This window comes from Rousettus aegyptiacus, unplaced genomic scaffold (assembly GCF_014176215.1).
Source record: "Rousettus aegyptiacus isolate mRouAeg1 unplaced genomic scaffold, mRouAeg1.p scaffold_m13_p_10, whole genome shotgun sequence".
Lineage (NCBI taxonomy): Eukaryota > Metazoa > Chordata > Mammalia > Chiroptera > Pteropodidae > Rousettus > Rousettus aegyptiacus.
In genome coordinates this window covers 23,381,845-23,453,933 of record NW_023416285.1, presented here as the reverse complement: position 1 = coordinate 23,453,933, position 72,089 = coordinate 23,381,845, and positions in this window count along the sequence as shown.

The window sequence follows — 72,089 nt, the reverse complement described above, 5'->3', positions numbered from 1 at the left end:
TCTCTATATAGTATCATGTCATCTGCAAAAAAAAAAATGACAGTTATACTTTTTCCTTTCCAATTTGGATGCCTTTTATTTTTTTTTTCCTTATCTAATTGCTGTAGCTTAGACTTCTAATACTATGTTGAATGAAAGTGGTGAAAGTAGACATTCTTGTCTTGTTCCTGATTTTAAATAAAAAGCTTTCAACTTTTTACTATTGAGTATGATGTTAACTGTGGGTTTGTCATGTATGGCCTTTATTATGTTGAGCTATGTTTCCTCTATCTTTATTTTGCTTAGAGTTTTTAGTGCAAATGGATGTTGGATTTTGTCAGATGCTTTTTCTTCATCTACTCATATAATTATATGACTTTTATCCTTAATTTTGTTTATGTGTTATATCACAGTAATTGAATTGTAAATGCTGAACCAATCTTTCTTCTCAAAAATAATTCTCACTTGAACATGGTATATGACCTTTTTAAAGTTTTGCCAAATTTGGTTGCTAAAATTTTGTTGAGAATTTTTGCGTCTGTGTTCATCAGGGATATTGGACTAAAATTTTCCTTTTTTTTTTTTTTAATATTATCTTTCTCAGTTTTTGCTCTTAGGGTAATACTAGCCTTGTAAAATGAGTTTGGGAGCCTTCCTTCCTCTTCAACTTTTTGGAAGAGATTGAGAAGAATAAATATTAATTCTTTTTGAACATTTACTAAAATTCTCCTGAGAAGCCATCTGGTTCAGGACCTTTGCTTGCTGGCAGTTTTTGGTTACTGATTCAATTTTGTTAGTCATTATCAGTCTATTCAGATTTTCTGTTTCTTCCTGATTGAGCCTTGGAAGATTGTATGTTTCTAAAAAAAATTACCATTTCTTTCAGACTATTTAGTTTGTTGAATATATAATTGTTTGTGGTATTTTTTTAAATCCTTTGTATTTCTGTGGTGTTGGCTGTTATTTCTCTCCTTTCATTTCTGATTTTATTTACTGAGACTTCTTTTTACTTGATAAGTCTGGGTAGAGTTTTATCAATTTTGTTTATCTTTTCAAAGAACCAGCTTTTGATTTTATCAATCTTTTTCTTTCTTTTTTTTTTTTTTTTACTCTATTTTGTTTTATTTCTGCTTTGATCTTCACTATTTTCTTCTACTCACTTTGGACTTTGTTTTTCTTTCTAGTGTCTTTAGGTGTAATGTTAGACTGTTAAACTTTTTTCTTTTTCTTGTAGTAGATTTGTATTGCTATGAATTTCACTCTTAAAACTGCTTTTTCTATGTCTCATAGATTTGGGGTCATATGTATTTTCCTTTTCATTTGTGTCAAGATATCTTTTGAATTTCTTTCTTGTCTTGTATATCTGTTTCCTTCACCAGATTAGGAAAGGTTTGAGTCATTTTTCTTCAAATAAGTTTTTAATCCCTCTCCCTCTTTCTCTTTCTGGGACCCATATGATGTGAGTGTTGATATATTTGTATTGTCCCAGAGGTCCTTTAAACTTTCCTTATTTTTAAAAATTATGTTTTTATTTTTGTTTGTTTGTTTGTTTGCTTGCTTGCTCTTCTGATCAGGTATTTTCTGTTACCTTGTCTTCTAGGTCACTGATTGGATTCTCTGCTTCAACTAATTAAATGTTGGTTTCCTCTAGCATATTCTTTATTTCAGTTTTGGATTCATCAATCTTGATTGATTCTTTTTTCCAGTTTCTATCTCATTATTATAGTTTTCACTGAGTCGATCTATTCTTTTCAAGTTCATTGAGAACCTTTATAATCAGTGTCTTGAACTGTTTATCTGATAGTTTGCTTGTCACCATTTCCTTTAGTTATTTACCTCAGGTTTTGTCCTTTTATTTCATTTGGAACATGTTTATTTGTCTCCTCATTTTGGCTGACTCTTTGTTTGTTTCCAAGTAGATCCACTACATCTCACATTCTTGAGTGATCTTATGTATATGTAGATGGTTTTCTTGGGACACAGTGGCATAGTCTCCCTGGTTACTTGAGCTGGGTGCTCCAGAGTTGCACTCTGTGTGGGTTGTGTGTGACCTCTTGTTATAGCTGGGCCTCAAAAGCTTCTGGCACATCATTGGGTAGGGTTTACCCTTAGGCAAAGTGGCTGTGAGGGCTGGCTGCAACTATAACCAATGAGCTGTTGTAGGGCGGGGCGGTGGGGGCTGGAGATTGGTGAGGGTGCCGATCATGGAGCAGGAGTCAATTTACTAGGGCTCTTCTGTTGGCTGAGTCTGCCCTTCAGGTGTATCAGTTATGCAGCTCATAAGGTGGGGGCTCTGGTATGGTCTGAAACTGGCAACCAGTCATGTTGTGTCTGGAGCCTCTTTGGAGGTGCTCCAGGGAAGACCAAGTTCAACTGCTGTTTCTGCCAGGCTTGGGATCATTTGGTAGGAGCTACAAAGTTATCTTCTGTTGGTTGCCATTTGTGCTGGTCTTGGCAGTGCTTGGGATCTTTTGTGAGCACTATGATGCTAACTGAGGCCAGAAGTCACTTGTGAGGGGATTGCAGCCCTCTTGTGGCCCACTTAATTGGAGCTTTATGACAAGTCAAGACTGGCTGCTGCCTATGCCATAATTGGGGCCACCTGATACAAGGCAAGTTGAAGCCAGTCACCATCTGTGCTGGGTTTGGGTCACTTGGTAGGAGTTACAGTGCACACCAAGGCCTGCCATTGCTTGTGTGGGTTTATGGGCCTTTCAGAAAATCTTCAGTGCAAGCTTAGGGCAGCCACCACTCCTGTGCAGTTTTTGGAATTTTAGGAAAGTCCACAGAATGAGCAAAGGTAGGCTGCTTTTACAGAGGGTCCCTAGAGGAGGCTGAGGCTGGGTGAGCAAGACGGATGGTTCAGGGTCTCGAGGAATCACCAGGGCAGGATGAATGGCATCAGCCAGGTTAATGGGGAGCACAGATTTCATCCCTATTAATGTTGGGCCAGCTGAATTAGAGAGAGTTTCATGAAACGACAATGGTTGTTCTATAATTTAGTTACAGTTTGTTGTGACCATGGGTGGAAGTGAGCACAGAGTTTACCTACTCCGCCATCATAACCATAAATCTTGAAATAGAGCCATCTTAACCACCCTGTTGGTTATCTATATTTTGTGAACCATATAGTCATATTCAATTAACTGTTAATTAATAGTGTACATTTTCATTCCTTCGCATATGTTCAATTATTTTACCTAATCATTTGTATTAGCTATAATAACTTCCTACATAAAAATATTTATTTCTAATAAATATCTTGAATAAAATAGAAGTTATATTATTATTCAAATCAAGACTATATTAAAAAAAAACACATACACACACAGAATAAACATCACTCCTTACAGGATATCCTGAAGAAAAATTGTATGTATCAGTATATGTCATTTATTGCATAAAAATGCATTATCTAATACTGTCAGAGAGTCTATGTTGTCTGATTGGTTAGTTTTTAAATTCATTAACAGTGCTTGAGGCCAACATGATAACATCAACATCCAGTAAAATACTAAAAGCAAGTAACTTTGGGTTCTTTAGGTGCACGAATGTGGGTTCATCTGCACAAGCACACTGGCAAATACACACACACAAATATACAAACAAATACAAAAACTACGTTAATAATTTATTGCAATCCATTTTTATTTTTGTACATAGTAAGCCAACATATATCATGCTGATGTATTTTAATTGAATAAAAATATCTCATTTTTCACTGTGGGTCAGAGAAATATCAATTAGAAGTAGTAAATCATCTGAATTACAAGACATCCTTAAAAAAGCATAGATGTATATCTCTGGGTATACATATTAACAATACTAAAACATGTTCTGTTAGGCTTTCATAGGAATCTAACTTAAATTAACTAAGGATCACGACTTGCTATGAACGTATCAATCGTTTACCTTATGTGAGTATATCCTAAGTTCTTGAAAGCAAGATTCATTAGTAGCAAGCAAACTAGCTAATATTATTAAATATTAAATATCAAATCTTCACCAGGCACTGACCAAGTGCTTTGCTCTACTTTACCAGCTACCCTCACAACAAACCTGTACAACAGAGGAAAATATAAATTAAGAAACTTGCTCTATATAATACAGATAGCATTAAGAAAAGCTGGGATTGAATATCAGATATGTCTGGCCTCAGAGCTCAAGTTTATTATTTACCATGTTATACTGGCTCATGAAAATATCAAATATCCAACCTACAGCATTTGGTATGCTCTTAATTTTTAAATAGACCTTTGTCTTAAACAATGGATAATTTTTACATTTAGCTCTTTTCTAAAATCAATTGGTGCACAATATTTTTTAGCTACATTTTATTGTTCAAGGTGGAAAGATTATCATTTAATTTATAATACACCCAAGCAAATTATCTACATTGTCAAATTCTTTGCGGGAAAAGGCAGGTTTAAAATAACTGAATGCATACACACACACACACACACACACACACACACACACACATCTTCTAATATTTTTCTCTGCTAGAAATGAGACGACAGAAGTGGATAAGATGGACTCAGGAGTTATTCAAAAAGGAAATTCCAAGCTGACAAACCAAATGTAGCCAAGAGGAATGTAAAACTACACACCCTACTCCGAATGCTCATCCCCCTGTAAGGCAGGGAATTTTTCTTCAGTCGTTATTGGAGGTTTCCTTACTCCATGCAGGTGTTGCAGTAGTCCAGAGTCCGATGCAGCGTCAGCACACATGAAGAAGGCGCCTCTGAACTTCTCTCTGAACAGTTAAGTGCAGAGGTGTCCCTGTCCAGGCTCACAGGGGCTCTGGAAACTTGTTGCCCTTGTAACACAGGAACTGCAAGAGAATCTTGACTGGGACTCAAATCCACAGGACAAAGGCCCCCCTCTAGGGCCCATGCTCTGGGCTTTGCCCTCTGAGGACTTCCCACCTCCCAGCTGGGAAGCAACCCCCTTCCAGGCCCAGTCAGCCTCAAGGAACGTCCTTGTTTCTACCTTTCTCCTCAAAGAGCTCAACCTTGCAAAAAAACAAAACACAGGTTGTTTGCAAATAACTTCTACTTTTACTCTCTAGATAAACTTCCTAAGGGCACCAGAGTCAGGCTACAAGTTTGAATCTGGGAAAAGGTAACAGAGAAAAGAAAACAAAAACAAACAAACAAAAAATTATCTTAATAAATTATCTTGCTTGCAAATAATATGCAAAGGTAAGAAAAACAGTAATTTTCCTCCTTCCTCTCTGTCGTTCCCTATTTCAGTTACACTTCTTCATATGCCACTCTTTTGTTGACATTTTCCATTTCTGTCATGTTTCCATCTCTCGTCCCTCTTTCCAGGACCCACCTTCCTTCCTGGAAACAGTAGTGCTCAAAGCGCCTCCATGTTGAATGCAGCACTAGCTCATGCTAAACTGGCAGGGGAATCTTTAGAAGTATTTGCTAATAACTAATTCTATGTCTGTTAAGTTTTAGACTTGTGTGTGGGGTGTGTGTGTGTGTGTGTGTGTGTGTGTGTGTGTGTGTGTGCGCGCGTGAGCATTTTTTTTTTTTTTATGCTCAACAATGTCTGGCCATAGATATCCCAATATCCCAAGGGTCTTGAGGATATTCTGGTCAAAGCACCCTACCCTCACCCTTAAGTGGTGTTTATAGTTTAGATGATAAAATAACAACTTTAATTTGTAAAAGCTACCTCACTGGCTTTTTCAAACTTTTTTCAGACACAGGCACTTTACTTTTTTCAGATGTCCAAGCCCCTTAACTGTTTAACTCATTCGAATTTTAGAATGTTGTAAAGTGGAGTTGCAGTTAACGGATGTTCATTTCAAGGAGCTGCAAGGTTCTAAATTATTGTAAATTAATTTCCCCATTTCAGAGTTTAACAAAGAAGCTCTCAGGGCCTCTCCTGGTCCATGCTGGAGGAAGGGAGGAGTGAAAAAAGCAATAGGTTGGGGTCCCAGGAAAAAGAGTGTCTCCTGTGTTTCAGTAAGTGGCTGTGTCACATAAAATTTATGTTGGCTGTTAAGTGGCCAAGCCAGCTGCATCCCATGTGCCACAAATGCTCTGGCCTCTTATTTCTGCCATTCAGTTATTGTGTCTATAAATTCAATGGGCCACCTGTGCAATGTGCTCTTCCAGAAGAGCCCCAGAGGAAGCATTAATGTATCAAGGCTCATAAAGCACAAATCCTTAAATGTAAAAACCAACACTTTCATCCTCTCCAGGCTACATCTATATAGATTTATTTTTAATGAAAGAGAAAAAAAAAAAGGCTTATTTTTCTGCTTACAGTAAAATGCCTATGACTGATGTTATACAACTAATGATTGTACTTTCTAAATTTCTACTGTTATAAAGCTAAAATTATTCACCTCTGAAACTAGATGTTAGCCCATGGTTAGAACACCTATAAATATTAATAACTCACCATTCAATTTAATCATGAAAATGACCCATGCCAAGTGCCTGACAAGCATCAACTCATAGGACAAAAATAAGGAAAAGAAAGAAAAGAAAAAAAAAGAAAAAATGAACTTTAAAAGTAACTGAATATATCTTTTTCTGCTTTCAATTCTCTTTAAGAATTTTTTTTTCTAGAAAATCTGTTATCTACTGGGAAACCTAATAAGAATTTATTTTTCTATGTTGCTTCTCTGCTCCTATAATGTTAGCCAAACACTTCAAAGTGTTTAGCAACATTTTGAATATACCTCTATTAGTATTTCCCCTGGAGGGTTGTAATATTCATTTATCTTGTCTCCTTCTTCATATTGTAAACTTCTAACAGCAGTTCTTAATGGTAGACATGAGTGGATCATTTAGAGACCTCTTTGTGTATACATATTCTTTTTCCTAGCACTTCCTATCCTGTCTTAAAGGCTAACAGAACACAGGAAACTCAATAGTAGAGAAAAAAAGAGGAGAGGTCATGTGTATTTTTACAAAGTTCTCTACTGTAGGGAGGAGATATATTGCATTTATATTTGTGTACATATCATTACCTGGCACATCACTGGAGATTAATAAACTCTGAATGATTAATGAGTGGAACAAGGTAAAGCAAAAACTTTCAGTTCAAATAATTCAATGCTAATAATTTTGAGTCAAGTCATTGAAGCTTGTTTTGGAAAAAAATTTTATTTTGAGGTATTACTTTCTAATAAACATTTCTGCTCCTTAAACCAGTGATAGGGAGAACAGAGAAGGGGATGATGTTTAGGGGAAGAGAAGAGGCAGTATTGATGCATAAGGGCAACGCTAAAGTAAAATATAGATGATAATATATAGACTATAGTTTAACGAGTATATTGGACCTTAGGTTCCTGCCCAAGAACCAGGATATTTATTTTTGAAAAAGTGTTGAAAAGCTGAACCCAATCTGCCTCACACTTCCATTATTTCCGTACTGATAAAACATAAAAAGTTATCACCAAAATGTGATAACTGTTTAAGAGGAAGCAATAAAACACATATTTTGTGATATCTTTTGGATGATCGAGACCAATCCTCTCATTACCAGAGAGTGAGGGAGAGAAGTGGATTGGACATTCAAGTCACCTAAGCCTGTTCAGTTTAGAGTCTGTAGAAAAGAAGTAATCTTACTCAACAAGAGGACGGGCCTTTGTCCTCATCTCCTGGGAGATGATCTCTAGGAAGAGTGTCCTTGTTAATTTGGGGTCTTTGGGCTACACCAGACATTCTAAAGATGTGGCTTGTGTTGTGGGCTTGAGCCACGCAGTATCTACTCCCTCAAAGTGAGGCTGGAGACAAAAGGGCAGACACTTGAGCAGTCAATTCCATCACAGAACCCCAGTGAAAACTATGAACAAAAGCTTTAGGTGAACTTTCCAGGTCGACAGTACTCTACATGAATTGTCACACACCATCACCATAAGGTAATACTGCCTGTGACTCCACGAAGAAAGGATAAGCATCTTGTTTGGGACTTTCTTGGCTTCTGACTCATGAATCTCTTCCTCTGGCTGATTTTTTATCTATATCCTTTCACTGTAATAAATTGTAAGTGTGAGTATAACCACTTTCGATGAGTTTGTGAAAACTTCTAGTGAACTAGCAAGCTTGAAGGTGGTCTTTGGAGCCCCAAACTCTGCAAGTAGAGTCAAAAATGAGTGGTCTTGGGGCTGTTCTCTAACTTTGTACAGAGCTTCTTTTTTTTAAATTAGGAATTGGGCGGGGGGGCATGTAAGGAGGTCATAGACTTTCAGGCCATTGCAACATAGGAATTAAATCAGCAATAGACATGCCCAGAATTAGGTTATTATGTATCCTATCCTGGGCTACAAAGACTGAATGATGATCCAGAAATCCTGACACAGTCATCAATGTCTCCAGCGGCAACAGCTAATCAGGGCATCATAACATTAGAAAAACCATCTCTCTAGACTCTTTTTCATTTATTTTGAAAGCTTCCATAGTAATTCTCTAATTGTCTGCTGAACAGTAGATGCACTACTTTGTTTTTTAATTCTCTCCTGGTCCAGAATAAAAAATCAAAACTGAGTAATACTTTAGTATTTAAATAAATAATAAATTTGACAACTATAATTATAATACTGGAATAGTGTTTACTGGTTCGGAACTATTCTGAGTGCTTTAAATAAATTCATTCTCAATCCTCACGATCATTAGCCCCTATTGTGACTGACAGTCACCACTGATAAACGTTTTACATTTAAAAAGAAAAGTTAAGGCCATCCAATAAACTAAAACTTTAGTTGATTGGCTTAAATAATTATGTGGCATTTGAAAAGGCCACTTTGTTTCAGTTAGGTTATCTTCTCAGCTCATTTTAGCTCAGATCTATATATAGGATTTTTAGTGTTGATCTCCCAAAAAAAGCATCATGGATCAGTTGTCTTCTCAGAAATACTATTTCTTACCCTGGCTACAAAGACAGAAAAGGAAACCCGAAAAAGCTTGGTATAATTGGAACTTTAGGAAGTGGAAACAGCGAAGATCTTTAAGATGCCGTTGGGCATTGTTGTGTAAAGCAAAAAGAAAAAGGAAAAAATAAATTTAAAAAAAAAGAAAAAAAAGGATGTTCAGAGATGGCTCTTTTTCCTTTTCATGTCTACTATATAATTTTCTGATGACTTTTAGGTAGTTATGAGGTCTAGCTTTTGGAAGTACTTTATATATGTGCAATAGATTTTTTTCTTTTATTAAAATTACACGAAATGCTGTTCTAATTTTTTTCTGCAGCATACACTGTTCCAGTTAGCTGTTGCTACATAACAAACCACCCTAAATACTAATCTTCTCATGAATCTGCAGTGTAGGCAGGGCCCAGTGGGGACAGTTCATCTTTAATCTACTTAGTATCAAGTGAAGTGGCTTGAAGGCTAGGAGTCAGAAATCATCTGAAGACTCATTCATTCACATATGTGGTGGTTGATGTGGTCTGTTGCCTTGGAGCTCAGCTGGAGCTGGAGCCTGAACACCTAGATACGGCTTTTTCCATGCAGATACTTGAGTTTGTGGTGAGTCTCACCAAAAGCTGCCTGGTTTCAAGGGAAGGAAAAATAACTTCAGTTCTTGATGAAGGTGGTGAGATGGTGGGAGAGCATATGAGACCAACAATATAATGCTCGTGCCATTTTTGGACAATATCATTTACCACAGCAACTCCCTAGGAGGAAGGAAAACTTTTCTCTTTCTATAAAGAGAAAAGAAACACTAAGGTCGTACTTTCATTCTCTTTCACAGATAATGTGGCATACACACACATTAAGAACCTCAAATTAAAGTTGCCAAATTTTATATTCTTGATACCTAAAATGTCATACTTCTCTCTGTTGCCTACTGTCCAGTTGGCAGTCAAACTCAGAGCCTGAATAAGAACAAAACACTAATACGAGTTTTAGTCTTAAAAGGATCAGGCCAATAAACAGGAAATGTCTCCCTCCTAGTTTATGCATGCTAATATTTTATGAAATAACACTTTGTAAAATATTTATGTAATAATTAATAATTATTAATATCTTAAGAAAAAAGTGCGCTATCCTATGTGACATATTGCCAAAAATGGTTCTTTTTTTGGATTATGAAAAGAGGTCCTTTAGCAGTACTCAAATGAGATTTCTGATAGACACAAGACACCAGAGTAAATGGATCCATAGCAATATCTGACTTACCAATTCTAACTTTTTCTTTAGTTGGCTATGCCAGGACTAGCAGCTTCCAGAGCTGCAGTCTGCCTAAATCGTAGCTTATTCAACTGATAACACATAATTTTCATCTGCAGGTAATTTCTTCAATCATCTCATAATGTTTTCCAAATGTTTTTCCATAGACCAGGCATCCCTTTGATTAATTTTTAGACTTTTATGAGTTTTATTAAAACTCAGTAATCAAAGATTAGAGCCCATAAGCATAGCTTATCATGTCTTTTGTGTTAGGTTCAGTATTGTAGAAAATGAATGGAATTTCAAGTCAGAAGGCCCACCTTGTTACTGAATTTTGAAAATTTGTCATGCCCCAAAACCACAGTATCTTCACTTATAAAATAAAACATAATAAAAATCAATTACATTTTTATTTTAAAAATTAAACATATATAGATGGATTTATTTAACAAATATTTTTAAAATACTATGCTAAAGTATGTCATAATCATTTTTATTGTTTTGAATAGCAGATTGCAAAAAAAAAAAATGAATGGATAAGAAATTGTTCTCTTTTCCCCAGATTTATTATACTTTGTTTTTCTGAAATTAGTTTTAAAGTTACAGAACAGGACATGAGAGAAAACGCCCTATTAAAATGCTAACCATAATTGAGTTTCGAAGAATTTTTGACTTATCCTTAAAATTTAGTAGTCTTCTGCTTCCATTCCAAAATAACATTTTTTTTAGAAACTCAGGTATTTCACGTTTCAATGTATACAGATATATATATATATATATATATATACACACACACACACACACACATATGTATGTATATCTCACAGAGGCAAAATAGTGAAGTAACGGTAAGTGAAAAAAAAGTAGATTTTGAAAAATATTTCATACTAACTGGTGTTTTACAAGGCGAGGAACTTGATGATCTTTCTCCTTAGTGTTTAAGGTTTTCTTTCCTTAAAAGAAATCAAAAGAAAAGAAGAGTTGAAGAAACTTAGCTACAATTAGAGTTCCTCGGGTTTGTTTTAGAAGTGACATCAACACAGAAAGCAAATCGTGATCAGTTTGTTCCAAATACTAACGGTCACAGATCATGAATTAAACCATCTCTCTTAATTACTCTGCACTGTGTGTACCATCCATTTTGAGCGAAAACACTGAAAAATCTTAAGTCAGTGGTCGTCAAACTCTAGTACACTTTAGTATCACCTTGAGGGCTTGTTAAAACACAGATGGATGAATTATACTCCCAGAATTTCTGATTCAGCAGATCTAGAGTGAGGCCTGGGAAACTGTATTTGTAACAAGTTTCCAAGTGATGCCATTGTTGCCAGGGGCCACATTTTTTTAGGACTGGATAAAGAGGTCCTGTGACAGTGACCTACTGATAACATTGTCCCATGTCTCCCTAAAAAAAAAGCCTGAGGATATGGGAAGAACTGTTCTGCTTTATTCAGTTTTATCCTCAAATTATTATCCTGAAAAGTAGAAGTTATAAGGCATTTTATTAACATATTTTCTTCTTTTCTATATTAAGACTCTACTGCATAAATATATGTCTAACACAGATATGCTTGTACAAATCAAGTGGTCAGGACAGGCTCCAGCCCAGAACCTTGTATCAGCTCCTGAGTTGGCTTTTTGATTAATCTTCTGGCTTAATAGAGAAATCCTATCGGAAATTTGTGCACAGTAAACTAAAAATTAGATAGCACCGAAAACTAGACAGCACTCTTTCTGACATCGCCAGTTAGCATGCTGGAAAATGAAAGTGACGCTATATGTCAGCATGCTGACGATGTGGATGCATTTGAGCTTGCCGAAATAAATGTCTTAAGGTTACATTCATTAAGGCTAAATTAATTAAAGCCTTTTCCAACAAATTCTTCGAGAGCTCTCTCATAAGCTTTCTAATAAACAGACATCGAGATGAATGCTTGTTTACTTTGTTTGATATCTTACCGGAAAAATGATGTTGATCGTTGACATAATTAAGGACAATAAATAGAATTGAGAACTAGTTCTTCATGTGGGGAGGGGATGGGGAAGCTGTGAACAGCTGTGACCTACAGGGAGTATTTTAATTCTCATTTCCAAAATTCACACAGTACTCCCTTCTATGCAATATGATTACAGTTTGGGCTATATGTAGTTTTTAATAACAGTGAAGACTACATTACTGGCAGCTATTGTATTGGATTCTAAAACTTAACACGCACCCATGCTCATTATAAAATAGTTACATTTTTAATAAAAATAAAAATTGTATTGCTCAAATACAGCAATAATTCCAGCAAAAAAGTATATGTTGTTATTCCAGCTGTATACACTATGAGTATTCCATTCAACTTATCCTTAATATAAGTAAAATAGGCAACTTGTAACTCTGATGAAGGCTCAAATAAACTATTCGATAATTTAAAATGACCTAATGCGATATAAGAAAAATACGTCTTAGAAAATATATAAAACATTTGTTTATGACAAGGGATAAAGCGGCAAGTCTACTGAATAATGAACTCGGTACAATAAAGAATAGGGGGCTCTATGCCCCCTAGGCCTTTTACAGGTGAGTAAAAGAAAGTTCACTGGACTTCCTCTATCCCTTTTTCTCAGCCTCTGAAAGAAAGATGCTCAAACAAGCTTAATTCTTTATTTAGGAATAGGCAGCCTATGAAAGAGCAGGTGTATCCTAGTCTTCCTCTACACTCTATTACTGTGCCCTGAATTCTGAGGGTTGGGGGTGGAGGCTGACAGAGCAATGCCATATATTGTTAGCTTCCATGAATAACAAAATGTAAGATGGCTCAAGCTTTCTTTTCACAATATGGCATATAAATGGTTTTAAATCCCATTCTCCCTTCGTTAATAGTGAAGTCATTCTCAATAAAAAATGTTTGGATTTTTTCCCATTTTTTTTGGAAAAAAAATATGGGAGCAACTATAGGTCCATAGAGAATAAACATTTCAAGAACCATTAAAAACAGTAGGCTACAAACCTTTACAGCACATTACCATGCATCAGTCTTACAAACTCACAATGTTCTTGGACAGTTAATCTTGAATTTATCTGCATTTAACTTTTCAAGAAACCCATCACACTGAATGTTATTCTATTACGCCCCAAAGCCAAAAGATATATTATATGAAAAAATATGTAATTATATAAGTATGTATATAATATATAAATGAAGCCACATAAATACATAATGACTTTCCAATGCAGAATAAAAGAAAGTTCTGTTTGTTCTCATTTGTCTTCTTTGGTTTAATTAATAATTATCGAGGATTTGATAAAGTGGTGCATTAAAAATTGGATAAAAATAAATTAGAACATGTTACCGGACTTCGTGAACCTCATATATCACTAACAGAGACAGACACAAAAATGTATATAGAAAGTAAATCTTAAATTTTGTTTTCAAAAAAGAGGCAGACTCATAAACAAATAATTATAAAATAGTGTGAAAAGTGCTATATTAGTGTTTTTCTGCATTTTACTATAGACAAGACGTAGATCAATTGAGTTTCCCTAAAAGTTCTGTGTCTAGGTCTTTTCCCTCTGTGTCTTGGAGTCCCTTTCAACTCAACTATCCTCTACCACAGCAACCTACACACGCCAAGTATTAAATATGAAAACCACTTGGTACTTAACACAGCTGATCTGCAAACTCCCATCCCTGGCAGCAGCTCATTGTTATCATCAGGTGATTTCCAAAGTGTCTCCACCACAAACACACCCACCTGAGCAAAGTCAGGCCTCCTCTCCTCCTCCACACATGAAAGCAAACAGAAACATTCGAAGTGGACCACAGAGTGAGAATGGCATTAGAAGTCCAGGATGCAGAACAACAAGTATTAACACGAATGCCCGAGGAATTGCCTTTTAAACACAGATTTCACACACACACACACACACACACACACACACACACACACACACACACACACACACACACACAGCTCTTAAGGGATGCGCTCCAGGCTCCACTGGGTACTGCTGTGGATTCAGAAAGGAAAGAAGGAGATTTACTATAAGGACCACATAAGCTAATAATTGATACTACAATTTTAAAAAATTAAGACATCTTGTATTTGTAACTTAATAGTTACCAGAAAATTTGACTACACGATATATTTCTATAAAAATTTGCTGTCTCATTAGCTACCAGTTTAAAATATTAAAGATATTTTTAACTTCCAAAATTTAATTATCAATTTAATTACCATTTCTAAACATTGAAGACGTGCTTTAATGGTGGGTGAGGATGGAAATGCTTCCTAATTAATTGGGTTGAAACTTTCTTTCTTAAGGAAAGTAGTGTGTGCAGCATCATAGAACATCAACACATATGGAAGGAAGTGCTTTCCAGCACGACACGTGCTCCTGTTTTTGGTATATTTTAACACACAATCCCTCTGTCAAACTGATCCCTGAATCTATAGTTTCACTTCCCAAAATAGTCCCCTTTCCCTCTAGACTGAGTGTATTTACAATTTCTAATAAATTTAGGTGGCATTATTGCATTTCAGGGGCATCTTAATGATTACCCGGTCAGTTTTTAAATTGAAGTTTAATTCATTATGAACTTAGTTTGAAATTCTGCATATTGTATGTTATTATCAGTACTACTTATAGAAAGGAGACAAAAAGTACTCACAAATTTGCATCGTGTCCATGACCACATTTAGTGCTTTTTATTCAACAGTGTAGGCAAAGCAGATTAGTTTAATCTTTTGGCGTTTGTGACTTTTTTTCCTGCTACAGAACTTCTCTAAAACATAATCAATGCACTATTTCTAAAGCTCCAATGCTTGTCTCTGGTTTGGTCATTTGGGAGTGTCTCCTAAGCAAGCAATAAGAAGAGTTCTTTGCCAGAAAGGATAAGAGAAAAATAACAGGTTTTTTTTCTCCACAAATCCTGACTGTAAACACAGACCTGCCCCTCTGTGACCCTGGATGCTGCCAGTTACACACGTGCACGGAGCATGGGAATTCTCTGCTCTGGAGCCCTCATCTGCCAGTTTCATCATGCTGCGGCAGCAGCTCCAAGCAGGCAGTAAATCTGTCAGCGGGGCCGAGTACCAAATGGCACAGGGTTCCTATCTAGCCTTTTAAGACAAGCCTCTGAACAATTTTTTTTCCCTTTAGACTGACATAACTGCTATGCTCAGAAAAAGGCTGATACCAAAATCTTGACTCAAGTTGTTTTTCTCTTTAAAAATTTTATCAATACAAACCGATAAGAATACATTTCAAAGAATCATCTAAATGTATCCATACTTGAAAAATCAAGGACACTCATTTTGTTTTGGTTTGCCCGTAAATATTGCCTCATGCCTGAAATGCTAAAGATAAGCGGGGTGATATGTTGAGAGGGGGTCACTTCGAAGTCGGGTTGGAAGACTGCACTGAAGACTCCATCAACTACTTCGAGTGGAAGATCTGTGTTTATCCACCTTCTACTTGGATGCTGCGGTTTCAGCTGCTCTTTCCCCCATAAGTTCCAGTTTGGTACTATTATCAATGATGTATTGAAATAGAGTCATAAAGTAACCTGAGGGAGGATGCGGGGGTAGGGGGGAGCAAGACACTGCATTCTAAATAGTGCAGCCATGTGAAAAAGATGACTTTAACACAGAAATTCCCAAACTTCTCAATAGTATAACTTTCCTGAAACTGAACTCATTTGTAGTATTTCAGACACACAGCTCATATTTAAATGAGCCTAATGGTTTGTTTTCTCAATATATATACATATAAAAATGTGTTCCCATGCTAGAACAAGATTTTAGAGTGAGACCTGTGTTCAAAATCTATCTTGGTCACGTACGCGCAGGTTTATGAGGATTAACTAAGACAGTATATATAACTATCTGGAATGTGACAAGTGATTGAAAAAAAAAAGTATATTAGTTCTTACTTCTACCTTATCAGATGTAAAATATTACAATTTAAAAAATATTTTTACCAATCAATATATATTTGTTGTTTTTAAATTCTCTATTAACTATTTGATTTTTTATTATTTTAGTGGTTTCTTTGATTGATTGATTTGGTAATGGTTGACTATATTTCACTTTATAACCTAAATTAAGTATGGTAATCAAGAAAATTTTTAAATGACCCCAAGTTTCCTGCCTCCTGGTATGCACACCCTGTATAATCGTCATGTAGTCACAACCTTTGGATATGATGGAATAATCAATCACTTCCTTAACTAGATTATGTCTTATGAGCAAGGTGATAATATAACACATCAGTTACTCTCTGATGCGTTATATTATAAAAGACTCTGTCTCAGCAGACTAGAGAGAAAGAGATTTCTCTGCTGTTCTTAACCTTGAAGAAATATGCCTCAGTGCTGGCCTAGGGCCTCATGGCAGGGTACTGCAGTGGCTCTTAGGAGCTATGATAGCAAGAAAATGGAGATACCAACCTACAACCATAAGGAACTGAATTCTGTCAACAACCACATGGTCTTGGAAGAGTGCCCAAACTTGAGGAGAATACAATTAGCCAAAACCCTGAGTTCCACCTTGTAAGACCAGGAGCAGAGAACCCAAGCTCCTAACTCACAAGAAATGTGAGATAACATACGTGTGTTGCTTAAGTACTAAACTGGGCATAATTTGTTACACAGCATAGGAAACCAATTCAGAAGCAAATCAACATTTCATATTAATTAAATCATGTAAAAGTCATTCCTTCAAAGAGAGCAAAGTAAGAGTAATTAGCTCCTTAAACCATAATCTGTTAGGGGAGACACACCAACTCCTATCTATCAGAAATCAGTATCAGTTGGCAGTGAAACAGAGGCCTACTTAAAAAAAAGCAGATAGTTACACTACAAATGATACATAGGAATGACAGTGACAACACACATCTATTGGCTATATCTTGTTTGCAGGAACTGTTCTAAGCACTTGACATCATTTGCCCCTCGAGATGTTTTTCCATGGCATATAATTGAAAGTTGAACAACAACAACAACAACAAAAATCCAGATTTGTTTTTCAGTACTATTTTCTCAAAACAGTTCTAGTGTTTAGAACTTCTAGATTAGATCTAAATTTATAGCTGTTAAAAATCTAATTTATTCATATGGAATCTCAAGGGACCCCAAATAGTCAAAAACATTCTTGAAAAAAAAAAAACAAAGTTGAAAGTCTCCTACTTCCTGACTTCAAAATTTATTATAAAGCTACAGTAATTGAAACAATGTGATACTGGCATAAAGAACAGACAAAGAGACCAATTAAATAGACTGGAGAGTATGCGTATATATGGTCAAATGATTTTTGACCAAGGTGCCAAAACCATTCAATGGGAAGAAGACATTCTTTTCAGCATTTGGTGCTGAAACAGGATGTCCATATGTAAAACAATGAAGTCGGACCTTTACCTTATGCCATAGACAAAAATTAACTCAAAGTGGATCAAAGATCTAAACATAAACCTAAAACCATAAAACTCTTAGAAGTAAATAAAAGAAAACCTTCATGACATTAGATTTGACAATAATTTCTTGGATACGACGCCAAGCTCAGATAAAAAAAACATAAATAAATTGAACTTCATTAAAATTAAAAACTTTGTGCATCAAAGGATACTTTGAATAGAGTGAAAAAGCAGTACACTAAAAGAAAGAAAATATTTGCGAATCATACTTCTGATAAAGGGTTAATATCCAGAATTTATAATGAATTTCTAAAACTCAACAATGAAAACAAACCACTCAATTAAAAAATGGGCAAACGACTTACACAGATATTTTTCCAAAGAAGACATACAAATGACCAACAGGCATATGAAAAGATGTTTGACACCCCTGCTCATTAGGAAAATGCAAATCAAAACCACAATGAGATAACACTTCACTCATTAATATGATCATTATCCAAAAACCAAGTAAAGCTGCGTGTTGGTAAAGAAGTGGAGAAATTGAACACTTGTATACAGCTATGGAAATATAAAATGGTGCAGCTGCTATGAAAAACAGTAGTGGTCCATCAAAAAAATTCAAAATAGAATTACCATATGATTCAGCAATTCCACTGCTGTGTAAATACCCCAAAAATTTAAAAGCAACTATTTAAATAGGTATTTGTATACCCAAGTATATAGCAGCATTATTCACAATAGCCAAAAGGTAAAAACAACTCAAGTGTCAATGGATAGATGAATAGATAAACAAAATGTGGTATATACATATAATGGAATATTATTCAGACTTATAAAAATAGGAAATTTGGACACATATGCTACAACATAGATAAACCTTGAAGACATTGTGCTAAGTGGAATAACCCAGACACAAAGGACACATATTTTATAATACCACACAGATGAATTTCCTAGAGTAGTGAAATTCATAGAGACAGAAAGTAGAATGATGGTTGCCAGCAGGTATGTGTGTGTTGGGGGATGGCGGGGTAGAGAAGAGAGACATTGTTTAATGGGTTTCAGTGTAGGAAGATGAAAATTTTCTAGAGATGGACGGGATGATGGTTACAAACACAATGTGAATGTACTTAAGGTCACTGAGCTGTACATTTACAAATGGTTAAAATGGCAAATTTTATGCTATGTATATTTTATCACGATAAAAAAAAAATCACTTAAGAAACCCTAACTTATTCTATCTAGAAGGTAGTTTTAATCAACATATAGGTTAACACTACGCTTTGAAAAGCTGGTTCCAGTACACTACCCAAGTTTCCCAAAGAGTGTTACTAATAGCAAATTTAAAAATAAAATAAGTTCTTGCTCACTCGAAATGCTGTAGTTACCCCATTTTGATGTGGCAATTAATTAAGACTCAGAAAGAACTAAGTTCAAATTCTGATTCTACCACTTAGGTATGGAAAATTGAAGCAGTACTTAACTCTTAGTTTCTTCATCAAAAAACCTTTATCCTTTTAGAACTGCTATAAAGATTGTTACAATTTAAAATATATGTGTGTGTTAGGGTAATCTCAGTGGCTTAACACAAGATGAGGTGTTCACTTGGCATCCTTTTACATGGGTCTTCAGAATCCTGGTTCCTTTTATCTCATTGATCACTATCCACTTGGTACTCTGCATTTAACCAGCAAAAATATGTTGAGAGCGAGGAAAATCTTGCAGTGATTTTGTGGCCAGAACTGAAAATGGAATTCAACACTTTCACGGACGTTTAATTGGCCAAAACCGGGTCCCATGATTCCAATCTGCCTGCAAAGGAAACTGCCTAACATAGTCTTGTTTGGCCACAAAAGGAAATGAGATTGGGAAGCATTTAGCCTGTCTTTGCTACAACTTCAGCCTGGGGGAAAGTTACCTTCCATCTCTTAAGAAATATCTCCAATAGTATAGTGTGAGTGAGGATGCAAACTATTTCATGTCTTCTTTGATCATTTGATGGCTCCTGGTGTTAGTTAGGTATTTCTCTCTTTGTAAGTGAGATTCATTTGCCCTCGGGGGCACATAATTGTTTCTCTGGGCTGCTTAAAACTATAAGATAAACACTGTGCTCTTTCTTTTAATGTCTTAACTGGTGGGGGAGTAGTGGGAGTGGAAATCAGTTAAATGATTTAACTTGTACATAATTTAGAACTTTAAATTTATAAAGTAAACTTGAATATAACATGGAGTAGATGCAAAATTTGCATGAATTTTTAAATGAGCAAACATGAAATTTCATACCAGAAGGGGGTCGGTGAATTTATGCTTAGTTTCCCCCATTGCTATGTATATGTGCTCATTCTGCTTTAGGATTATTTCAAGGAAAAAGTATCATAAGCACCAGAAAAACATATTACCTTTTGCATTTTTCATTAGTTAACTGAATCTTTCTACTTCTTTTAGTGTGTCAAATAGTTTATATGTATATAATTACTAAATATCAGCATAATGTGAATATTGCACAATAGATATACAAAAACTTACACTTCATTATACTCAAAATGCTTTCTCACACCTTCAGTATAAATACACCAACATTCCTTCAGCTAAAAACAGTTATCACCCGAATGGTACTATGTCTGCATTGCAGTCCAATTGTTAAGAGCATTTCTCTCTTGCAAGTGTTTGAAGATAGGCAGGTGGAGAGGTGTTGTAAGACAAAGTATATCCAAGCCAAGGAACTAGTTCAAATTCGTGTCTGTCAACATTCCAGAAGAGGCGACTTATTGACTAGATTTCCAGACCTAAGACATTTGTTTATTTGAATTTGTAACACAGATAAAGGTTGACCCTTTTGCTTTGCATTTTATTATTTAATCTTAGAAAAGAAATTCATGCTAATGGTATGTAATGAAATGAGCTAAGATGCACAAAGAAGGAGTTAATTATTTCTCTTCTTCTCATTCCAACCCCCATCCTCGGTAACCAATGTAACATTTTTCTTCTTGATCATGAAAACATATGTAAGCATACATGTACATAGGATTCTTAGATGTTTGTTTTTACGAAAATGAGATATTACCAAACACATTGCACTTCTCATTTAACATATTATAAACATTCCTCCAGTTAATAAATGTGAACACAATTTGTTTTAAATTATAAAATTATATTCCCTAATGTGATACACCGCAATTGAATCAACTTGAACATTCATGGGTTTCTTGCTTGCATATGTGTTTGTAAATCACTACAAAAAAATCTGCAATAAATAGCCTTATATAGATATCTTTTCATAATGGAAATTTTATTTCTTATAATAAACTAGATTTTCAAAGAACCAATAAATGTATTTATATTATTTTTAAAATTCATTTTTTAATTACAGTTGACATATAATATTATATTAGTTTCAGGCTTACAGCATAGTGATTGCACTATTTATATAATTTACAAAGTGATCACTCCAATAAGTCCAGTACCCATCTGACATCACACATAGTTATTACTATATTATTGACTATTTTTCCTATGCTGTACTTTGCATCCCCATGACTATTTTTATAACTGGCAATTTGAACTCCTTAATCTCTTTCAGCTTTTTTTACCCATTGGCCCAACCTCCTTCCATCTAGCGACCATCAATTTGTTCTCTGTATCAATGAGCTTTGTTTTTCTGTTTTCTTTGTTCATCTATTTTGTTTCTTTAGATTCCCTTACAAGTGAAATCATATGGTATTTGTCTCTCACTCATTTCACTTAGCATACTGCATTTAGGTTTATTCATGTTGACACAAATGGTAAGCTTTCATTCTTTTTTATGGCTAAGAAATATTCCATTGTATACATGTACCACTTCTTCTTTATCTATTTATCTATTTGATGGATGCTTAGGTTGTTTCTATATCTTGGCTATTGTAAACAGTACTGCAACGAACATAGCATTGGATCTGTAGATTGTTCTGGGTAGTGTTGACATTTTAACAGTGCTAATTCTTCCTATCCCTGGGCACAGAATAGCCCTTAATTTATCTTTATTTTTTTCATTTTTGTTCTTCAATGTCATAGTTTTCCAAGTACAAGATTTTCACCTGCTTGGTTAAATTGATTTCTAGGTATCTTATTTTTTTTTATTCAATTGTAAATGTGATTGTTTTCTTAATTTCTCTTTCTGTTAGTTTCTTATTAGTGTATGAAAAGGCAATCAATTTCTGAATGTTAAGTTTGTATCCCTGCTTTACTAAATTCCTTTATTAGTTATAATAGTTTCTTTGGTGGAATTTTAGGGTTCTCTATATATAGTATCATGTCATCTGCAAATAAAGACAGTCAAACTTCTTTCTTTCCAGTTTGGATGATCTTTATTTCTTTTTCTTTCCTGGTTGTTGTGGTTAGGACTTCCAATACTATGTTAAACGAAAGTGGTGAAAGTGGACATCCCTTCCTTGCTCCTGATTTTAAAGGAAAAGCTTTCTGCTTTTCGCCATTGAGTGAGGTGTTAGCTGTGGGTTTGTCATATATGGCCTCTATTATTTTGAGGTATGTTTCCACTACCCACACTTTACCGAGAGTTTTTATCACAAAAAGATGTTGGATTTTGTGAAATGTTTTTTCTGCATCCATTCATATGGCTATGTGACTTTTATTCTTGACTTTATTAATGTGGTATATCTTATAAATTGATTTGCAGATATTGAACCAAACTTGCAACCCAGAAATAAATACCACTTAATTATGGCGCATCATCTTTTTAATGTATTATTGAATTTGTTTTGCTAATATTTTGTTGAGGATTTTTTTTTTCGCATCTATGTTCTTCAGCAATATTGATCTATAATTTTCTTTTTTTGTAGTGTCTTTTTCTGGTTTTGGTACCTGGATAATGCTGACCTCATAAAATAAGGTTAGGGTTAAGATATGGTTTAGGGTTTCATTTAGTTCTTTTTCTGGAGTTTTGCCCTGTTCTTTCACTTGGGACTTGTTTTTTCTCCCCTCATTTTGGCCTATTCACTGTGTTCATTTCTACATATTAGATAGATCTGCTGTGTCTCCTGGTCATGGCAGATGTAGAAGGTATCCTCTGAGACCTAGTGGTATAGACTCCTGCTCATCTAAGCTGGGTCTTTTAGGGGTGTTCCTTGTGTGAGTGTTGTGTGCCCTCCTGCTGTTGTTGGGCCTCAATGGCTTTTGTCATGTTGGTGGGTGGGATTGACCCTCGGGCTGAGTGACTGTGTGGCTGGCCATGACTACAGCAGGTGAGCTGTTAAACACAGAGTGGGAGTCACTTTAGTGGGGCTCTGGTACCAACCAAATTTGTCCTCAGGGTGTCATTTGTGGATCTGGTTAGGTGGTGCTTTGTGGTGTTCTGAAGCGAGCCACCAGGTGTGTTGGTTCTGAAGCCTCTTGGGAGAGGCTCCGGTATAGGCCAAGGTCAGCTGTACTTTTGCCTGGTTTGGGGCTCTTAGTAGGAGCTACCTAGTGATCTGCATTTGGCTGCCACTTATCCTGGTCTTGGAGACACTTGGGAGAGGCTATGTTTCAAACCTAGGTTGGCTGCTACTTGTGCCAATCTTGAGATCCTCTGGTGGACGCCACAATGCAAGCTGAGGCCAGCAGCCACCTGAGCAGGTCTCATGGCCACTTAGTTGAAGCTATGTTCTAAGTCAAGAATGGCCACTGTTTATCCAGGCTTGAGGCCACCTTATGGGAGTTGCAATGCAAGTTTAGAAGGGTTACCACTTGTGCCAAGCTTGGGTCTGCTTAGCATTAGGTACAAGGCACGTGAAGGCAAGCTGCCACTTGTTTGGGGTTTGTGAACCCCTGAGACACTTTAAGAAAGTTCACACAGCAAGCCAAGACAGATCGCTTATGTGCAAGAAGTGCTAGAAAAGGCTCAGGCCAGGCAGGCAAGTAGGGTAAGGGTCTCAGGAATCAGCTTCTGCACCATGAGAATTATCTCACTTAAATTGCCAATAGTTTAATTGTTGAGAAACACTATATTTTCATAAATATCCTCTAAACTCCTGTCTTTTATCAGCAACAGCTTCTCTATCCTCGACCTCATCTCCGATTGTTCATTTTAACTTCTTGCTCTAAGAGAAACTGGGCTAGTGAGACACCAAGGGTCTCTTCTCAAGGGGAAGCTGTCAAAGCTCCTGCACTCACTCCAAGCTCTTTAATCTCAGCCTCACCCGATGTCAGTCTATACTGCCCATTATCAAAATCCATGACCTGCGAACTTCAATTGAAAGAAATTTCCCTTTAAGAGGCCAAGTATATTTATTTATAGGAGAAAATTCACCCATGCATGTTGTTGCCTCTCTCAGGTTGTGGCATTTGAGAAAGTCTTGTCTTCCTACACAGAAATTTGCAGTGGTAATGTACCCAGGCAGCAGCCTTATTTGAAGAGGCTTCCACATTTCCCTGACATCTGGCTTATTTAAAACTTTCTCATTTCCCTCTGAGCCTGCATTGTCATCTTCCAAATGTTGTAATTGTCTGCGGCTTATGGCCTATGTCCTGACAGAGCTTTCACATGCTCCTGTGTGCTGTGTTACTACTTCTTGCTATGGAATTGCTTGTGCCTATGAGACCTATCTCCTGAGGAAAGTTTCTCCCACATATCCACTTTTCTTTTTCGGCTGGAAAATAACCATTCAATAGAATGCTTATCCAAAGCTTCTACTGATGCCTCCGAAGTCTGTGACCCCTCATACCTGGGGAGGAGTGAAATATTTCTCATTTGCCTTCAAACAGAGTCTCAATTAAACATTATCTTCTCCTGATCTCCAGTTCAAATATTTCTCCACCTGGTGCACATTAAAACAAGCATTACCATTGGACGGTTGCCAGGACCCCACCCGCAGATGCTCTGGTAAACTGGTGTGTGTGTAGTGTGGCCCAGGCCTCATTATTTATTAATTCCCCAGTGATTCTAATATGCAACCACCACTGAAAACCACTATCATACTTTCATGCTGAGTCAGTAACAATTTTGAGTGTTGAATTCAAGAGCCTTCTTTCCTGTCTCTCTCCTTTTGCATTCTGATGAATACACTGTGTTTTTTCATACAGTACTTTAGATTTCATTCTGTGGACACTCATATTCTGAAAGTTATAAAATCAATGAGTTTTCTGACTTCCCAAAACATCTATTCATATATTTTTTATTCACTGTCACTTTAGAGTCAGATAATTCCACTCAGGCTTATTTTTCCATTGAACTAAGATCTAACTAAACTCAAACTATTCTTATCCTACCTGGAAGATAAACCACCCACCACAATTTTTAGCCATGTCCCCACAGGACACAGCCAATACCTGCAGAGTCACTGTCCATAACTGTTATGTTGAAGCTCATCCAAATAGTCTTTGAGAATTTTACATCAATCCTTTAAGTTATCTTCTCCCAAATCTGAAACCATATAATATAGCAATCTGTCTGCATTTAACACATTAAACTACTTTTATCGGGAATACAGTCTAGGGAGGGTAGATTTAAGAGAACACTTTACATTGATTTCCTTGATTTTTCTAATGGAAAGTCATTCCAGTCTGCTCTCCATGATCTTCATCCTATTCTATTAATTTCCTCTGAGACAAATTTATAATTTCTAATTAGTAACAACTAAAATCCACACATCTCCTGACTTTTCTAGGCCCCTCTTTTAGATAATTTAATCTCGTGTATATATTTTTTTCTTTTTCACTTCATAATGGATTTCAATATTCAATTTTTCCTTCTTTTCTGTCCTTATGACTTTGGGTTTCACTACTTTTTCTTATGAAAATACTTGTTCTTTTAACTTAGTCAGTCTTATTTCCTTATGTTGTTCTTTTACATTCTTCTTCTGCTCTTGTTATAAGACTAAGATTAGAACGTGTTTTGCAAATCACTCTAGTTTATCATTTATATCCTGACCAAAACTTGATTCCTAAAAATAGAAATCAGAACTGTTTTTTAATAGTTTTATCACTAAACTTTGATTTTAAAAAAGTCTAGATTCAGAAAGATGTACACAAGTAAACAGTTCAGTAACATTACAAAATGATCATATTGTGCCATCGTTACCCAGGGCAAAAACTGAAGTCCACGTCTTGCCACCTACCAGTCAGTCCGCCTACTTACTGAATAAGTACCCATTATCTTGGCTTTTAACATCATTTCCTATTTTTTAACGTTACATAAATTAAATCATACAGTAGGTGTTTTTTTTTTTAATTTTTGGCTTATTTTTATAAGATGCATTCATGTTGATACATGTAGCAGTAACTTAGACATTTTTATTGCTGTATAATAATCCATTTTATAAATATACCAAGATATATTTATGCCAATTTTTCTTTTTGGACATTTATAACTGAATAACGATTGCTTTTATGAGTAATTTATAGTCTATAAATTCTATCTATAGTTGTCTTTGGACTATTATAAATAATCTTTTTAAAATATTTTATTTGGTTGGTATATGCATTCAACTTTGTTGGACATATATTGACAAAGCGGAATTGCTAGTCATAGGGATCCACTGAGCCAGGATCTAGTTGGTGCAGTTTCACGAATAAGACTTTGGTATACTTTGAAAGGTTAAATAATAACTTTTTTTTTTTAACATTTGTAAGTATATATCCCAGAGAGATATAACTGATCCAATATAGTCATATTCCATGGAAGCAAGTGACATAATTGTTGCTTAACAGTTCCAAATATTTAGGCAGAAATGTCACTAGACTTGAAAAGGCGATTAACCAGATATCAGAGTTTGATAGGCCCAGATTATAGGGGCCCCTGACAGCCAGGCTATGATGTCTGCATTAGATTCTCTGAGTAATGGTCACTGAACAGTGGCATCACCTGATACCTTAGGGAGATGCTGTGGCAGAATAGACAATATGCGATGAAGTGTGGATTTAAGGCGGTGAGCCATTTAGATGCTGCTCGGGAATGATCTTTTTGGAGACTTCAGAATATGGAGAAGACGGAGACAAAGGTTCAGAAATGTTGCAATAAATGAATCCATAAATTTGTCTTTCTTTGACGCAGCTTCATCACACTTAAATGGAGCAAGGATGTCACCATCGAAGAATTTTTCTCAGGTTAAATTTGTCTCATGACTTCTAGCCCAAATCTCAAGTTTGGTTCCAACTTTATATGAATATCTAAAAACAAAATGATTGAACTAAAAATTTATTTCTTTATATAATAATGACAGTTACCAGAAGGCTTAGGAGAAAAAAGTTTATCTCTTAAAAGCACAGCAGATATGCACAGAAGTATTCTAATGACTTTAATCATGCTAATAAAGTCATTGGATTTCTCCTGTGTGAGAGTGTCTCAAATTACTCAAAATTTTGCTTTGTGTATTTTGTTTTTAAAAGCCTGGGAGGTACTAGTGTAGGATAATTAACACCTTCCTGCAGAATGAGAACAGAATCCTCAAGAGAATCAGTCAAAAAGCAGGAACAGTTTGTATTGAATGCAATGTGCACTGGAGATGCTGCCTATCAACATAATGTCAACTCAGCTGCCATTTATATCCACATACTCTTCAAAATAGAAATTTAACACACACACACACACACACTTTTTGTCACAGCTAGGAAAAGGAAGACTGGAAAGCAATATTATAATAGTTAATTAATTAATTAATTAGTTAATTAAAGTGGTGTTGCATGCATGATTTCAGTGATATGCAGAAACACACATTTATGATCATCTGCATGTAGTATTGTAGTAAACATTTGTGTTTCTATGTATCATTCTCCACCAACGTCAGGTATCCTTGGGGGCCCCTGAAACTGTACCAAAACTTTAAGGTGTTAAGTTAGTGCCCCAAAAGAGTTTTCTCACAGTTAAGTTTCTGCACATGATAAATTTAAGGTCTCAAGGCCCCACTTGGAGCTTGTCATTCTGGCAGGTAGATGAAGGGACAAGTATACAATAGTCCAGGAGGCTTCTTGGAGTTTTTTCTGTCAAAAAATAACTCAGACATGATGTTTATTTGTAGTAGCCTTTTTGCCTGGACTAAGGGAAGATGGATGAACTAAAACCTACTTGGACTTGTCATTAATAGCCTAAATCAATCATTGCAAAAAGCCACTGCATTACCTCAAAAAGAGGACTGAAACAAAGGCATTCTGGTAAAATGAGAGATGTCAACTTTACTGATGCTTATTCTAACCATAAATAATTTGTAAATGTATTTAATTGGTGATAGGAAGATTATTGATTTGTTTGTATTAGTGTGGCAACACTGACTCAATTAACTTCACAAGAAAAGTGAATTTTAACCCTTTAAAAGGGGAGTATGTAAACAAATGCATTCTGCCTTATGTGGCGATACAGGATATCAAGAATTGGGAAGTTTCCACCAGATTTTCCACAATAATATCTTTCAAAGCAAGAGATTAATAATTTATGGATTGTACTGAACACGCAGAAACTCAAGTAGACCATGAATTTTAAGGTAAGATGAGGCTATAAGAGGCTCTTCAAGAGAACACAGTTATAGTCAGAACTGCCTCATCTCAGAACTGTCTTTCATTTTTACGCCTTAGATATACACTAGAAGGTAAACAAAAGAAAATTCATGAATATAGAATTAGTAGATATCATCTCGCTATTACCTGGTTTCTTGGCCTTTGGGGCCCACCGACTGGCATTAGCAAAGACCATAACCTAAACAATGACCAAAATACTATCATGCCCACAGCTCCCCTCCCTCACCCCACCTCCTCACTAGATATCTATTTGAAGTTATACATGTAAAGGATGTAGGCCAAAGGGAGTGATGGATTAATTATTTTTTGGAAAAACTCCAATACTCAAAGCATAAACATATCCCTCTTCCCTGGAATATGTCCACTTTCAACAATGCAGGTGACCAGACTAATCAATTTACAAAATGCATAGCTCAATGCAATACTTGGCTGGCATAATTGTTTTCTAGACTTTTGACTCCGGTGTAATAACAACTCAGGGGACTGAAATAACTTGCAAATAAGATTGTAATATGTCCACTGCTAAACCCTAGAAATTGAGAAATGCCTTGTCTCAATTTAAAAAGAAAAAAGAGAAGAACACAGGAAACAGGAATTGAAGACTGGCGCACTTTGTATTAATGCTGGTGTTGAAACAGGCCATCAGTGGGTAGTTTGGAAGCATTGCAGAGGACATGGTCACTAGGAGACAAGTGGGTTCAGTAAGAGGAAGTCATGCTGTCTTTCTCCCTCTTCTTTTGTTTTTATGGTTATAATGGCAGTTCACTTCTTTGGGAAAAGTGTCCCCTCAAAAATCAAAGGCAATAGGGGATGCGGTCAGCATTAATGTAATGCTAGGTGGAGAGCCAGAGGAGAGAAAGAGCAATTAGGGGGATCATTTTATAATCTATATAAATGTCTAACCAATGTACTGTGTACTCAAAACTAATAATAAAATAAAATTTTTTAAAAAAAGAAGTAAAGAAAGCTAAAGGTGATGGTTTTTTGCCAGAAAATGAAAGTTTGGAATTAGCAAGAGTTGAAAGATAAATTTGACAGTGGTTCAACTATAGAACATAAACAAGTCCACTGTGTGCTCTGAAAAGGAACAAGGAAAAAAAAAAAAAAACATTAAGGTAATCAAAAGTGCTCCAGGCAAAACAAACAAAAAGAGTGGAATTCGACTAGAGATAATATTTGCTACAGTGGTATTCGCAACATTTGAAATTTACAAGTCTCAAAACACATTGTTATTATCTAGATCATAAATTATAGATTTTTATAGAATCAAAATTATTAGAACTGAAAATTTTCTGAGTTGGTTTTATTATGTAAGCATCAGTATTCAAATTTAGAAAATATTTTCATTTGTAGATAAGGCAAATAAGACCCAAGTATGTTAAAAGGGAATTGATAAAAAAAAGGCAGAATTTGAAATCCAGGTCTCATAAAGATCTTTGTGCCACACTTTTTACTAAATATCTGAACATTCTACTTTGTTTCTATTTTTTTATGCCCTTTCATGCACTAAATGGAACTGTTATCTCTCTGCCCCTTATTAAGCTACTCAAGATGTTTACACACAGGAAATATAGTGTATAACATCAAAAGTAAAATTCTAAGTAAAGGCTGCAAATAATAATTTGAGGGGGAAGATAGTATTTTTATATCAATTGCAGAGCCAGAAATAAAAACCCTTTAAAATCTATATAAATATTTATGCAAGAAATATCACAGATTTGATTTTACATCTTTGAAATGAAGAAATAACATATCTAATAGTCTCCTATCTTTATCATTAGTCATTCCTTAATCCCTTACACTAATGTTACTTCTCAGCATTTGTGATTTACTAAAATCATACTATTCATACATTTATTTATTTGTTTAAATGTTTTCTCTTTCAATGCAATTATCACTGGTTCGTTCACATCTAACAACTATGCATAATCTGAAACACAGTAAGAATTCAAAAACAATTTGCTAAAAGAATTGATTTAAAATACCCAAATATGTATATGTAATGTGTGATACATATATTTGTTAGATTAACTGCATTAACTTATCCAGGTGCATATTTGCTAAAATCCTAAATAAAAGGCTTTTTTTTAGCATTTCTATTTTTCTCAGAAGAATGAGCCAATAAATACCTTTTTGATTTTCAAGATCTTCATGTTTTCTAGAATACCACTAAAGAACCTGAAACCTCAAAGCAATAAAATGATGGTCTATAAAATGTCTGAATATATCAATATTCCCCATAATAATCCTAGAAGAAAAAAAGTTTACTTAATGGTCTGAGGTCAAAGCACTGTTTGAGGGGAGAATCTGAATAAGCAAGGTAGAAAGAGAAGCAGTTATGGTGAGAAATAAACTTTTTGGTGATAAGTAAACTTTGAAGCAGGTATTTATTTAGATACATATTGATTCTCTTAATGAGGTTCATATGTCAAATTTTAAAATGTTGGGGCTAATTTAGAAATAACAGTGACTTTAGCTTTGTAGTCTATAAAATGAAGGATGATCTGATGAGAAAATGGGGTGGATGTAGAGGTTTGATGGAAAGAAAATAACCGTCAGCACAAAGACTCAATTGAAATTAATAAGCTATTGATACAGGGCAGAATTTTACTAAAATACAGAACCTTGGGCACCGCTTCGAGTGCTTCCGCAGGACCATGGTCTCCTCTGCAGTGCTCATTGAGTCCCTGCCTACCATTTTCATGTCCAGTTAGGTCCACATGAAACATCAAGTTCAAATCGTTTTCTGATAACTAGTTCCAGATGGTGGCAGATGTTTTCAGTTGCATATTTTTAAAATAAACTTCAAAATACGATAGTAGCCATATGTTTTAGAGTTTTCCGTCTATTGTTTTCTGTGGAGTAACAGGCAAAAATAGAAACAAATAAAAGAAAGCAGCTGTCACGGAAAACTTTGAAAGGCAGGAAATTCTGCCTTTAAGCTAGTACTGAAATTAACAAATTAGTGATTTTGAATAGTTAGATTTGTTTAAAAAACTGGTTATAATTTTTTTTTTATTAAGTTGTCTTGCTGCGTTGGCATCCTTTTGTTTCAAGCCAGTAATAGCTGAAGAAAAATGTCATAAATTCCTAAAATTTATATAAACTGAATATTTCTTCCCACTGACAAATATATAGAATACACTGACATATATAATAAAGACTTTATTTAACTTTTCATTTAAAATGACAGTGGATTGGCAGTCCCAAGAATTTGACCTCTCACAACTTTCCATTTAAACTACATTCATCCTGACAGAAATGATATCTCTGGATTTTTGGAGGAATTGCTATAAATGATAAGATTGATCTAACTAAATATAGAGAAAAATATTTTCCTACTCAAAAGAAGGCAGTAAGAAAATGATTTCTCTTTCATTGACTTTCTATGGATTAAGAACTCTAAGGGTTGCACCTTTGCTTCTAGACCATTCTTACTTCCATGCTCGTCATATAAAATCTGATCTCTCAGACATGTAATTTTAATACACTCTCTGCCCCTTTTATGTAACTATAACAAATGAAATGAAGGCCTCTGTCATCTGGCTCAATCTTCCTCTCCATATGCCTAAAGGACATCAAAGTTCTATCAAAATCCAGCCCTTCAGTTCCCCAGCCTATTGGTTCCAAGTGACCTTCTCATCTTCTTCCACCTCAGATACCCACAACCAGATTTGTTCCCCAATCTTTGTCGCCATCCACACTTTTTCTACCTCTAAAAAACAGTCATTCAAGTGCCCTGATTTCTCACCATAACTGCTTCTCTTTCTACCTTGCTTATTCAGATTCTCCCCTCAAACAGTGCTTTGACCTCAGACCATTAGCCTGTGGATATATCTGCCTTTGCTCCTCCAATCTATGAGTAATCTCCTTTCTTCGCTTTTCTGTTATCCAAATCGCAATCACCATAAACTCTTCACTCTGAAACCTAAAATCCAGTTCCTAAAAGTAAAACCAAATAACCTATCTTACACAAGTTTGATGGAAAGAGGACAAAAAGATGAAAGGCAAATCTCTCTCTTACTCAGTTTTATATTCTACCCATCCTAGTTCAGCATCTGTCAGATCTATTCACATATATGTTTTTTTCTGGTTCCTGGGGTAATATGAGCCATACCCTCTGGCACACGCTTCCCCAAGAGGGAGTAGCTCCCTGGAAATACCATGCTGAGATCTGGATTTATTGGCTTAGAAAAAATAAGGATCCTCAGAAGAATAAACACCTTTTCAAGAAAACTGCTTAATATAAGACCTTTGCATCCATGCAGTGAGAGGCTGCTGTCCTTTTGCAAGGGGGAGGTGGGTTACCCAGCCCGGGAGTTTACAGGAATCTGAGGGTTCATGGTTCTCAAGAGCCTCTACCCAAATAGCCCCATTCCAGGTCTTTGGCTGCAGCATAAGAGACTAGCCAGAGCCATGAATTCAACTTCTTGGAACTCTGCCAGTCTTATAATAATAAAATTTCAGGCCTGATTTTTAGCACAGGTAGCTCTCTAGTTGCAGGAGATGAGGCCCTCTTTAAATGTTGCTCTGTAGTTTTCTGGCTTACACGATGTGCCCTAAATTGGTAGTTGGCTACCCTGAACTTGTCATTCTTTTCCTGTGAAACTTCTGTAGCAGTTAATGAATGCAAATCATCTTTACCATTATTACCATAAACATCGTTCCCTTTATCTTTCAAGTGGTGAAGCTATAGCATAAACCAGTGCTTCCTCTTTCTTTTGTATTCCATCCTTGATCCTTAACTACTTACTGCAAACAATACTAAAAATTCAGTCATTTAACAAGGTACAAAGTGAGTATATCGATAGATTATATAAATAGAAATAATAATCAATAAGAAGATATAATGGGGAAAATATTTCATTTACAATACCAATAAAAGAGATTTAAAATGCTTGGTATACAAATTAGCTTTAGATCCAGCTACAGGCAGTATAAAACTCAAATAAACAGTGGCTTAGACACACGAGTGGTTATTGTTCCATGTGAAAAAACTAGTGATCAGGAGTTCAAGGCTAGACTAACAGTTCCACAGATCCGCAAAGCCAGTCCCAGCTTTCTGCTCCAGCCATAGTGTCCCATTCTCACCACAAGAAGGAGGAAAGAGAATAACATTCCTCTTCCTTAAAGAACGCATCTCGAAACTGCGCATACCACTTTCACCTATATTCTGTTGTCTAAAACTTAGTCACATGACCAGACTTACCTGCAAGAAAAGCTGTGAAATAATAACATTTTTATTCTGAGTGGCTATGTGCCATCCAAAAATCAGAGCTTCCACTCCAGAGAAAGAAAGGGAGAAATGATATTAAGGAACAATTAGCAGTCTCTGTCACGCCTGGGAATGTTTAAGAAGGTATATGTAAGATCTACTAAGAAATACTTTTAAGTTGCCTGAGAGATACAAAAGAAGATCTGAACAAATGAAAATGCACACCATGATCTTGGTTAAGCAAAGAGAAATTTTACCTTTATAATCCATAAACAAATTGTAATAGCCATGAATTTTAATGCATCAAAGAGTATAAGAAAAATGTGTGTAAAAAAGATTATTAAATATATGCATAAATAATAGCAAGACAATAACATTCGGAAGATCAGATAAATAAAAATAATGTCATAATTTTTTTAACAATAGAATAAATAACATCTAGATTTTAGCTAAGGTCACATTTCTATCAAAAATTAAATTGGTAAACGTTCCCATTATATATCAGGCAAAAGTTCAGTGGCTTCCCTAAGACTTCTGGGAATTCTCACGTCTTTCCTTCTCAAGATTCCCTTGAGTCTTGTTTCTGCCCTTTAAAAACCTTGTTAGATTCTTGCCTTCTGTCTAATGTTCTTTTATCCAGTGCGCATAGGTCCAGAATTGGGACATAGACCCTTTTCTTCATTTATATAACAATAGCTCACATAGATATTTTTTGTTTATAGTTAACTTCTCTGAAACTATGGGACAGTGGAGTAGAATTACAGCTCCAACAAGCAAACTATTTACACAAACTCAGCAGACTATTCTTAAAAGTCATTCGTGTTTGGCTGTCCACCACCTTAAATTTCACCCATTTTTCTAGATTTCACAGAGACCACAGGACTGCAATACTCTCTGCCTTATTCTAGTCCATCATTTTTTCCATGCAACAATATATAGTTCAAACAACATAGATGTGCAAATGTATAATTCATTAATTAAATTTGTTAAGTTATACTGACCTGACTTGATTTCAAACTTGAGACAAGGAGGTGCTATTATACCACATTCTAAAGAGAGGTTCTGGGGCTCAGTATCTCTCACAAGATCGAAGGAAAGGCAGAAAGATCAGGTCTAGGACCCCAAGCCAGGCCCACCTCCACTCGCCCCACGCCAGCCACCTACCTAGGATGACTGGAGGTATTGAAGAGGAGGTCACCGGGCTTGTGGAGAATGTATTATATATACATGAAGAAAGGTACTTCCCCTGACTTCAAGCCAAGAGTGAGAGAGGAAATTCTCTCAGAGACTGTTAAATAGAATTTTTTAGTTCCCCCATGATGAGCAACTGGCCTTGTATTTGAGGAATGTCTATATGCTAAGACTTGATCACCTGTCCCTGCGAATTAAAGAGAAATAATGGTAGGTAACTTTCCATAAGAAAGCAACTCTATTAATGCCTTTTACATCAAGAGGCCACAATTAGCGGCCTGTCAGGATTAGCCAGCAGACGGCAGAAACCAACAAAGGAAGAAGTAAAATGATACACAGTTAAAATAAGTTGACTTTTATCTTTTCTTCCTCTTGTCCCCAAACAGTAGGAGTTAGAGTCTGGATGAAGAGTAAAGGTCAGGGACCATCTAAACCTCCTACTTAAAGACCCGTGAATTGTGATTTTAAGAGGTAATTTGGTATGGAAAAGCTATGGATGAGGGGAATTTTAAACTTGATTGGGTTGAGCTTTTAAATCTGAGAGTGTCCAAAGTTCATGAAATCTGTCTACGACATCCTTACAAAGTGAAATAGACAATTTGATAAATGTTGAAAGCACTGGTTAGAGAAAAATAAAAGTTCTCGTGTTTATATTCCAACCAGTGGAGATATACCCCTTAATAAACGGTGCTTATTTAGATTTACACAAAACAGAAACAAACTTAAATAAAACCTGCTTCCTCTATTTCCTTTTTTCTTCCCACTCAGTTACTTTACAGTGTTCCCTCACTGTGAGAGCACCCCCTATTGGTTTATGCTACCCCTTCTGGCTCATCCTGGCAGGCCGCTAATAGTGGCCTCTTGGTGCAAAAGACATTGAAATAGTTGGTCTCTCATGGAGTGGCATGTGTGAGTTCTTCACCCTGTCCTAAGGCTGTTCTCTGACATGGAAGATCAAGCCTGTACTTCCATGCCCATTTCTTGGCATGGTAAGAGGTTTGTGTCCTAGGCTATTTCATTTGGAACCTATGTAATTATTCCTTGAGGAGAACTTTAATATTAGTTGATTTGCTTCCAAGTCTGTGCCAAAGATATTGCATAATGCCGAAGGAAACACTGCATAGAATAGAACACACTTTCTATGATAGATACAAGTGTTGCTAGCTGGTTCTTCTGATTTCACTTTCCTTGTACTTAGAGTCCCGTAGGTTCTGTTTTAATGCAAATATTTTTCCCTTCAGATTGTAACGTACTTATTTTTTAAATATTATTTAAACTTAAATACATATTGTTGCAAACTTTACTTCTGATCATTTTACTTCTCAACAAAGACAAGGTCACTAATCTCTTCTTCTATCAAATTGCCACCCCTAAGCCTCAGTACTATTTATTTGCACAGTAATTTAGCTTTCTGAAAGTCCAAAGATTAGATCGTAGGCTCTGATAAGCAAATGACCCAATGGTTTAAGTTGAACATGAATGAACTAATAGAAACTTTGACAGCTCAGTCTTTCCTTTCTCTTCCCACTCCAATTTCTTTTCCCAATAAAATGTACACATCATTCTTACCTCCTCAGAAAGCAAAAACAGTTACAATTGCTTTGTTTCATTTTTTAAAAAATCCCCCTGCCCACGTAATATTACTAAGCATGCTGGATATGAAAATAGAGAGACAATAGGCCAAATTCACTCTATAAATATAGCTGAGGCTGAGAAACAGTATCAGTACAATCTTTTTTTTTTTTTTAATTTTGAATTTGTGTCTTTTGGCGAGGTACGTGCTCTCTCTGCCACTTCATCAGCACCACTCCCTAATGAGTTACATCTGGCTGTTGAGCACATTGATATCACTTGCCTGAGTTCTGAAGATGTTTGGATTGACTTGAAGCAAATGTTGAATATATGGATGCATATTTGTATGTTCTTCACTAATGCCGAATATGCCTTCTATTCAGGCATCCATAAAACATTGGTAAATATTGTTTCAGAGTGGGCAAACAAATCAATAGAACATTAGAGACTATTGTAAAATCAATAAAGCAAAATCATAATGGATGAAAAAGAAGCACTGCAAACCAATGCATGTGAATTAACTCTCCAAAAGTTTTGGTGAAATTATGCTTTTGAAGAATAGATTAAGTTGGATCCAAACTATTTATTCATTAAAATAAATTTAATTTAAAAATAAAAGCAGAAAACAGATGGAAATACGACTAACCAATCTCAGAGAGCAGATAAGCACTTTCCAAACATAGAAATAAATAGAATGCATAAGAAATGTTGTTAAATTTACCTATGTAAAATTTGAAGCACTCTGAAGAGAAAAGCTCATAAAAGTTTAAGACAATTCAAACTGATAAAATTATTTATGTGAATAATGACAGAAGTTTGATAATACCATTTTTTAAAAACTCAAATTCGTAAAGAAGTTTTACTGAAAATAGAGAAAAAATCTGAATATATAATTCACAGAGGTGTCAAATAAATAGTTCATAATATATTAAATAAAATATTCAAGATATTAACAAATAGAAATATCAAGTGGAACAGAGAGAAAACAGTGCATTATCTAATTGCCTCTTTTTAAGATAATAGGGCTGCCAAGGTGTACTGAGAAGGGTTTCTCATGCATAGCTGGTAGGATAAACTGATATGAACTCTCTGAAAAATAATTAGACATGAGCAAAGATAAGTAAATGTAGTGCTGTTTAACCTAAAAGAAATATAGTTGAGAATAAAAGGTTATATTGAAGGAATTACAGGATATATATATAAAAGCAAATATTGGATAAAAACCTAGCTTCCAAAAATAGAACAACTAAACAAATAATTTTTGAAGGATATTAAATGAAATGTAAATGTATAGATATTCATATATGTCAACTCATAACTTTTCTAAATTATATTTAAAAATCACAAAAGAAATAAAATGTTGATTATATTTAGGTGGTACAATTATAAAAGTTTTATTTTCACCTAGAAACTTCAGTATTTTTCAAATCTTGTAATACGAGTGTACTATAACAATTTTTATAAAGTAGTGAGTACTGAGTATATTTTTCCAATGGTCTGGAAATCTCTAATGAAAACACTTAAAATACAGCTTTGTATCACAATAGATTTGGCACTGCTGTCACAAAACAAAGTTAAAATCCAAAGCACCTATTACAAGCCTAAGTTTTAGAGACAAACAAGGAATTTTCTTGCCTTTGGAAAGTGTCCAGTCTAATGAAGAGACAAACAAGAAATTCAGCAACAAGGATACGACATGCTAAGAGCTGCAACCGAGGAACTCACTGCACACTTTCCAAGTACGGATGAAAAACAGTGAATTCGGCCTAGAGGAAGGTGTTACAGAAACTTCCATGAAGTAGGTGACTTTTGATCTGACTCGTTTTTCTCCCTCATCTCTCTTTTCTTTTTCTCCCCATTTGTTAGAGACCGAGGAGACAACAGCCAAGAGACAGAGGCTTTAAATTTGGCAACACAGTTATGTTATGAGCGGTTCTTAAAATTAACTGGAGAAAGCGTTGCTTATTTTTACTATCCCAAACATGATACAGAGAGGAGGAAAATACCCCTTCCTGATGGAACTAGAAATTGGAGGTATTGATTACTTTCCTGTATCTCAGGCATGGAACTGGAGTCTTGTGGGGACAAGATGTAGCTAAGCTATATTCCTTTTCAAGAAGGGAGAGACTGCCCAACTTCAAGTTGTAGCACGAAAGACTGACAGCCTCCAGCCATTGATGATAACAGGGGGTGTTCCAATTTTCCAGCTGTCACTCTTTTCTGTGGGTGGAGGGAGCTAACCAATAACCGAACAAGACAGTGATACACGGGCTAGTTATTGCCACCCAATGTGGCACCTCTCTAAGTGGCAAACATGGCTTCAAACCACTCTGTGGGGCTGCGACAGGTCAGCATAACAGACTTTTCCTTGTCTGTGTCTGCCTCCTTTCCCTCTTCCTTCCCCTTTGGCACTCCCACTCAGTCTCCACATCTGCTTCCCAGACAACCTAACCATCACTAGGCAAATGAGTCAAAAAGGCCTGGAGAAGTGTGGGTAAACAAAAGGAACAGAACCAGAAGGAAAATGAAATTTGGACTCTCATGAGATGAACTTGGCCGATAGCAATATAATTTCCTTTCTGGTAATGTCCTCTAGACAGGAGGGATTAATAAAAAGCACAACAGACACAGTAAGGTGGCAACCTATACAGCAATTGGGAAGAATTCAAATATCAGAAAACTGCCATCAATTGGATGAATAAAGAAGAAGAAAAAATGGATATTGGGACGTGATATTAACCCAGAGTAGAAAGGTAGGAGCTAGACTGTGGAGAATGCAGCATACTATGTCAAATAAATAACCTACTTTCCTTTCAACTTTCTTAGTACCTAATTTTTAATTTCTATTAGTTCTGTAGTCTCATGAGAGAGTAATGGAATTACACATGAAAATCCTGAAAAAATTTTCATATTATTATACTTTCGGTGAATATTAAAAATAAACTTAAATCAAACACCAGATAGGAAGTAGATATATTCCAAGGACTGCCAGAATATCCACTTACCCTTAAGTCTGAAAAAAAATAATTCATAGGCATACATTAGACTCCAGTGATCACAAAACAAATGGTAATTTGAGCACATATAAGATTTAGTTAAGGTATGTGTTTAAAGGTTTTTATCCCCAGTGAAGTCTCAGACAATAACAATTTCTCTGTGATATGGTATCTCCCAGACCAAAGTTTCTAGATGTCTTTGCAAAACTATACGTAACTATCTATCCAGAGAGCTCTTCTTTCCTGTGATGTAAGTTTGCCTTTCAAACATGTCACAGTCACTTAACCAGGACTCACAACCACTTTGCATGGACACCTACCTCAAATTGATTATTGTTTAAAGGCCTCAGAATGAGACTAGCTTTTCATAGCCTTAAGAGAGTAAGTACGTAAATTAATTTTGTTTCAAGTGCCACAGAGGACAGAAGAGCTCAAATAGTCCATAAGGCATTCTCCTGAACGGGTATTTTCCAGTGATAGATTTCCATGGCCCTCACTGGCTGGATATTACCCTATAAAAACTTCCTAATACAAATGCTTGTGCCCATGGTCATGACTCAGATGGGCTTAAGCTGAGTATTGCTTGAAAGCAGTGTTTTGTCTTCTCATTGTATCTGTAGTGCCTAGGATAATCAGCAGATAACAATTTCTGATTTGTGTTTCAGCTTTACAAATCAGAAACATCTTCTCTGAAAGTAGAATGACATGCATTGTTCCAATAACAATCCTCATGAGCTAGAAATAGAACTGAAAAGAAAAAAAATCCAAGGGCTTAATAAGTTATAATTTTTAGTAAAGTTCTTCATGAAGTAAATGGCCCAAAAGAATGTATCCTCATTGGCTTTCTCACACCCTGTCAAAGACTTGTACAATGTCTGAGGTGCTACTGGCCCAGCATGAACTTCATAAACTGTGATCGCTATTGCCTGTAAATACACTGCTCTTCCCCAGAACTAGTTAATGCTTCTGATACCAATGAAAGTTTTCAGTTGGGTATGTTTATTACCAAACCAATTTAAAATGTCAGCTTTGATTTATTTTCTACTAAAGTTATTTTATGGCAAATTTTTTTTTTTATCTCTATCAGGATTATCATTTCAATCAATATGAATGACAAAAGTAAAGAACCAAAAGAAAAGAGATATGGATTAGCTTAAACAAAATTGCTGAAGACAACACAAGTTAAAAATGTAAATGCCATTTGAGTTGCCTTCCTTTTCTGTTTCTCCCAAGGATTGCTATGAATTATACTGAACAAACTAATGCACTCAGGAGTTTCAGCATAAATTACGGTCATGCATATTTTTAAAAGCCTTCACCTGAGAGCGTAGCTAAAGTAGAGATGCAAACTAAAAAATAATAATAATTTTTAGAAAGACACCAAAAGAAGACCTTAACCATTTAAGAAAATCATAAAATTAGTAGATAGTTCAATATTTTCCTTCATATTCTTTAACTAACTACATGACAGTTGGCTGTGAATATGCATGCTACAATAGACCAAAACCCAGAATGAAAACCTAGTTTAATTTGAATCAGAAAGATTAATGGGCAAAGCTTTATTTGAGAAACACTCTGGTTTAACTCATCAGAATTGAATGAAAATTATGAAATAAACAAGTTTGCCTGTAACATTTCTCCCAACTCAAGAATCTTCTCTTTCTCTTTGAATCTGCCTTTGATCTTTTGCTCCCTTTAAAATAAATATTTTTTATTAATAAAATAGTACTTATCCTTTAGACAACACTTGACATGAAAAAGTGTTGTGTATCTCTTTGTGTTATCACTTACCAATTATATTGACAGACTTCTACGCCTCTCTTTCCTGAATATAAGATCTTTCAGCAGAAAAACAGAAACTTTGAGACTCCAGTGCCTTAAACAGTGAACAGCACATATTTGAAACTCAACATATATTTCTTATTAAAATAATCAAAAAACCCCCATAAGTTCACCACCTAGAGTTATTACTTTTATATTTTTCTACATTTCTTTCTAATTTATACTCTATTTCTTTTGTATTATTTTTCTAGGTTAGAATCATTTTCTAATTCTAAACAAATTTTAATAAATGAATGCTAGCTATCAAAATACCCTTGAGTCAAATGAATAAGCCTCGAGTGGTAGAAATAAAGGCATTATAAAGGAAAGATATTCCAGAAAGGCTACGAATTTACTGCCATTGCTAAAATTGTGATACCCACTACTCTACTTCCTAGTAATGTTAACTCTCTGCTGCTAAAATAAGGAATCAAGATTTTCACTGTAAGAGAAAAAGTGGGAAGGAAGAGTCATGTAATACTAAATTAGAAACAGCGGTATGAGCTCAAGATTTTTTGTGCGTGTTTTCTAGCCCTAGTCACTGAAGGATAGAAACAATGACATCTTTTTAGTGATGAGCATATTTTGTGCCCGGATCTTGTATCTACACACCATTCTCCACTAAAAGAAACCAGAGAAATTTGGAGAAACGCCTGTTCTCGGTATGAGTCAGGGAAAATGCGAAGTGAATCTGAAAAAATCTTGTTGCACCAAAAAGAAAGAAAAATGCTCAACCAATGGGGTTGTATTAGTTATCTATTGCTGCAAAAACAAATAACTCCCAAATTTAGGGGCTTAAAACAATAAACATTTACTATATCATAGTTCTGTGGGTCAGAAATCTGAGGGTGGCTTAGCTGAGTCCTCTGGCTCGGGGTCTCTCACGAGGCTGCAATGAAGTTGTCAGCCTGGAGGCAGTCCTCTCAGGCTGGGAGAGGATCCATTTCTAAACTGACTTTATATGGCTGTTGACAACATTTGTTTCCTCATGGGCTGCTATACTGAAATTTTAAGTTCCTTCCTGGCTGTTGATCAAAGGGGTCACCCGATTTCTAGCCATGTGGGCTTCCTTATAGGGAAGCTGACAACATTGTGTCTGGCTTCCATTAGCATTAGCTAGCAATAGAGTAAGGGAGGATAAGCAGGACAGAGTAACAGGCTTTTCAGAACCTAATCTCCGACATGGCATACCATCACTTTTCCCCTATCCTCTTTGTTAGACGTGAGTCACTACATCCAGCTCACACTTGAGGGAAGGATTACATAAGGGCATGAATATTACGAAGCAGAGATCATTGGAAGTAATTCTAGTGGATGCCAATTCCACAGATGAAGTCAAAGGTCAAAGGAACAAGTTTGAATGGGCTCCAATTGAATGAACTTTTTAGGTCAATTTAATCATCAATAAAAAATAACTATGATAATTGATTATGGTTCAATGAATTTAAAAAACTTTAGTCTATAGCTCCTATTAGGAAACATGGGAAGTAGAGGAAAAGAATAGTCTTGTTTATAAAAGAATGCCAGCTAATAAATATAGAAGAAATGATAGAATTAGAGAATCACCATTTCATAACCCCCCAATGTAATAAATGATTCTGGAAAAGATTGCTAAAAGGACCTAAAACCATTGGATGAAATGTAGTTGTATAACAGAATAGTCAAAAAGTACCAAAATATCATCTAATAGATTAAATATTAATTAAAAAGAGAAAAACATATGCTTTTTTCAATACCAATTCTGGTTGTCAGCACCTTAACTAATCACTAATAATGAGACAACCTTATATTATATGCCTTCTGATATAATGTAATACAAAGTCCAAATCATCACCTATAAAATCTTCTTGCCATAAATGTTTTTAAAATCTAGTCAAATTTTAGATCAAACATCCAAATTATGGGAAATATAGGACATGAAGGAACAAATTAAACGACACCATAAGGAAGCAATCCAGTCAGATACATCTAGAATGTGTGACGTCTAAGAGGAAACTACCCTGAACTCTTCAAAAGTCACTGTCACGGGGTAAAAATAAAAAAATGGAGCCATGTTCTAGATAAGACTAACGAGAGATCAAAACCAAATGCAATGTGTAAACCTCGATTAGATTGTGCACAGGAAAAAATAAATTGCTTAAGTCTCCAGAGGATGCTAGCCAAAGAATTCACAGACACATAGTACTCCGATAGAAAATAAAGTTCACAAAGTGAAAGGTTTAAAGGAGAAAAATAGCAGAGTAAGTGCATTCCCCATGACTCTCATAATCTCACAATTCAGGTTGTACATAGATGACCTCTAAATGCCTGGCTAATGTTCCAGTAAAGAACGATCCTTCCTACTGATAAGTCTCTACATATTTATAGGTATAGGTTGGGCAGGAACGATCCATGCAACTATACAACACTGGAAGCTCCTAGGTTAAGAAAATGGTCTCATTAGAAATATGGAGCATCCAGAATCCAGCATCTGACATCTGCCCCTTCTTTCAATGAACTTAGATTTGCTGAGAAGTTCTCTGCTGAGCTCCTGAAAAGAACCTCCAAGAACACCAGGGGATCCCATTGGAGGACAATTCAAGAAATTTTTTAAGTGAACTAGATATTAAATAAAATTGTTGAATTACTATAAATTTTCTTAAGTGTGATAATGGTTTTGTGCTTAAATATGAGAAAATTCTATCATCATAGAAGGTAAATGCCAAAATATCCAGAGATAAAATGGCATGACATCTGCAACTCATTTTCAAATAGGCTTAAAAAAAAAAAAAAAAAAAAGTATATGTGTGGAAAGAGAGACAGAGAGCTAGAGAAATAAAATGTGACAGAATGTTAGCAGTTGCAAATTCTAAGCGAAGGGCGCGTGAGTGTTCACTGTGCTATTGTTTAAACTTCTCTGACGTTATAAAATTCTTGAAATAAAAAATTGGGGTGAATGAGAGTTTTTTTTTTAACTATTAAGCAGATTAGAAATAAATTTACAAACAATATGAACATAAGCTTTCTAGTTCTTTCCTAATTTAAAAAATCAATAATGTAGACTCATAGGCCAGACTGCTGCCTGGAAATAAGTGACCTTTGGAAGCCAGATTAAATTATTCAAGACAAATTCGCCCCTGAAACACCGAAATGAGGACATGGCAAATAATATGCTCATGAGAAGATTTTATCTAGGTCATTTTGAATCTCTTGCTATTTCTAATTTAAAATTTATCTATTATACATACCTGGCATATTGGCCATCTGATTGCGTAGGCTATGATGTTGATCCAACAAAATTTGAGACAAAATTCACTGTCATTTAAAAGTATTTCTTCTAATTGTAATTATGTTTATTCCTCTCATAAATTATCCCCTACTTTCTACTTATTGCTAAGCTATCATTTGTTAAAGTATGACTTTTTGTTAAATAGCTTAAGCTACTGGTCTAAGAAACAAATTAAGGGACGAAAAGTAGAATTTTTCACTCATCATTGTTCTCTGGCTTCCTATGAATATTTCTTTAGTAACTGTGGTTAAAGCAGATTTTATTGTGCTATCTAACTTCCAACAATCATCTTTTTCTCCCTATTGTTCAATAAATACCTGCTTCAGTTGAATATTTGAGTTGCTGAAGAAATAAAAATCACATGTTCTCCCTCATTCTTTCTCTGATATTCATGTGGGATTCCCATTTACCTCTAAACTGTAAAAACCAGGAAAAGAGGTTCATTAGGAACAAATTTAATTATACATGTGAAATTCAGTAAGATGGTATTAGATACTAGAACAAGACACCTACATTTATTTCTTCACTGTGAAAATTTTAATAAATCTGAACATCTGAGTTCTGGGAAAAGGGAAATAGTTAAACAGTTAATCAGCCTACTTTTTAGAAAATAGCAACACTATCTTCTCTATATAAGTTGACCCAAGAAGACAATATGGATTTGTTTAGACTTTTAATACAGCACTCTAAAATTAAGAAAACATAACATATAAATTAACACATATAACAGTTTAAATTGAATGCTACATTATTCAATGGAGAAAAGTTTTTCTTAATCTAAGAGAATAGATGTTGGTATTATAGAGACCTCTTTTTGACACTAACTGTTCAAACTTGTGTATATTATTTGACATGTGTACTTGAGTTTCCTAATCTGTAAAATGTATAGCATTTCATTGCGTTATTGGAAAGAGAAAATGAACAAATGTATACAAAATGCTTGATACAAGCACATGCTCAATAAATGTTAGTTTTCTACCAAACTACTCCCTGAAAACGATTCACCAATACTGTAACTTTTTTTTACAAAAACAGAAGATTATGTCTTTTTAACTATAATGAGCATTAATATAATTCACATACATCTGGTACATTAATCTGATTAAAATTTTAGGATTTTAAAATTACCGTCTCTCAAATAACTGTTTATATCACAATTAAATGGAAGAAGGAAAGATTATGAAACTTGGTGAAGTGCATTGTGGGAAAGTGAAGAGACTGCCAGAGTCTAATCAAACCAGGGTTCCTCCTCACAAATAAGCCAAGCAAAAGGGCCTCTGAGGCACTGGTCCTTCTGTTTGTATTGCATTACTCGAGGTCTCATGTCACTAGGTTTACAATCTTTTTAAATCCCATATCCAGTATTTCTTATTATAGATTAAACCCCATTCCTCAAATATAGATATAGATAGATAGATAGATAGATAGATAGATAGATAGATAGATAGAGTAAATCTCAGGTCTTGAGGTGTTATGCCATTTTTAAATTTCATCACCCTTTCTTGATTTTTTTTTTAATCACTGTGTTCAAACGATACACAAAACAGTTCAACAACTGTTATAAACTAATGTAGGAATAGTGGCCCCAATATCTTTCCATTCTTCTTCTTTCTGCTTCCCACAGTATCAATAATCTCTTGACTCTATGATTTAAGATTGTTCTTAGATGGTGGAGTTAAAATAAATTCAATTTCGAGACAGCTGGGAGATGCAAAAACAAAAAGAACGAAATTAAAAGTATGCCCTTTAACTCTGTTTATCTAATCTTCTTGGAGAATATGGGAGCTCTAATATCTATGACATGTGCTGATGAACTAAACAAGGCAAATATATTTGGAGTTTTAACCGCCTCACAGCTACCGTCCTCAGAAGTGCATGCAAAAGGAGGACCAAAGAGCAGTGCTTTAAATGTATTTCATCTTAAAGATACAGCCCTTTTGTTCATTAGTTTCCACATCCTCTGGAGAAAGAAGTGGAGAAAGTCAAATAAAATTTAAACCCATAAATTTGTCAATTTGAATTGCTGCTTTCTTTCCAAAGGCATTTAAAGCAATTTACTTTTCATCTTGGCCACAAGCTAAATACAATTCCTGGATCCTTATAAAAGGACTGTGTTAAAACTGAGGGAAAGCGGGTATGTGGCTCCCCCAAGTGGTCACTGAGAATGTCAGCACAGTTCAGAGGTAAAGCTGGGGAAATGGATACTTTGAATCACTGCCAGCAAAGGCCCATTGTCCAATCTTCTTCACCACCTGGTAACAGCTGGTGTGTGTGTATGTAAAGATGAGACGAAAAGCGAATAGAGGTCAAATCCAGGAAGACTTCCCTTGTATAGAAAATCAATTTAAAGTAACAAAAGTACCAAGATAAAATTTCCAAGAACTTCTGAAGCTTGAAAAACACAGCTAACCTTTAGGGAAAAGAGATGGCAAGGGAGAAGATAGGAACAAAGCTTCACTCCACATAGCATTTTATTAAGTTTCAAATTTAGAAAAGTAGAAGAAAAACTGTCATACCAAGGTAAAGGCTAATGCCAGACAGAATATTCCCAAGCTGACAACTAATTTAGAATGGAAATTGACACAATAAAAAAAGTGAATGTACAGAATATATTTCAGCTGAGAGTCTTCAATATCAGCAACTCCCAGAGGTTCTGGGCAGGCACTCACAGATTCACAGCATCAGAATGTCTGGGCCTTGGCCCAGATTTCAACTCTGTCCCGCATTCAATATTACCTTTGTTCTCTTGAGGGTTCAACCTTCCTAGCAGCCTCTAAATTCAAAGCATAACTTTTGAGGAGGCAAACGCTTTGGAACAAAGATGGAAATATATATCTATCTGCCTTTCAAATTTATAAACCTCTGTATTCACAGTGCCAGTCAGCCCACAAGCACCATGCACAGAAGATTCACAACCATGGGTAACAGCTCAGGCAAGATCTGGCCGAGAGGCTAGGCTAACCCTCTCCAATCGGCAAGCGTGACTGGATTCTGCTACCTCATCCCACCTCTTAAATACATCTCCTTAACTCATTCGTGCATAAAACCCCTCCTTACCTTTGTTCCTTTTCATATTCCTTTCTCCTCTGCTTTTTGCCTTCAGCCGTCCCCTTTACCCCTGTCAGTCACTTTCCCCCACCTCCAAAATACTGTTCTTTTTTTCTAGGTTCAGAGCTTGACTCCATCTTTCTTGACTTTTATTTCCCTTAATCTTCCTCTAATGAACTTTCCTCAGCCTCCCATTATTACCAACATGTGAAAAAGACTGTTAAAGAGATAAATTACAGAAGAGGCTCTACTATAAAGCATTATGGAGTCATAGAGCTTAGAGCCCCAAAGGACCTCAAAACATAATGTGACAGAGCCTTCAGCTTATAGGCTGTTAAGGTGCCTCTTTGAATTTCTCAGATACTGAAATTGAGGCTTAGAGAAGGTGAGTTTCTCGCTCACTGACAATTACCTGGAATTTGCAGCTTCTTAAGACAGAATATTTCCCATTATAAACACCACCCCTTACACATAGCAACACAGAAAAAGTTTTGAGGAAATGGTTAGGTATTTTGTACTCTTTGAGCATTGTCACTTAAATACAAAGCCACTCGATGACACTTATACTTGAATCCCAGTATTAGAAACAATCTACTTTTTAATTATAACTATTTTGTTTTTTACTTCCCTTCCTCGTCTTGTCCTCACTGCCAATATGAATAATTAGTCCTTTTTTGATAAATGCCTCTTCCTTGGTTATAGTGTTTGAACACAAAATATATTCTCACTTTACGATATATTCTCTTCACCTGCTAGCTTTCATTAAATTTACATCTGTAAAAGCAAGCCTTCCTTGGAGATTTTTATGTTTTGTTTTGCCATGAAGGTTAATTGCAGTACTGCCTCCACGGCTTCCTCACTGCTGTGGAGTTAACCATGGGTTTTCTGTGCAGGGAAAGGTTTATCAAAGGTCTGGAATCCAAAACAATGGCAGCAGTAAATACCAATTAGACCCAGGCCTTCTGCTCCCACTGCCTGCACAGGTTAAAGTGGCAAACCCGGCTCTTGACTTCAAGGAGATTGGACTCTCCTAAAGCCACTGAGGAGGCCGACTTAGGGGACCTGTTTCTAAAATGGCTTTTAGATCACAGGTTCTTCTCCCTGATTGAAATGATAACATGTCGGTGCTAGTAAGCAGCATCCCTGCTCCCTACCTTCTAGAAACAGCTTCTCCTAAGGGTTTGCAATTATATCAGGCCTTAACTAACCAAATAAATGTATAAGTAACATGCAAATCTGTCACCTAAAGTTTATTTTTTTCACAGGCTAATAATTCGAGAAATTGAAGTTGGAACTTAAATGTAGGACAAAGACCAACCAAAGCAATGTAAAAACTGCATATAATTTCCAATTTGGGCAGAAATGTGTATTTCTTACCTATCTTACATACTTACCTTTTTAAAATTATTTTGTTTCTAAAATAGAAAAATACACGTAGTGATCTAAAAACATATAAAGATGTAGAGATATATAAGCTATCACATCAAGAAAATTGGTGTCCTTTAAAACAGTCAGCTGTTGAAGTAAACAGAAAAGAGGTAGTAATTTAACAAAATCATTGAAATAGTGACACAATTACTAGCTACAAAGACTTCCATTGTTCTTGTGGCAAAACAATAAGATTATAAAATCACCCTTATTCGTTGTGATTAACAAATATCAGTTCAAATTGTAATTTCTGAAAACAAAAGGGATCACATGAGCAAGTCTGGCTTTACAGGTTTCTCCAGGAAAAGAAGCTATAACAATAAAATTAAAGGATTTTTAAACATTAATATGTCACCATCCTAATGAAATCTTTTTCATTTTTTGTCTTTAACTTTCCAGTCATTTTCCACATGAATACACATTAATATAGTCACCAATATATGTTTTGTCTACTGGTATGGTCATCAATTGTTTTGTAATTTTAGAAAAATGTTTGACTCTCAACTTGAAAATCACAAGTTACAAACAGAGAGATCAAAGGATTTATCACTGGAAAAGTGTGATGTGCTGAAATCATACATAAATGCTTTTACAAAGGAGATTACTAAACATCAAAATCAATTAATTAGAATACAGAGAACAAATTCCTAATGGGAAACTTCTAAGCTACAGAAAGCCTGGGATTCTGGTGTTCAGATTCAGTTTACCTGCAGGAAAGACAGACACATCAAGCAATTTGCTGCACTTTGCCCTAAGCTGAACTCTGTCTGGAAAACAGGACTTGTTTAACTGTAAGATGCGTCACAATGATTTTAGCTCTGATAAATCTGGTAAAAACTGGTATAATCCATGCTTCTTCAGAAAAACAAATTCTATTCACTGAAGCCCTACATATTGATAAGTTGGGTTTTCAACTATGGAAATAAGGGGTTTACATATCTCTTTTAATGGATCGCATCCTCCACAAAGAAACAATGACTGAAAACATTTCTAGAATGTTCCTATTTAGGTCTTCCGTTTCCTCTGATGAGAAGTCAGTCCTCTCATCTTCATCCATCCAGTAAAGCAGCAGTCACAGTGATCTTAGAATAAAATGGTTAAGTGATGGTGATTTATGAACTGGGCTCTAACTACAGAAAGGCCATAGCTCATCTTTTTGAAGAGGACACCCAAATCATGAGCCTTATATTTTATGAAACATTGCATTTTCATCCTATTCTTTTCTTTTCATTTCTGTTACTGTTATAAATGGAGACCTGTGGGTCAATTAGAAAAAGATAGAAATAATTAACATTAACTAAAATTAGAACTTTTTTTACATATATATCTATTTTAAATTGTCTCTCATCTAACAGTCAAGTCACTGGACCAAGTTTTATTTTTATTATTTAGGTTTATGGAGATTTAATAAAAAATAAGAAAGAAATTTGTATGAAGGTAGATGGGGGGAGCTTTAAGGAATACAGAAACTGAAGGTGAATTCAAGAGTCTCTAATAAAGGGACCTAGAAATTGAGACAGTGAATTGCAAAGAAAATAAATCAAAAGTTAGAGAAAAATGAATTTTCCTCTTTCTCTCTTTTGGGTTGACAAGTAAATATCAAAGTGATCCAAGAGCTAAGGAAGAAAAAAAATGAGAATTATATGTGGACAGTACAGTTACAAGTGATTCCCCAAATGGCTGACCATAATGTACACAGCCCAGAAAAGAAACACTGAACTCATGATAAGACCAGAAGTTCCCAGCGGGAAATGAAACAGAAAGGAAGAAAGATAATTCAAAATGTTGTGATATTGGAGGCTTTAGGAATTTGCTGCTTTTATATTGTGTATTAACTTTTGCTTGTTACATTAAATCTCTTTCTTAATAAACTTATAACAAGAATTCAAGAAATAGAAAGGTAAATAAAACCCATTTAATTATGTTCAAGAATGTAGATAGATCCGTGCCAAAAAGATATTTCTGAGCTAAGAGGTTTTAAGGTCCTCATGGATCTGATAAAAGAGTAAAAATTTTATACAATTTTACCTTTTTTCTAAAGGGTATGAAATCCTTACACTGTTTTAAATCAACTTTTAAATTACTTCTGTAACCTTAAGTTTCCATTTATCATATATTTAGCCATTTTGGTTACTATTATAAAATATATATATGGAAAACTACAAAACATTGATGAAATAAATTTAAGAAGACACAAATAGAAACACAGCCCATGTTCATGAATTGGAAGAATTAGTATTCTTAAAATATTCATACTACTTAAAGCGATCTACAGGTTCAATGCAGTTCCCATCAAATTCCCAACAGCATTTTTTTACAGAAATAGACAAAAAATTCTACAATTATATGTCACCACAAAAGACCACCAACAACTCACTCAATTCTGAGCAATAAGAACAAAGCTGAAGGCATCGCACGTCCTGATTTCAAAATACATTACAAAGCTACTATGATCAAAACAGTTTGGAACTGGAATAAAGATGAACAGATAGACCAATGAATAACATAAAGAGCCCAGAAATAAATCCATGAATATATGTCAACTGATCTTCAACAAAAGTGTCAAAATATGCAGCAGGAAAAAAATAGTATCTTTAACAAATGGTGTTGGGAAAACTGGATATCCACGTGCAAAAGGTTGACATTGCACCTTACACCATACCCCCCACCAAAAAAAACTCAAAACGAATTAAAGACTTAAATGAGAAACCTGAAACTATAAAACCCAGAAGAAAATATAGGAGAAAAAAACTTTATGACATTAATCTTGGGAATGACATTACAGATACAACATCAAAAGCACAGACAACAGAAATAAAAGCAGACAATTGCCACACGTCAAACTTAAAAGTTTCTGCACAGTAAAGGAAATATTTAACAACGTGAAAAGGCAACCTGTGCAATGCAAGAAATATTTGCAAACCATGTGTAAGATAATAACATTATCATTCAAAGTATACAAGGAACTTCTCAAATCAATAGCAAAAAAACCTAATAGCCCAATTTTTTAAATGGTCTAAGGACTTTTAACAGACATTTCTTCAAAAAAAAAAAAATACATACAAATAGTTAGTTCATAGGGATATAACAAAGTGTTCAAAGTCACTAATCATCAAAAAATGCAAATAAAAACCACAATGAGATATCACCTCACAATTGTCAGAATGGCTATTGTCAACAAAACAGATGAAGAAAGCAAGGATGTAGAGAAATCGGAACATTTGCGCACCGTTGGTGGGATGCAAAATGATACAACTGCTGTGGAAATCAGCATGGAGCTTCCTCAAAAATTAATGATAGGTGTACTATATACTTATCTCCCTTTACTTTTTTCTATCTCCTCTCTCCCCCCTTTCCCTCTGGTAACCACTAAGCTGTTGTCTGTGTCTATGAGTTATTGTTTGTTTCTTTGTCTTGATCATTTGTTGCTTGTAGTTTTGTATCCCACATATGAGTGAAATCATATGGTTCTCAAGGTTTGCCGTCTCCCTTATTTCACTTAGCATGATATTCTTGAGATCCATTTATGTTGTCGCAAATGGCAGTATTTCATCTTATGGCTGAAATAATATTCCACTGTATATTTTTTTAAAAAATTAAGAATATCTCATCTCCCCAGTCTTCCCCACCAAAAATGTAAACTACCATATGAAGCAGCAATCTCACTTCTGGGTATTTACCCAAAAGAATTAAAATCAAGATCTCGAAGAGATATTATCTCATATGTGGGATATAAAACTGAAAGCAATAAATGAACGAGACAAACAGATACTCATGGACATGGACCACAATTTAGTGGTTACCAAAGGGAGAAGGGGAAAGGTCGATATAAGTAAAGGGGTCAAATATATGGTGACAGAAGAAAATTAACTTTGGGTGGTGAACACACAATGCAGTATATATATGGTGTATTATTGATTTGTATACTTGAAACCTATATAATTTTATTAACCAAAGTCGCCCCAATAAATTTAATAAAAAAAGAGAGATTAACAATTGCACGTTCATTACAGCATCATTCACAATATTCAAGATGTGAAAACAATCTAAATATCTATGGACAGATAGATAGCTAAAGAAAATATAGTATATACATGCAGTGAAATACTACTCAGCATTTTTTTTAAATTATGTAACATGCAACAATATAGATGAAGCTTGAGGACATTATGCTAAGTGAAATATCAGTTACAGAAAGACAAATACTGCATGATTCCCCTGATGCGAAGTATCTAGAATAATCAAGGTGTGAAATAGTATTTGCCAGGGGTTGAGGGGAAGTGAAAATGGGGAGTTACTAATCAATGGGTATAAAATTTCAGGTAAGCAAGATGAATAAGCTCTAGAGATTTGCTACACAACATTGTACCATTAGTCAATAATAATGCATTGAACACTTAAAAATGTATTGAAAGGATAAATCTCATGTAACTTGTTCTTAACATAATAAAATAAATTTTAAAATGATACAAAGAAACTATAAATATAATAAATGTACTAAATTCCTATCCGTAAAAAATATTAGTAGGACTATAAAAAAACATTTTAAATATTTTGCAATAATATGACTCTTATAATGAGATACAAATGTCATCAGTGAAGAATATAAATGGTTATTCACTTGCTGCATCAATCTTTTTCCTATTTATGGGAAAAACAGGAGAATACGCTAGTCATTGCATGGACATATAATACCAGATTTTCTATGCTCTAACTATATCCTATGTCTAAACAAACCCTCTCAAAATATGTTCCTTCTGAAATGTGCTACCTTTAAAATAAGGCTAATAATATCCTCTTCACAGGAATATTTTGATTGCTAAATAAGACAATGGTCACACAATGCCTTGAGTAATTCTTAACACAAAATAGGCACATAAGAAATCAATTTCACTTTTCAAAGACGATATGCTTTAGTCACAGTTGAGCTGAATTTACTATACATTTTCATATAATTAAAAAAAAAACTGCTGCACACCCTTCCAACTCTTTAATTAAGCGTTATTTTGTGTGTAAGCAGCCCACGGGGGAGGGGAGAGAGTGGAGGTGGCAGAGGAGAATTCCCTTCTGCCATTGAGTTTTATTTAATTTTTAATCAATATTGTTAAGATATGATTCACATGCAATAAAATGCGCCCATTTTAAGTATACATTTTGATGAGTTTTGACGAATATGTACAGCATGTAACCACCACAACAGTGAGTTTGTGAGCAAGCGAGTCTGCGGGCAAGCCCATTGAGGAGCTCCTTGGTCTCCTGCAGCACTTCGTCTTTCTCAGATGTAGTCCATGCTCACTTAACAGCCAAATGTTATGGGCACTCCTCTTCCCAGTACTCATTCGGTGGCTAGGGACCCCAGCCTGTGGCCGGGACTGCTTGCTCCTGAAGGGGGACCTCCACACCCAAGATTCCCTCCCAATTCTTAAAGGTAACACTGGAGCTGTAGGACCTGTCCATTCTGCATCTCTGTCACTCCCACCAGTCTCAACGTGGCTTCTTCTTTATGCCTTTAGTTATAGGTGTTCTGTTCAGCTACCTTTCAGATGGTTCTCAAATGGTTGTTCAATACTTTAGTTGCAGTTCTGATGTGGTCATGTGAAGGAGTGAGTGTAGCATTTACCTCCTCTGCCATCTTTATCAGAAATCTCAATGGTCATGTATTTTTTGCTTGCTTGGATAAATAACTAGCAGTAAAGTGTGGGTCCTGTAGTAAGTACATATTTAACTTTATATGAAACTGTCCAACTGTTTTCCAAATGGTTTTATTATGTTATTTTTCTGCCAGCAATGTATGAGAGCTCCATTTGCCTCCAATCTTTGTCAACACATGGCATTTTCGGTCTTTTTATTTAACCATTCTTATAGGAGAATGGTGGTATCTCATGGTTTCAGTTTTGTATTTTGTTGTTGAATAATACTTTTTAGCATCTTTTCATGTATTAATTGGCCATTCATGTATGAATGTTGAAGTGTCTGTTAAAATCTTTTGCCAATCTTTTAAACCCTTAATTAAGATTCATAAATTATCAGCTTCCTTCTGAATATCTAGGACGGGACCCATGAAAGCATCTCCCTTGATGGCCTTTCCAGAGTAAGAATCTCCTGAGCCAAATATAACTAAAATTTAATACCTGAGGTAATTGAAGCAACACAATGAGATAAAGAATAAAATAGAATAGGAAATATTGATAATTGAATCCAAAGAGTAGCTGAAACAGGAAGCAAGTAAAAACACAGCATAATCTATGGTCAGGAAGATCAGGGGAGAATCAGGCTTTACAAAATTTGTTAAGGATAAATTCCAGAATAAAGACTGAACAGTGAATGTAGGGTAAAGTTTCTATATGTGGTCCTGAGTGTTTTTGTGAAGTCAAAAATGGAAACTTAAAGAAGTCAAAGGTGATTGAACGAACATGAAAATATCACCTTTATAACCTTTCATTGTTGTTGTTTGAAGTTTGGTATTTTAACAACAGGCCAGTTTTCACTGATTTTTTGCTCTAATTGAGAAAGCAGCCTCGAGTTAATGAAGCAGGAGATGGTGTCAGGAGACATGGCTTTTACTCTTTGATATGTTTGCAATTAATATCTTATAATCTTACCGAAATGTTCAGCTTTCTTCATCTCAATTTCCCCAACAATTATGTATAAATATTTTGAATCATAGAAGCTGTATCCTTAATATCTTGCACAAGTAAGAACGAAAAACAACAAAACAATTTGTCCTAATACCACGAGCCACAGAAATATTCACAGAAACTCAAATTCTAGTGTTCCCAGTTCATGCTGAATGTGTGGTCTAACCACAGAGACTTTGTGCAAAATTCTTTTCTTTACAAAAATTAAATAATATATTCGATGTAAAAGATGCAATATTTGAAAATCCCATATGAGCATGCTTGACTTCAGCACTGCCACATCAGGAAAGCAGTGATATGATCACAATGGGCTGGCTTCCTGGTATTCCTTTGCTTTTTTTCTGTATTTTTGGATCCCATTTCTGTTAGCCTTCCTCAGTCAGAGAAATTACAGTGATGTAGGGAAGGTGGAGACATCCTTAGAGCCTATTTGCACATGTCTCTCAGCTGTGTTGGCAGAGTACATCAACACTCATCTCTGAACCTTTTTAGAGAAAGGATTATTATAGTCCCTCTGTTTCAGCGAATGTGTATGGAATGCCCGCTATGGACACTGCAGCAGCAAGCAAGGCTCATTGGTTTTCCATGACATCATTTTCCTTTATGGCAAACATGCTAGTACCTTTAGCTGGCAGAACGGTAAAGAGAGACCATCTCTATAATGTCTCACTCTTGATATTTTCACTTATATTATTCTGTTAGCAGAGAATTTTTATTAAACCATAGATATTTTCTTTATAGCTTAGGGAAAAGTGAAAGATTTAAGTTACCATGATTTCTATATAAACTAGCCAACAAAAAATAGAAATCTCAAAATTTAAGATTAAAAATAACTTGATTGCAATAAAAATAAACAACTAAAAGTGGACAAGATGCAACGATAACATCGAAAAATTAAACAACGTAAAATAATTCATTTTTACCACATGACTTCAAATTTAACCAACTTCACCCACAGAAAAAGGATAAAGAGCTATCAGTGCACATACAATTTAAAGAAGAGGAAATCCAAGCAGTTAACAAGAAAGAAGAGATGCTCAAGCTTATTATTAATCAGAGAAACGCAAACTAAAAATAAGCTGAAATTTCAGTCTGCATCCTATAAATTAGCAAAAATCATAAAGTCTTAGGAAACCAAGCATTAATGGTAGTAGTAAGCACAATTGGTGGGAATCATCAGCCACTCTGGAGAAGAAGGCACTAGCAGTATCCAACCAAGTTAGTTATTTTTCTGGATATCTACCCCACTGAAATTCCAACAGATCTATAAGTGGGAAAGTATGAACACGTTCACTAAAGTGTTGCTGGTGGTGATGGAAAGTGAAGGCAATTTGAATATCCTTTCACTACAAAGTACTACATAGTAGTTAGAGAGAACATACCAGATAGAGCGCTGAAAAAAACATGTGCAAAGAATGATAACAATAGCACAATGACATTTATATGAATTTTTTAAAAATATACACATTAACAATATATGTTTAAAAGAATCCATATGTTCAAATGGATAGATGTTAAATAAATTTAAATGATTGTCCATAAGAAACAGATATGTAAATGGGAAATGAAAATGAGTAAACAAATATATGAATAAATGTAACAAGAGAGGGGCCTTGCAGGACCAATGATGGCAAGAACAAAAAGGAAGATAAGAGAGAAAATAAGATGAGTTGAGACAGAGACTGGGGGAGAGGAGAGGGAGGGGGAGAGAGAGAGAGAGAGAGAGAGAGAGAGAGAGAGAGAGAGAGAGAGAGAGAGAGAGAGAGAGAGAGAGGAGAGAGAGGAGAGATGAGAGATGCTATTATTAGGTAAGTACCAAAATATACCTTGTATCAAACGCCTTGTTTTTGTCTCTGTGTTTTTGTGTGTGTGACAGTAACAGGCTTCTAGAGCTTGGATAAACTAGAAATATCTTGCAGGAAGAGAAACAAGTTTGATTTGAAGAATGAAAATGAAGAATGAGAAGGATTTCTGTCATATTACTCCTAGGACTCATCTCGTTATACTTGTGATGTCCACAGACAAGAACAGAAGCTATTGTAATAGCCAATTTAAGCCACCTTTAAAACAAAGCCCTGCAGGCCACTATTAGCAAACACACTTAGCCTGGAGCAAATGGTAAACACAGAACACCTATATTAATCCTAGGGAAGAATAGCACCTCCAGTGTCTTAACAGCATGCCAATTTTCTAAATCTGTCATCAGAAATGTATTTTGAACTATGAAGACTTCCCTGTTTCTTTTTAAAAAATAGGAATAATCTCTGGAAATCTTTAAGAGAAAATAATAATTGAACTTTACCTTAGAGAGTATATAGATGGGCTGGGTGAGAAATTAAAATATTTCAAAATTTTTGTCTTCTGTAAAGAATAATCTGCCCCTTTTATTTAAGAAGAAACTGATGAATTTCAGATTCCCAAAAAAGACAGAAAGTTTGAAAGTAGCATGCCAGCTCCTACATGTCAAGGGGTATTAACAGCTGCTGTGGGAGAAACTGGGATTCCATGATCAAACCATTTTATGACCTGAGTTAAACACAGTTTCATGTTTCATAAACTACAGGAATTATTGAAGCCTGTACTATGTCAATGTGCACTGTTAATATTCCAGTTGTGTAGGATCCAGTATTTCCAGATCTCATCTAACTATAGACACCATTCATTACTGAGAACTTTGGGAAACTAGTGTTTTTTCACATCCTCTTCGAGAAATGCTACTCTAGCTCAAGTGTGACGATATCCAATTCATCATCAAAATCACCTTGATATATATATGTATATATAGCTGGATATATAAATAGATACAGATATAGATATATAGACATATAGATATGTAGACATATAGGTATATAGACATATAGATATAGACTGTGAGTACCATCCATACTGAGACTCAGAATTTCTGGTGGAGATGAGAATGAGAGCATAAGAAGCCCAGAAATTTGTGTTTTCAATAAACAATCCTGGTCCTTTTGTTAATTAACCCAATTTAAATACTATATATAGATAAAAACTTAAGTATATAGGTTGTTCCAAAAGTCTTTATATAGTTTTAAACTTTAATAATGTCAGAAAGATAATACTACACACTTAAACATTCAAAAGTTTATTTAAATTTTTTAAATATTGATAATTCTTATTAAAATGTAACATAACCATTCTCTTGTACTATACATTGCTGTAGCTAATTTTCAAACTTCATAAAAGTAAAAAATGCAGAGGTTGCATTTGTAACTGAGGTATTGAAACATAGAACACTTGTGATGTGACCCCATAAGAGACTCAAGGAAAGGACTGAAGTGGACAAGAAAAGGACTTTCCTTACCGGAAACTATCGCATGAAAAAGGTTTAAATTAAAAATTTACCTTTTACTATTATCTACTTATGTTATTACCTAAAAAATCTGCTATTGTATCTGAAGTATAATAACATTAGATGTCCATGATGAATATAGCGAGGAGTAAGAAGGTCCAAGTTGTTTTGTTTTCTAAATTATCAAAGTAAATTTACATTTGATATAATTGTGATGTGTGTTATGCTTTTAAGAAAATTGGTAATCTGTGAATTACCAATGATTGCAATTTTTACGTTAATAAGATATTCGATTAACAAAAATATCCAATCACCATTCATTGCTTATGCAAGCAAACAAAATTCAAATGATAGACTTGAACAATCTATTACTTATTCACATTTTTTATAATTTAAATAAATCTTATATTTCTTTTAAAAATGATTTTTAAATAAATGTCAATTAGAAATGTGTGTGTGTGTGTGTGTGTGTGCGTGTGTGTGTGTGTGTGTAAGTCCTCAGAAATGTGAGATAAATTATGGACTTTGGCGATGCGAAAGTCAAAGGCAACCGATGTTTATTACTTTGTAAACCACCTCTGTCCTTACAACAATCCAAACTAGTTTTGTCTTTAGATAAACTCGGAAGAACAATGTTCCATCAAGTTAATCTACCAAAAACCAAAATGTCAAAACTCTAAAGACATTTGTCTTCCCTAATGTCAATTAAAACAATGAAAGGGACAGATTAAAACACAGAAGAGGTCATCAAAATTTTGAAATTATTTTATCCCACTTTACTTTCTGTCCCTTTCCCCATCTATCTCCCAAAAAAGCTTAAAAATGAATATTGAGATAGATTCCGGGGTGTATTATTAGCCTTCTAGTAATATCACAACTGTCTGAAAGCTGGGGGAAAACTCTGCTCAGGATTATGCTTTCTTCCTTTTGTTGTTGTTGTTGTGTTTCATGCTGTTCATTCTGTGGTTTTGAAAACTGAAAAAGAATAGGCAGCTGGATGGACAGACAGTTCCTTGAAGCCGGATTATTAGTAGCTTAAATAGTAATCTTCTAAGTGTATTGCCAAACATACTGCAAAGACCTCTGAAATAGCTCTTGAGTGAAGAAATGCTGAGGCGATGTGGTAACCGCACACCTCGAACTGTTTTTGACTGCCTGAGACTAAAATGCTACTTTCATCTTATTAAAAATTACCTAAAGTCGAGTAAGGTTTGGAGCCTTCCTTTATTGGCTGTGTCCCCGTTGTTGTTGTTGTTGTGTGTGTGTGTGTGTGTGTATGTGTGCGTGTGTGTGTGTGCTTTTCCCCCCATTGTTTTTTTTAACTGTCATTTGAATTACTCAATTTTTTTTCTAATAAAAAAAATATTATCTCCACAATTCAAGTTGCGTCAACATAAAAACTATAACAACTCACCAGAATTAGGGTAAATAAAACCATTTCAGCTGTATTTTTCTTTGCTTCACAAACCAGATGACAGACAAATGTGTAAATTATTTCAGTTAAGCGTATTGGCCTATACCACTAAGATTTCAAGGCAAGAAAACCTCAACAGAACAATAAATTTCAGTTCAAAACTAGACAATAAAAATTTTCATATAAACATCAGAATATAATGAAAGCAGAACAATTACCTTTGCCAAAATCTCATTTGGGTAACAGATATTATGATTACTTTATTGGCATAAAAATAGAAATGGCAACAGAAAAAACATGATTCAGATTTTAGAAAGCATAAAAAAAAGGGTATATTTCTTTTGACAGAAAAAAGCAAAAAACACAAACCCATTTATATACTGCACTCTCATTTTTATTTCTTTTATTGCATTTATTTCTGCATTTGGAGATGGGGTGAGTGAGGTGAGTATTGCAAAAATAAAACTTGAAAGCATTTAATTAATATATATTTATTGTGACAAATTCGGACAACACAAACATAGACATTAAAAAATAATGTCCCCACCCTTTCCCTACTCCATTTCCTGGATGCCAATATAAATCCTTCCCATTTTGTGTGCTTATATAATTTATATATGCAATTACATAATATATATATTTAAATGCATATATAGCCTAATAGCCTAATTTTCAAGTATTTTTAAACTTACTCAAGAGACTGTAAGAGAACTACAACATCAGAGATACTAAATTTTTTTGGTCCCAAATAAATAAATTTTTATTAGTTCCAATCCAGGGTATATAGAAGGTATACAAGATATACAACTGTATACAAAGTATACAGTTATACATTCTTCTAGGTGATTTTTGTGGAAATGCAATTAGAATACTTTGCCAAGTAAAAATGATCAGAGTAAGAACCATGGAAGCCAAGAATAAAATCAAAAAATAATAATAATAATTAATAATAATAATAATAATAATAAAACAAGGAAGATAAAGTGTATTAATATCTCTATTCATTAACAGGCTCAGATAAGCTTAAATATTGTAAAATTTTCAGAAACCATGCCAGACATGCCCATATTTGCAGCTTGCCACAAAAGAGCATTATTAATTCCAGCATACCTTTTGCTGATTTTTTACTTTCGCTTTTCATTTTAAAAATGGCTCTCCTTTAAAATTTTAGCAATACTTAATTTGAAACAAGTTCCTTGAATATGCTGTTATGAACAATAAAGTGTTCTGTCTAATGTTAGAAGTCTAAACTGTGGTTTTGTTTTTACTTATATCAAAAATCTCAGTGTGATAACAATTAACAATCGCCATGTTACTCGTCGATGTATCATTGATGTGGCAACTGCAGTAGCTGGATTTCCCAGTGTCTTTGAGTGATTTAAATTAGGTTTATCATGTATCAGGAACTAAGTGCTAATTGCAGACATTCGTCATCATATGGTTGTATGTGGTCGAAGGATCCACTGGATCCTAAATCTCTTAGAGCCAGAGGTGTGCTGGTAAATGGTTAACAATCAAGCCAGCCCTAATTTTTAGCATTTTATATTTTCCATGAAGTATATATTCTCACCATGCCCAATTTGAAGATACTGAAAAAGGTCATTGACTAAAACTGGGAAGAAACGTGCGCAATCAGCTCTTGGGAGCCCCTATGAGCCACCTCCAACGTGCCATACCACTTCATAGCAGTCTTGAAAATAAAACTCCGAAATTCAGTGGCATCTCAGCTTTTCACTCCAAATGGCCTTGCTCATGATCACCACGAAGGCACCAAAGTCATCGCCCTTCTTTTCAGTCTTCCCATCACAACTCTCTCCTCTGGAAAACAGTCTAACATAGTACTCAGAAAAGCTTTTGACCTTAAACCTCTCCCCTTGAACTCAAGTTCTCCTTCTCCACTTTGCACATCTTGATAAGACCAAGGTCTAAAATAAAAGGAAAGGAAAGGAAAAGGCAGTTTCCATGGTGTTTCTCTAGGCCCAGAGTGGTAACTGCTGTTCTTCCCTAGAATGTGGACTAGAGTCGGGAGGAAGGTAACTATAGCTGTTCCTGAGGTACATTTCAGCATGCAAGATGCTGATTTCAGAACCTCTTGCCTAAGTTCTTTGCCACCTCCTCACCTGTAGGGTCACCATGAACAGTTCCTTGTGGAAACACACACAGCCAGGGGCCTGGCATAGGATGGGGATGAGTATGTGTTTCTTGAGTAAGCGAGTGAATATTCATCTCTTCTCTCTTGTATCTTGTGATACTCTTTTATGGATAGTGCCTTAGAAGGAAGTATCCATAATATAGTTGCCCTTCCATAATGTATCCATAATATAAAAGGTATTTTATAATGTAAGTAATACAAAGGCCACTGATGGAAGAGAATACTATGGAAGTATTTCTGAATTTAGCAGTAGAAGAAGTTGCTAAACTGCGAGTTAGGGAAAATGCTATATTCCTGAAATTGCCCAAAGACACTGCTGTCTGTCATGTCACTATCGTTCCAAACTTCCAGGCCTAGATTCACTAGGGAGAACCTGCCTGCACTCCAGGAGGTCAGGTGAATATCTGAAAAATAGTACAATGAAACCACCTGGCTCAGAATTACACTCAACAAATACATTTTTTTTCAACTTTCTATTCTCCTAATAATTCCCCTGACTTTGCCTCCTTATTGACACTGTAATCACATGTCACCATCACTAAGTGCACTTTGATGTTCAATTGAAAAATGCTCACTTAGAACACATTTCATTGTCATTGTGGAAAAAGTCTACAGTTTATACATTTTTATTCAACTCTGCATTTTGTTAGGGGCCAGAAAATATAATGCTATTTCTCGAATGCCAGATCAAATCTTTACAAACTTTGTAGTTATTGTTGTTGTTATAATAGAATCAAATGCTGTCTTCTCTAATAAACTTTCCAAGTAAATTTTAAAGGTATTCATTAGATGTGTCTTTAAAACTGTGCCTTATTTTTAATTTAGTAACTTCCTTCACAATTAAAAGTTTCAAACATAGTAGAGAAGGCAGCAGCCCCACCACATTTCCTAGGACTATTTTAAGTTTGCCAAGACTCCGAATAGCCTGTAGAGGTCCTTCCAATTCTACAACTGTGAATGCAGGAACCATCTCATCTTTTAAAAAAGGAATGGAATCCTTCACAATTTATAGGGTAAGAGAAAACTATATCCCTCCTAGATAATAGGAGTTACATTTCAAAAATCTTCTTCCCTGTTTCTTCCAGAAATTAGTTTCTCAATATAAGAAGACAAATGCAACCAAATTCAATTTACCTTTCAAGTATTTGGCCATATACAAATCTATAACTTGTAGTATCATCAAGATTCCTTCCTTTCTTCAGTAGACACTTACTCACCAACTATCATATCCGGCAATTGAAAATTTATACTTAGAATATATAATTCTACTTATTAATTTAAAATACTGTTTTGCTCGTTTTAAAAAATAATGCTAACCACAAGAACTTGTGTTCTTCAATAGCTAACACTTATTCAGTGTCCATTATTAAGTTTTGTTTTTATTTTTATCTTTAATTTTAGATTTATGTTTGTTTTATCAGTGCTCTCAGAAAACTGCTAGGCTTACAGTTCGACCTGTCTGTAAAATCCCCAGAGGACAAAAGTAGAGCTTAAGTCACTTTACTCAACTGTGTCAGCTATTCCTGATGACAATACTGGCACAGGGTGGGGCAACCTCACAGAGTAATAAATTTAATCCTCTACTTCCCCAATATTAATATATTGCAGCAATTTCTCTTTCCACAGGGTACGATTAATAATTTTTTCTCATTCAAGCAGCTGAGACACAACACTACCATTAGACAATGTTTCTGCAACAGCTGAGTCATCCCTTTCAATTTGGTATCAATTAGGCTAATTAGTGGTTAGCAGCTCAGACTGCCCTTCAATCACTTGGAAATAGCTCTGTATAGAAATGTCAGGCACTCTAATATTTTCTCACATACTGATGATACTCTATGTCTTGGCTGCTAAGACAGAAGCTACGGGCTGGAAAGAAAGTATTTGGCCGAAACACTTGTCTGACCACTGTCACAAAATAGAGCTTTTGTTGGCCACCCACTAGTTCTAAGGTCTCTTGTCAGCCACAGCAGTTGGGTTACAATTTGTTGGCCACTGAGATAACTGAGATCTGATATCTTTTCATCTCACCAGCTAGGTGGTCGGGGTGTGCTCTTCCCTGAGGGCATATGTACCTGTTAAAACACTATTTCTTTTGGCTCTGATTCTAAACCCAGGCAAAGGGGATTAGGAACCTGGCTTTAATTGTGCTTGTCTTTTTCTTTTGCGAATGGCAGTCATTCTGTAGCGTCTTTTGTGATACGAAAATGAACACTGGATTAAAGCATATTTTTGATTCCCCACCAACCGTTCTAGTCAGTCAGGCACCTTGCTTAAGCCAGTGGGTGTGTATATGGGGCAGCTCAGTTTTGGCAGCAGGGAATGTTGAGCAATTTCAAAGCAAACGTAGTTTCTACTCCTAAAGAAGATCTCTGGGAACACGTTTACAGAGATAATTCAAAGAATTATTTAGCACCGTTCATGCAGTCATCAAATTAAACCTTGAAAGTTTTGACAGATTGATTTCCTTCATGAGATTTTAAAAGTCATAATACACAAATCAAGAGCCTGTATAAATTGTAGAAAAACATAAAGTAGGTTTTTCTCTAAATTACATTTTCAAAACTTAAGGTAGTGTTTCAACTTGTTAAAAATGTTATGTATCTTTTATATAGATTATATACCCTTTAGGTTGCCTCATAATGTCAGAAAATTTCAGTTTCATATGAGAAAATACCAATTTAAAATATCCCATAATTATGTTCTATCCTAATAATTTAGATGTTTAAAAAAAGTTACCTTGTTCTACTAAATTAGTTATTTTATTGATCTTTTGATTCTAAAAAACAATGAATCCTATGTAATAAAATTACACATAAATATACTTTTGAATATGGCAATTCAAAAGCAATTTTCTGGAGTCATTATAAAATTAGAGAATTTGCCAATTAAATATTTATAAGAACTATAAAATATCCAAAAAATAAATCTCATGTCAGATTTTATGTTAAAAAAAGTCTTCAAAATACATCACTGACATAAAAAAAATATACATATAATTTATGCTTATTTGTGATGCAAGTTAAATATAATCAATACTTTCACTTTACAAATGACACATTTTAATTTTATTTATATGTTTAGAGTCTATATAATATGTAAAATATATTTACATACCATATAGGGTTCAGTTATATATGAAATTTTTAAATATACATGTGGATTTATATTATATAAACAAATAAAGAGAATTAAAAAAACCCAGATGTTTAAAAATGTGACATCAATTATAGTCAAAAGGAAATGTGACCAACAAAGCCTGATAAATGAAAAGATCCATTCTGACTAAACATTAGCTCAGCAAATTAAATAATATGATAATTTGAATCATTATAATTTTTAAACATTTTCAGTGTATTTTGATAATTTTTCTTTTTAAAATTAATCATCTGAAGATATAAATATTTAAATTTTTTACATTAATAATATAAATACTTGAAATATTTGTGCCCTGTAAGCTGAACTCATATATAATATGAATAGGTATAGGATTAAATAGATAAAGCAAGATAGAAATTTCTTTTTATATACTGCAAGTTACAGATCAGAAATGTCAGATTTTTTTTCATTTACCTACTTATTGGCCATCAGTAAAATTCAATCTTAGATTTTTTTCCCTTAAATATAAAATGATGCTTTCAAGAAATTTTTCTTCAGCAACAAGAATTACATAAAAACTATAGAGCCTGTAGTATGTGGGACAAATTTTTTAACTATATTTTATATATAAAGTAAATTAACTTCTAAACATGAGAAGTAAGAAGAAAAAATAATTTATAGTACTTGCTACTTTCTCTGCTAACAAATTTTAAAGCTCCAACATTTTTCTCTTTCATAAAGTTTCAACAGTAGGCCACGCATTCCCCCAAATAGAGGACTTTATCAATGAAAACAATCCAAAAATATATGGAATGATCTAAAAAATGTATTTAGCCTCTTTTCTATATTTGAAAGAAAAATGTTTTACCACATAACTCTTTTTATAACTTGTGAAGTAAATAATTTCATACCAATAATATCATAATTTGTCATTATAGACATCAATGCAAAAAATTATATTCTCAAGTATACATATTATCCAAATAGTTTTCACAATATATAACAGTAATAGAAAATAATAAAATAACACCAGAATTTGAGAAAAGAGGTAGAATAAAATAGAAAAATTAGAATTTACAAATCGGACTAGGGATTTTGGTCACATAAAGAGTAATTCTTAAAGAAGGAATATAAAATTTGGGGTAGATTTTTAAAATTTTTAATAGTTTCTTTTTCAATCATCTATTTTTTTGTATGAAAAGTTATAACCTGTACTGTCCAAAATGATAACCTCTGGCCACATGTGTCTATTGAGTATTTCAAATATAGCTAGTCCACAATGAATTGTGCTATAAGTATGAAATATATACTGTATTTCAAAGATTTGGTAAAAAAAAATATAAAATATATCCTTTATATCTTTTTATATTTATTACATGTCAAATGATAATATTTTAGATATATTGGGTTATATAATGGATATTAGTAAAATTCATTTCACTTGTTTCTTTTTACTTTTTCATGTAGACACTAGAAATTGTAAAATTATATTTTTGCATGATTTTTCTAGTGGACAGCACTAAATAATTAGTGACTTTAATCAAAATTTTGATGTGAATTCTTTTTTTCTAAACTGGCTAAGAGATCCCCTAAGGAAACTACTTTGCCTATTCTGACCAAAAAGGCCAAAATAACACAAAAGAAAAACAAAAGCCAAATAAATCTAAAAGCAGTACCAAACATAAAACACAGAAAGTTATATAAAAATAGGAAAATTGAACAATTTTTGACTGGTCAAGTCACTCACAGAGCCAGACCATTTGTGCTTATTGATACAGCTTCAATTTTTTATCCTGGTCAATCAGATCCATCCAACTAGAAAATATTTACATTTCTGTTACCCTCCTACATATATTGGTCATGTATTAGTCTAAGCTACAATATTAAATTCAAAAGCATAAGAGCGATGATGTACCCTAGGCTTATACGTATAAAATATCTCTACAAAACCTGGAATTTTAACTGTAAAGTAATTTTCTTTTTAAATAAAACATTCATTTCAGCAACAATCAGTAGCATGGTTATTTTATTAGCAAGTCCATTTGAGTATAGTTGTATCAAAAAAGATATTTGAAAGCTGAAAATTTTAATCAGTCGATGTTTTATGCAGTGTTGTATAACCATAGTCAATAGAGTGGGCATATCCAAAGAATAGATTGAAACTGATTTTGATATTAAATAACATAAGAAAAGAAATAGCAACTAAAACTGAAAAATACCACAGCTAAATCAGAAATAAAACAAACTTATACTGCATATACTAATCTTCTGTTGTACAGCATGCCTCCTATCCTACTGTTTCCAGTAGATTTGTCGCTTAAAGTTCTGTTCACATGGAATTTAATGAAATCCCCAGCAGACCGCAAGATTGGTAAACCTGTTCTGACTGCTCTTACAATATCATGGAACAGAGCTTGAATTACCAATCCACCAGAGAATGCTAATGCAATTATGAGTGTTTACTTACACCATGTGTTTCTCACTGAGCCTGCCCCTCTGTGTCAGGATAAACCAAAGGGAGCTAATGTTTTATAGATGGTAAGACTCTGTTTGTTTTCAGTAGGGCTAAGTCTCCCAAAGCACTCAGACACACTAATTAAAGTAAACTGCAGAGGCCCATAATAAAATATATGTGTTTGGAGACTGTGAGATGAACCCTACTGGCTTATTAAAAGTCAAAAGAAAAATATACATTATTTATGACTTCAAAGGGACACATTGTGAGCTCTAGTTTATTTAAAGGATTAACTAAGCAGTGGTTATTGGTGACCATCTGAACTGAACGGTTCTTCTTTCACAGTTCATTAGTTCTGTCATATATGTGAGAAGTCATCATTTGGGTTCAAATCAAATATTATTAATCAAATAAATTACAGAGGGTACACCAACGTTATTAAATGAAATCTTTGTAAAATGGCTGCTAATAAATCTGGTACTTACTTTTCAACAGTTGCCTAGTTGCAACAATATGATTTAGGTTTTCAAAATATGTTATAAGTATTAAATAATGTTATTCATAAATTCGGCCATGCCAGAATAGGAAGCTAGGGAATACAATTACAAAACAACTTGCTTCCTGACCATTTTCACAAATTATTCTATAGTCTCTTAATCTAGAAACCTGAAAACTTCACTTTCTTATTTTCAAAACAGTCTACAAGAAAAAGTAATCACACATGAAAACCAAAGCCTTTTCACAACCTATACTTCTTTGAATTATTATTAATCATGCCAAATAAAACCACATTATTTAATCAAAGTTTATTGCTTACACTTAGCTTAAGGGATTCTGAACTAAGAATGATTAAGACAAGTCAATACTGCTGCACTTGTTCCCTTATGTGTGAATAATTGCAAAGCTGGCCATTATTATAGGTTCTATCAATGAAATTTTTATATTATTTAGCAGACTATTAACATGAGTCTAAAGATTTCATATAACTAAAAGTTTTCAACTATCTCGAGGTACAACACTAAAACGTTTCTCATATTGTTCTAGATCACCTTGAGATTTTCTTAATTTTACACTTAAAGGAAGATAATGGCCCACTCCCAAATAAGAAACTAATTCCCAGATTTCTCTTCTTGACTCTCTAGGAAACAGAGCTCCCTGAGTTTTCTGAAAATAGCAGATATGCTACTGTAGATCTGCTATTACCTCCTGATTGGATTATTAGGGCTTTCAATCTCATTTTTTCTTTATTTTTTCTTTATTTTCTTTATTTCCCTTCTCTTTTTCCTTCTCTCTCTCTCTCTCTCTCTCTCTCTCTCTCTCTCTCTCTCTCTCTCTCTCAGCTGAATTTGCCCACAGTCATTTATTATCACAAGCTTAGGTGAAGAACACAATAAAGCCTGGAGATATAACATTACATTTTTAACATTACAGGGTATATTTTCAGGTAATTAGTTAAAATTGCGGAGAGGTAAGAACTAATGATAAAATATATTTTTTTATTTTCTTTATAAATTCACTTTAATACCTCTATATTATGTCCTTCATTAGGCAAGAAAAAGCAAACGACAACAAGAAAACCTAAATGGAATAAACGTAGCATTATCTTAATAGTACTTATTCAAAATTAATTTTATTTCTATAATTTTTATATCTTCACCTCAACAAGGAGATTTACATAAGTTTAATTTTTAGATTTTGTACCTATTGGTGGCAAATTTTATACTATAATTTTAATATTCTAGAAATTATTAGTAGTAGAATCCAACTTGGTTGTGAGAGTTTTCCCTAAATGCATATTAAAAAGAGAAAATAATAAACAAAAATTATTGGATTAAGGACTACTTGTCATATTTTTTTCTATCTACCTCTTTTTTTAAATTTATTTTTTGTCTTGCACAATGGGCTTCCTAAGTCTATTTTTCTATAATGCTAAATTTAAAACTTCTTTTTGCTTTCACGATTCTGTAACTCTGGTGTTTTTATGCCTTTTTTCCTTAAAAAGATGCTCTATAGACTTATCCTATACCATTTCAAAAGCATGATGATTCTATAAACAAAATTAAACATAAAACTATCACTAAAGGAAGCATCATCTTCTTTAAAATTCATGCTCCTATGAGCAGTAAAATTTGGGTGTAATTGGACGATGTACATGTAAACTAAAACAAATAACATTAGTTTTTTTTTTTTTTAATTTCTTTGGGCCAAATACCATCCCTTGCTCTTAGCTCCATTTTAACTACTCTGCTTTATCAAACCAAGGTGTCCTTATTGAAGCATCAGATTGAAAATATTTTACAAATACAGTTAAGTTTCTCCATTTTCAAATTAAATGTTGGTTGAAAGAAGAAAAAGGATAACTACATTTCCTTAGTACTTATTATGAGATAGCTCTGTTATAGATAAGAACATTGAGATTTAAAGAGACATGGTCATTTTTTTAGTATCATTCTACAAGGAAGAAGTTAGGCTTTGATTTTGATACTAGCACAGACCTGTCTGAATCTAGAGTCAAGAGCTTAACCACTCTGGTAAATTTCCTTTCCAGTAATAGGAAACCAGTTGTCAATCTACAAGGCCAGACTTTTAGGGCTACAATTAGAATGAATTGTACCCCAAAATCAAGTTGAAAATATTCACAGTAGTTCAGAGTATTTCACTAAAGTATTTTCATGTCTTCTATCAAGAAAGAAAGAAAGAAAGAAAGAAAGAAAGAAAGAAAGAAAGAAAGAAAGAAAGAAAGAAAGAAAGAAAGAAAGAGGGAGAGAAAAGACAATGAAATTAATTATCTCAGAAATCAGCACTGAATACAATGGGATGAATCAAATTTACCTAGCCACAACTTTCCTTAGAATTTTCATTATCTTCACAGTGTGTTGCCCTTAAATCAAGCTTCTTAAGAACATTGTTGTTGGAATTTATATAAACTTACATACACTGGAAAAAAAAAAAAAATCCATGTTTGGATCCAAAATTTGATATATCAATATCTGTTTCTGCCTCCCTCCCAAAACTACAACTTTCAGATTGTGATGTAGTTTCAGATGTGAGCATGAATCAAACTACACTATACTGTGAGAGTCCAGTGTGCATTCAACAAATGTTTATTGAGCTAACTCATACTACTTTGCAGCATCTATAACTAGCCTCACAGTCCTAATACATGGATGGTATTCAATAAATATATATTAAAAAATGATGAACATTTTATGAAATAAAGATGAAAAACTCACTTGAAATATGACAATAAAAAGAATTACATTAAAGCTGCAAAACGTAAAATATCAGGTGATCAAAATAAATCTCCTAGATTCAAAATTAAATTGCATGTTTTTTATTAATGTACTTAATTTAATCTAACTTCTACTCAGCTTTGAAAATATTAGGAAGTAGAGTAAAATGCCCAAATATTCTCTGGTCTAGGACAATTTTAGAGATCATTTTAAATGTATAACATCAAATTTAAAGGTTTAAGCATTTCTTTCATTCTATAAATATTTATTTAGAAAAGAATCAATAATGTCACAGATTTATAGAATTTTTTTTCAAGTTTATAACAGTATAGGGGCTGAGATTCAAACAGTAGAAAAGCAAATTAATGTGTAGTAAAACTTCTTTACACAACTTATCTCAATTTGTATAATTATTATTAACTGTCTCAACCATGAGACTGTAAGGTTCATTTGGAAAGAGATACTATCTATTTTTTTTTTATTTTACCCCTAGTGCCAAAGAAAGTACCTAAAAAAAAAAAAATGTACATTAAACAAATATGTGCTAAATGTTTATTACGGGATTGTAAATATAGTAAGTCCTCTAGGATTTCAGAGGGGAAAAGATTCCTTCCAGTTGGAGTAATTGTAGAAGACTGTGTAAAGGAAATAGCTCTTGGGTTGACCTTGAAAAATGAGTTAGCATTTCAGTAGGAGGGGTTAAAAATGTATACTTGAGTGCTGGGTAACAGGGAGCGGGATTGGGGAAATGGAGGATAGCGGGCAGATAGGATAACAGAAGATATGAAGGATAAAATACAAACATATTCGATTATAGCAAGCAAACTGGCTGAAATGTGGGAGTGGGAGGAACTCTGTAGAGAATGCGGAAAAGGAAGCTAAAGTCAAATAAAAATTCAGGAAGCCTTGAAATTCAGACTTCATGTGGAAGATATTTGAACAGAGGATGAGGGAGCATTTTATGAACCTAAGCCTGGCAATGAACTACAGAATAGTTACTGCATTAACATAATAGTAGCATGAAAATCAATTGAGACAATTGCAAAAATCTAAGTGAGAAGTAAATAAAACTGAAAATGTTTCTGCTCATCAATTTCTGAACGATGTTCCCTTTAGACCAGCAAATTATTTAATTTGGGGGCTAAAGTGATTTTTTAGTTTTTCCAAACCTTATATTTTATGGTTTAGGAAACTGAGGACAAAAGAGATTTAATGATCTGCCCAAAATTGCAAAGCCAAGAT